General features: G+C 36.8%; 3 protein-coding genes across 3 annotated transcripts; 1 reads left to right on the top strand and 2 right to left on the bottom strand.

Moving 5' to 3' along the window:
- Positions 1-6,378: 6,378 nt before the first annotated feature.
- LOC140340846 (uncharacterized) lies at positions 6,379-15,015 on the top strand (the record flags this gene model as incomplete). Its single annotated transcript, XM_072426267.1, is given in 3 exon segments — positions 6,379-6,739; positions 8,509-8,676; positions 11,153-15,015. Coding segments are annotated over 3 exon segments (747 nt in total), but the record flags the coding sequence as incomplete, so codon positions are not given.
- Positions 15,016-16,099: 1,084 nt separating this feature from the next.
- Positions 16,100-41,660, bottom strand: LOC140332539 (synaptonemal complex protein 1-like). The gene is made up of 18 exons (XM_072413794.1): positions 41,540-41,660; positions 40,230-40,334; positions 39,842-39,945; positions 38,768-38,882; positions 38,056-38,063; positions 35,571-35,652; positions 33,836-33,898; positions 33,380-33,442; positions 32,234-32,296; positions 31,114-31,230; positions 28,005-28,115; positions 26,417-26,509; positions 26,119-26,193; positions 24,286-24,336; positions 24,011-24,202; positions 21,963-22,106; positions 17,523-17,609; positions 16,100-16,590 (listed from the first exon to the last, which is right to left on the bottom strand). The coding sequence occupies exons 1-18, from the start codon at positions 41,582-41,584 to the stop codon at positions 16,459-16,461; spliced, it is 1,650 nt and encodes a 549-aa protein (XP_072269895.1). The 5' UTR covers positions 41,585-41,660; the 3' UTR covers positions 16,100-16,458.
- Positions 41,661-43,802: 2,142 nt separating this feature from the next.
- On the bottom strand, positions 43,803-63,530 carry LOC140332432 (synaptonemal complex protein 1-like). The gene is made up of 15 exons (XM_072413718.1): positions 63,455-63,530; positions 61,300-61,413; positions 58,531-58,588; positions 58,397-58,443; positions 57,545-57,709; positions 56,814-56,881; positions 55,644-55,717; positions 53,321-53,379; positions 51,692-51,761; positions 51,067-51,140; positions 49,380-49,488; positions 47,563-47,657; positions 45,921-46,105; positions 45,062-45,129; positions 43,803-43,849 (listed from the first exon to the last, which is right to left on the bottom strand). The coding sequence occupies exons 2-15, from the start codon at positions 61,408-61,410 to the stop codon at positions 43,803-43,805; spliced, it is 1,230 nt and encodes a 409-aa protein (XP_072269819.1). The 5' UTR covers positions 61,411-61,413; positions 63,455-63,530.
- Positions 63,531-66,960: the final 3,430 nt, after the last annotated feature.

Raw genomic sequence — 66,960 nt, 5'->3', positions numbered from 1 at the left:
TTTTTGCCTTCCTCTGGACCAACTATGTTCTATAGGGTTTTATATCTGGGATATGTTTATTTCCCTAGTGGTTGAACTTGATGGACTTATGTCTTTTTTCATCATGACTTACTATGTAACAATGTAACTATGTAACACCATCATAAGAAAGGCAGAGCATTTTGCCACGTAAACTACCTTCTAATTAAAGGACTACTGAATATTTAGATTAGCTTTCCCATCACTAATCTAAAATGCAGAGCAGAGACAAAAGACATTACTCCCTTTATCCATTTTAGAAAGCTATTTTGGTTTGAGCTTCTAGAAATGTTCCCTGGATAAATGATACTTGGTCTTCTGTGGCCAGTGGGAATATTTCTACTGCTTGGTGACAGAATATACAGGAATATTAGTACGTGCCACAGGTGCGAACAGATCTGTCTCAATTAATCGACACTATTGAACCATTTGTTCAAAACCATTATATATATATATATATATATATATATATGTATTTTTTTTTTTAATATATACATGAAAATAAAAAAGTTAAGAGGACCGACATCCTTGCCTTCATACAGATATGTAATCATGCGTATCAATACACGCACCTGACTTATAGTATTAGTTTATGGGTTCATTATTCATGATTAACTTTAAACTGGTGAGGTTTGTAAAGCATTGTCCTATCGTCATATTGTATAGTTTTGTTGTTTTGCTTTTTTACACTCATTTTTAAGGCGTGGCTTTTATTTACTCAAAACAGTCTTGTCCCAAAGTTTGCAATATAACAGGAAACTAGCTAACCAGTATAACATCAAAGTGTCCCTTAGTATATGTTGATTTTAGAAGGTATTGCCCAATTTAATATTGCAACATAGTAAAAGTAAGTAAGTATAGCTGAAAGCTGAATTTCAAACAACTAAATAGTCTTTTTATGTAAACTGGAATAGATTTTTGTTCCAGTCAGATATGAGATATAAATAAAGCTCTGTACAGATTTCAGATTTCTGTCTCTGGAAATGATCTTTGATGATTGTTTCCAGCGTCAGGAGAATCAAAAAGTGCGATACACACATCAAGGTTCTGTTCTTTCGAGAGGGGAGAATGAGCAGGTGGCATCCAACTTCACTCTAGATAGCAAAGTACAACAGTCATTCCTGATCGGTTGTTCATTGAGCGGACAGGACAGATTTATGAATGATGTTGGGGGACCACAAGCTATTCTAATCTTGTGTATGTACATAGCTTTACTCAGCAGCAGACCTAGTTTGATGAAAAGATCACCTCTTGGCCCAGTCTATGACTGGACAGTGAAGAAGCAGCAGTAAATTTGAGATATCTTTTTGCTACTTTCCCCTGTCAGAATATTCAATACCATCCCATGTGCAGCACAGTTAATTGGCCTATATGGCTCTCCTTGTTTGCCTTTGTCAATGGCATCAGTTTGAGACACCTGAGAGACCATTTAGAATTAATTGACAGGTTAATCTGACCTTTAGTTGGCCTCCTTCTGGACAGTATTTGACCAGCTTCACGCAGGTTTTGCATTCCCATAGACCTGTATGAGAAAGCAAAACCTTCTTGAAGTAAACAAAGGCCTATTGACACATTTTTGGTTCTAAAATGGATTACAATTACCTAAAACCTAGTAAGAAGTAAGTAGTAAGTAGTATTCTTACCAAGTAAGAATCATGTACTAACACTAATTGCTTTAAAAAAATGTATTTAATATTTTGAAATGAGCACACAATTAAACATTTATCAGAGTTATCCATATAATGTGAGTATAGCTATGTGAGTATTTTAAGTATGGAAGTTAGTAAAAAAGGATAAAATAATGATTTTCTTTATCTGAATGTTGTATATATACAATAATTATGTTGGTAAAAAAGATTGCAAGGGATTTATAGTGGCACCCATGGTGCACTGCAGGATAATAATGGTGTGCTGATTTATATAAACTTTAAAGGTTTAAAAGTTTCAGGTGCAGGAATGAATTTATATTATTCCTTTTTCTATGCTAGCTACCTTGTAGTGTACCTTACCCAGTTCACAGTTGTACTGGGGTAAATGTACTGAGCACCACAATCTACTGTATAACATAGAAGGTGTGTGCAGGTCTGTAGTGGTGGTAGTGCTTCTGTGCATAAGTGTATAGGTATGGGTGTATAGCACATTGTACAAATTAGATATCCATGCAACATTTATTACCTCTCACAGAGACCTTTAGCCTGCAGTATGTAATATAAAGCACAGCATAAAAGGCAAAACAGTCAATACTTGTGAAATCTCATTTAATTTAATTCAAATTCCACATTACATTGGTGGTTTTTAATAAAATACCTCCTTAAAGTTGTGGTCAGTGCAAAATGTGCTATCTGACATCTGAGCTTTAACAACTTCTAACATTGAGGTGCAATAATAAAATAAATAGGTGTTTATCACACTTACCTAATGATATACATGTACCTGTATAATGTTCTGGAAAGGTGCAGTTGTCTGTGTCAGTAGGTGGGGATACAGTGGAGGATACAGGAGTAAATGATAGCAAAACACAATACAGGAGGTGAGGAGGAAGTTGAAGGGATTTAGGGTTTATTGTTACGTAGAAACAGAGCATTTATGAGGGCCCATTCACACTATCACATTGCAATAACGTGGTAAAACACATGCATTACCCCAACACATAGTATACATGCATTTAAAATGGAACTACAGGACAACACTTGCAAAAAATATGCAGAAACATCTAGAGAGGCCTATTTTTATATATGAGGATAGTTTAAATGGATGTCCTGTAAATCAAACTTGTATAAAGAAAATCACAAAGTTACCATCAGTGGTAGGCAGAACTAAAAAATGAGCTGTGAACGAACACACATCTGATTTTGCAGAAACTTTCACTTTAGCTTTCTTTCACCTCCTTCAGTTCCTCTACTTCTATGCCATTAAAGCTGAACTTAAAATGCCTAAAAACTGGAGTTTCTGTGTCCTCACCTACAATCCAGGGCTACCATTAAAACATTGTAGGACAGGGGTCAGCAAACTTTTTGGACTATAATGCTATTTTAGGAGGCCAAGAAGGCACACTAGGCAGAATACAGAATAAACAAGGTGTCCAAAAGTTTCTTCCAACCGTGACTGCAAGCGAGCAACCTCAGTCTTCCACTCATCTGCGGTGTAGTCTCTGTACCTTTGTGAGTGCCCCATGAGATTCGACCGCTTAAAAGTGATGTTGGTGTCGTTGCACACAGGACTTTGTTGTCCCGGTGGACAAAGAACAATTTGTCAGTCCATTCGGAAGTTGAAGACATGACTTTGCGCATTGCTTTTGCTCTATAGGCATAGTAATTGGGGTTACTGTGTGGGAACTCCATGATATCGCGGGAACTCGTGATAATGCAACATTTGAATTAGGCCCGATCCAACAATAAATAACTAGGGGGCGTTAGGCCGGGCTGGAATACTGACTAGGCCGCATCCGGAGTTTGCCTACATTTGTTGTAGGGGATAATGTAACGGCAACCTGAGCACAGAGAACTCTGGACAATAAGCTGAAGGGTAGAGTAGAATGCAGCACAATGACCATTTTTGTTTTACTAATATATATATATATATTAATAAATATTGAGATACAAAAAATGCCTAGCAAACTTAGTACAAGTTGTACTTGTTAGTGCCTTTGTTAGCCAGCAAGGCCTCCTCCGAACCCCATTTTTTTTTTTGTCATTAAGGCGCAGGACAAGTTTCACTAGCTGTCTTTGTCCTGTCCATTGAGAGTACCCTTAGTAGCCAACATACAAGAGAATGATAGGTCGTGGCTCTTGCTCTTGAAATTAATTTAGAAAAGGATAGACATAAGTAATACAGTGAAACTAAATCGGAGGTAGGTCAAAGACACTTTTCTGACATCCAGTGATAAATGCATTTAGGTAGGACCTTTATTTTTTTTAAATGTAAAGGAAGAACAGATTTACATTTAGCGTATCCCTCTTTGTAAACCTTAAACAAGAGAGAAATAAATGCATAAATATTTTTTTTTAGTGATACCTTGTATATTTAGGATGTGATTCTATGGTGCCATCTTGTGTCATACAGAGGTACTACAATCATTTACACTATTTTCACAAGTTTATAAAAAAAAAGAATATTAGTGTGAAAAACATTTTCTAGCATCAAATTGCAATGGTTATGTACTGATCCCAAAAAATCAATTGTATGTTTTATATTTCCAAATCTATCTATTTTTATGACGTATAAAACCAATTTGCAATGTTTACAACATTACTGTAATGTTTAGACAATGTTCTCTTAGTGATCCTGCCACCAAAATAATTCCTGTTCTAGGATGACATGTCATCATTTATATTTAGATCTTTAGCGAGACATTTTTTTTTTGCTCCTTCAAAACAATAAAACTCTTTCAATTACATTTTACAAACCAAAGGGGAGCAAATAAAAGAAGTTAAAACACATAGCAGCATTTTTACATGAATATTTACATAACAGAGAATAAAAACTGCTTGTGTGTACTTTGGACTTCAATATGGATCAAAGATGGAAATAAAGGAATAAGTAAAGTAGTCCTAACTTAAAAAATAAACTAAACTGAAAACGGCAAAAAAAATAAAAATACACTTACCTTTAATCCCACTGTGCAATCCGATTGATCCAGGGGTGTCCAGCATCAGGTCCTGTGTCGTCCCGACATTTGTCCCGGAGCCAGCGCTCCGGGCGTCGCTATCTTCTGTTCTTCTTCCTGGTTCTTCATCCTACGTCCCAGGTGTGATATCGGGTTTCTGTTTAAGCGAATGAAGGAGCACCCAAGAGCCTCCTGGGATGCCTGACGTTGCACTCCCATTCATTCTCAAAAAATAGGGGCGATGTTGCATCCTTTTTTTTTAATAATTTTTTCTTTTACGTTAAAGGAATGTCTACCCTTTTATGTGAAGTGAAATTTCTGAGTTAAGGTATGCTTTAAATGCATACATTTTCAGCTTGTTGCATGCTTACAATCGTGATATCCATACCAGGGTGCAGACATGTATATTGAAACAATTTGTAGTGATGTTTTTATATACAGTGTAGGTTCTTTGGGTTATAGGGCACTGTACATTTTCAGTAAGACCAAAGCAGCTGTTCTACACATTCAGCTATTTATAACTAAATCTAGTATAGAAGCTATGAAGAAATGGGGACAGGTGGGGTGAACCACTGCCCTGACTCATTCAACTCCATCCAAAATTCCATCTTGACCTATTAGGCTTTATTATCAACAGGATTTAAATATTTAGACTTGGTTCTTATACCTAAAGTAAGATTCCACTTTTAAAAATCCATGATCAGGCAGGTCATTATTAAAAATGGGACACATGATGTCCTTTCTGCAATAATCAAAAAGATAAGCTGGGCATGCACAGCTTCAGTTTTGATTGCCACTGCATGGAGCACACACTGAAGATACGTCATCCAATCCCAGCCAATCAAGATAGCTGAAGATCATCTACAGGAAGAGAAAAAACAAGGGGATGGTGGTGATGCCCTGCAAGGGAATGGGGACAGGTCAGTATTGGTGGTTCTGATTTACATGCCATGGCTTGGTTTGGTCACTTTCCACTACTTAACTTTTTCTGCGCCATCCATATCTTTCATTGTTTAGGATTTTTTTCCAAAAATATTATATTTATTGTTAGAAAAGTTTGTGCTCAGAGGAAAAATAAATGTGGAACATATAGCTTTACATGATATGTACAGAGCACAAATATAGGAGCACTGATTTGCAATGGGGCTAAAGGAGCAGTGACCTCTATCAATCTCATTGTACTTATCTCTAGTCTATGACTGACTCCTAAAGCATGTCCCTAGCCTTAGCAACTTTTGTAACATATTTGCAGTCTCTGATCATTACCTGCAGCATGTCTACATGAATTATCTCTTTCAACATTCCTGCAATCGTACATCATGTCCTGCTGCACAGTTTCCTGTCCTCTAATTGTGGCCATTTGGTCATATTAGGACTTCCTATATCCCGACAGTTGGCCATAACTTCCATAAATAATAAAGTAAATATGTTCAATATATTAGTATGCATTTCTAGTTGGTCATTAAGGCAAACAATCCTTACCTAAATATATCTTTATTTTTGTTTTTAGGGATAAAAATCCACTGGATGTAATGGCTTTAAGAACAATGTCTGTAACGGTACTCCTCACTGTTTATTTTATTCTGATTTGTAATATCAACATCATGACAGCTCAAATAACAACTATTCCGAATCATACAGAGACTTTGGTAAATACAGAGAATCCACAAGTTAGCACATCTGCACATGGTGCAGAAACTTCTTTGTCTCCTGCCTTAGATGTAACCAATACAAACTTTAGAACTACAATGTTGAAAGCTTCAGAACCGGTTTCTTCATCCACCGCTGCAGCCACCACTCTGGATGTATCTAGATCTTCAAATTTAAATGTCTCTTCGACATTAGCCTCACCTCCCTCAAGCACTTTGCCTTCTACTGGGTCTTCTAATCAAACATATAGCACAACAATGTCTGGTGTAACACAGTCTATATCAACAATGCTTTCAACTCAGATGATACCAACTCAAAAGAATGGAACTGAAAAAACCTCTGATGGTACTGCCACAACAATGTCTGGTGTAACACTTGTATCAACAACCCCTTCAACTCAGATGAAACCAACTCAAGGCAGTGGAAATGAAACAACTAATGGTACTGCCACAACAACATTGTCAGGTGGGCATGTCTTCTTTATATATTATCATGTCTAACTGACAGTGGGACCATCACATAAGCAGCTATGATAGTGTTCTATGGTGCTGATGGGACACACAAAAGTACAACATTTAGCAATGTATATGATGGCACATTCTTCAAATGTAAATGTCAGAACATTTGGCATAAGAACACTGTACTAGCATGTTTTACTGCATATTTACGCAATATGCAAAAATATGTGCTCTGCTGCGCCATTCATTTTCAATTTTGTTTTGTTTTGGTTGCCTTCACACAGTAGTTGCTCATTTTTAGACAGAGCTTGGGGCTATGCAAATAAATCTATTCATTAAACTAAAGTCTAACATTATAGAACCATTCACTTCAAACTACACACAGACATTTCTGGTTTTTTTTGGCCATCATCAGTGAAATGTATTCAAACCATGTCTTCTATGGAGTAGAGCTTGGGACACAATAAGCAAGAATGGCACAGATCAGCGTAGGTAGCCCAGATATTTTACACATTCTAGCTTTCCCTACAGGTGCCGGTAGTGAACTTCCATTATCCCAGCCTGGCCAATCAAGCCAAAGAGCGATTATTATGGTGAAAACTCGAGTACTCCTAAGCACTAGAGTTTAAAGATATTTGTGATTATATTTTTGTTTCCAAGCTATTCTGTTTTACAAATGCTCAGAACCCTTTGACTCGTTATTCTCTTGAAAACACACAGACACGCACACAAAAAAATAACCTTTCAAATTCTTCTACATTTGACACAAGGTCAAAACCTTAATTTTAGTTTTTTGTTTTTTTTTTTACCTTTGGATAGTGTTGAAGGGTTAACATTTCTGTCAGCATTTTATTCTTATCTGTGTCCCCAGTGGGATGTTGTTTTTCCCTACTACTTGTCATTGCGAAATGACAAAATCAATCAGCCATGTCACTGGAAAAAAAAGTCAGGAGAAATGACCATCAGGCATTTTGACAGAAATACAAATACAAATATGATGGAGGATCTGGTCTTTCTCCAATTTAATTGGATTTACTGGTGCCATCTTATATAGTTAGTAAAAGACAATCTCTGCATTGAGATCACAGACAGCAATAAAATCATGAAAGTCTTCACATTAGCCAAAGCAAAAACAGAAGAAGTTGTTGATTGACTTTATTACTATTACATGGTATTTATATAGTGCCATCATATTACACAGCGCTGTACAAAGTCCATTGTCATGTCACCAGCTGTCCTTTAAAGGGGCTCACAATCTAATGTCCCTACCATAGTCATATGTCTTTAATACAGTTTGAGGTCAACTTTGAGGGGTAGCCAATTACCCGAACAGCACGTTTTTGGGATGTGGAAGGAAACCCACGCAGACCCTAGAACCTGAGAACCTACAAACTCCATGCAGATAGTGTCCTGGCCGAGATTCAAACCTGGGACCTAGTGCTGCAAGGCCACAGTACTGCCCCAACTTACATATTACCTCCAAGCAAATAGGGGAAACTTGCTTGAAAAGAAACTAATCTGCAATAAAACAAACTTACCTGCCTGTTTGCATTTTTTAAGACTGTACCCTAAACTGTATGTGCAGCTTAATGTACATTCTTGCCACCCATTGGTGCTAGCATGAATGGATATCTGTGCACATGTGGAGGAGTTATGTCGAACAGGTCCATCATCAATTATGCTTTGGTTTCAGCATTTACATATTTCTGGACTTTTTGTTTAGTTTTTCAAACCATGGTTGTGTCCATCTACTGATTTTATTTTGATCTTTTTCAGATACAGAAGAATACAATATGAAGTATTCTGAAATCATCTTGACGTCAATTTTCAGCACTGTCTTAGTTGTAGTTGTTGTGGTAATAATTTTTGTTGGCTTTAAAAAATGCCTAAGAGGTAGATCTCAATATTCTCATCATCCTCTCCGGGAAACTTCATATGAACCAGGTAAGGTTTATATACAGACTAGCTGATTACCCCGCATTGCCCGGGTATTTATTGCAATCTTATATTGTACAGGAAAGGAATCAAATAAAGCTATAGTGTTAAATCAAAGAAATTTTTTTTATAGGCTTTAAAATAATAATTACAATATACAAATAAATTAAAATACAAATAAATTAGATTAACCTAAATTAAAGGCATATGTTCCAATGCTGTTTTAAATGTTTTAATAAGAACATTGTGCTCATGAAACATCCTTTGTAACTTTAAGACAATCTGAAATTTTGTTCCTGGGATGTAGGTTCACCTCTGGTCAGTTTCTATTAGTTTGTTTTCAATAAATCATAGTTGTAGAAATTTTGGTGGTTGATCTGGCAGCGGAAGTAACGATCCCGCTTTATGGTAAATTTACCCTGGCACCTTGAATGAGAATGGAAACCCAGGCTGTTGAACAACTGATATGGTGCCTAATGGTGTCGATTGGAAACATGAGTTGTATTTTCTGATGTTATTAGGAAAATGCTTTGACTTGGAGGTATTTGCTAATGTATAATTCCAATGTTCTTGTAGTGGTGTTTCTAGTTGGCAGAGTTTGACTTTCCCTTTTTGCAGCAAATAACAGGAGACTCATATTTAAACTTCTTGGCTTGACTGTAACTACAAACCCTTTCCATTTTTCCAATGGTAACGCTTGCATGCTGCGAGTAGTCTCTATGTGGATCATAGTGGAATCCTTCCAATGCTAAGCTAAAATGTTGTGCAGTCCGTGATTGTCTGGCTCTTTCTCCCATTTCCTGTACTCATGTCTCACGCTGTTGTACTGTCTCTGAAGCTCTAGATGTAGTAGCTCTATCTTTCTTATCCTGTAGTGGGGCCTCACACTGTTGTACTGTCTCTGAAGCTCTAGATGTAGTAGCTCTTTCTTTCATTTCCTGTACTCAGGTCTCATGCTGTTGTACTGTCTCTGAAGCTCTGGATATAGTAGCTCTCTGGCGCAGCATGGCAAAGTCTTCCATTCCTGTCCTCGGAATTTTCTTGTCTACAGTGTTGTTTCATTTTTTTTGCCTTTGATTGCACTCGGCTAATTGCCTTAGGTTTTCTCTAAGCCATTATTGCAGGCAAAAAATTTGTAAAAGAGTACAAAAAAGTATGTAAGCAAAAGGCACACTGTCACTGAGCAATACATACACACACACATACATACATACATCAATACATACATGCAAATATACCTCTGACATATACCACAGCGCTGTACAAAGATCAGCGGTGCACTCACAATATTCTGTCATATGTCTAGCAAGTTTGGTTGAAATGTGTCGATGCGTTTCCTACTGATGGTGGAACATAGCAAGTTTGGTTGAAATGACTCCATGCATTTCCTAGTGATGACATACACACATACATCCAATTATAGCTCTGACATATAGCACAGCGCTGTACAAAGATGACTGGTGCACTTACTTGAGTCTCAGTCATATATATGGCAGGTTTGGTTCAAATGTCTCCATGCGCTTTCGAGTGCTGGTGGAACATACACACATACACACATACATACATCTGATTCTATATATATATATATATATAGATTACTCTTTCTCTTCTTTCTTTCTCTTAGGGCTATTTCACACCACACATGGCTAGTATGCAGCAGTGTGCTGTGTTCACAATGCATTGCTACAATTTTTAGGGGTGTATTTATGAACTTTTTGCCAGTCAATTCTGACATTTATTCATTAGAACATGTAGCATTTACTATTGTGAAAGCTGTGTTTTTTGATGTTTGGCCACTAGGGGGCATAACACGTCTAAGGCTACATACACACAGATTGTAACCTCTTCAGGACAGGGTCCTCTCCTCCTCCTGTGTCACTGTCTGTATCCGTCTGTCATTTGCAACATTATTGAATTTACAGCCCTGTGTAATATGTTGGCGCTATATTAATACTGTATAATAATAATGATCATTTCTAGCCGCAGCAGACTGACAGATAAACGACAGTGCTTCTCTCTCCATGTCTTTTGCGGTCGCTCATCGTCTGTCCTTCATAATCCGCCAGGTTGGATCCATGAACAACGTAAATGACCCCTGTACACATGTCAGATTCTCATCCGAGACGAGCCCGACTGTATTATGGAGAATCATGAGACATTTGTATACATAGCCTTAGTTTTAATATGCATTGAGATGAGCAATGCATATGAATTTGAATGTCTGTTTAAAGTTTACAGTTTAATAGAGCAACTCACATTACTAACCTTATTAGAAAATAAAGTTTATGCACAATTTACCTTTATTGAGTGAATGCTGCTTTGTTTAATCCATTTGCCAGACATTCTTCATCTTATCTTTTTCCGCTGTAACATGAAAATCCACCAAGGGGTTGGGGTTTTCTGACATTCTCAAAGCCATATATTCCAACCAGAGTAAATAAATGCATGGCTTGTTATAGTTTTGCTTTGTTTTTCCCTCCTACAGACAGATATTCATCACCTGATGACACACTGGTCATCTCTGGCGGACTATATGATGCACCAAGAATTTACAATCCCAACATGACAGTTTTAGAAGAAGAGGAGTCTCAAAATGATTATGCTTCTTTTCAATCAAGACCGGGACAATTCAAACTTGAGTTTTTACCTGGAGATAAGGACATGGATCCAACAAATAATGGGTCACAAGGAAGAAATGTCTGATACTGGAATGGCTCATCAAGCTCAGTTATTATTTGAGTTGTTAGGTATAACACCTATTTGGAGAAATCAGGTTATTATTTTACTAGGCATGTGATTTGTATGTTTACTTTTTGGCATTTTTCGTATCATTTGCAACTAAAACTCATTCAGTGCCTTTTTTAGCATAAATAATATAAAAAATTTGGCTATACTTTAGGGGGAATTTATCAAGCAATGTCCAGACCTATCAGTAATCCAAATTTTAATCAGTAAATGTGTCATTTATCAGGTAATTTGTGACATTATTTTTTGCCACGTTTTTTTCTTTATTTCAGATACAATTATCAGCGTTAGAAATAAAATAAGTCACAAGCAGAGCAGAGGAACTTCATACATTTAGCATTAAATCACATTATGATCTAATGCTAAAACAATCTCAATATAAATTCTTCCTCAACTGCCCTGATGCTCTGTGAATATTGTTGATAAATTCCGTCATTTGCACTTTAGTGATAACATAATATATTTTTACCTGTTTTGCAGTCAAACCAGCGATATGATCTGTTATGATATGATAATGAGGTGTTATGGGTTACTGTTTTGAGAAATTCTTCAGGTAGAATACTAAGTGTCTTCTATAACAGAATCCACCAAGTGCCTAACATTCCACTGTACAGATTACACAATTAAGAATTTTTATTTTTTATCATAAAAATGTGACACCTATTTAAAGCTATAGCAATACTCAGTCAAACCTTCAATATGCTTCTTAATGACTTTCCTGTGGTCTTACTGTAATAGGGTAGCATAAACCACAGCCTTGGAATGATAAGATATTGTCACTTTCACATACCTTTTTTTATTGGAATGATATGCTGACACAGTGTGCCTACATGTTCTTGTTGTAAAGGCTATGGTTCACATCTGCCTTTAAATTGCGGGATACTGCATGGCTGGCACTATGCCAGCTGCTCAAAGACTCAAACATCAAGGAACTAGTGTGTGCATACTTGATGGCTGGTGGCAGAGAGTGGCACTGCCATCCCGATTCATTACCTATGGGGCTACCAAAGGGAGACACTACCATATAATGTCTCCTGAGAGGCTGCAGTTCCTGGAGCAAGGAGCATTTAACACACCGTAACCTTACTCCTGGCCTTTGCTTTAGTGACAACTTCTCAGGCAGTTGTGACTGCAGAAGATTGGAATGGTGTCTGTGATCAATTATTTTTATCTGTTAATAAGAACACATTTTATAGGACTTAGAAATAGTTGCATAGTAAAGCTTTGTATTCTCATTTATGTAGTTTGGAATAAATGGTCCTATATTATTAGGCTATATTTGCACTATAAGCCCACATTCTCAATTCGCATCTGGCTGAAGGGGCATAAAGGAATGATGTGCATTGCCCTTATGCTTTAGGAAGGTTATACTGTGCAATGATTTGGTGGAAGGACTTTTGAATATCTTTAGTCCCTTTGTGAGACTTGGGAAGTATGAAGCTGAAAAGACTGCAATGAACCAAAATTTTAATATGTTTCACATTTTTGTTCAGCACTTTCAGTTAAAATAAGTAAGTAAACCTTTCTGCTTATGTTTGTATGATGAATATGTTTCTTTAGAATATCATTTACATTGATTGACTTTTGCTGTCATTATGCTAAAATGTTGTACTTCAATATTGTTATTGATTTTTAAACATAGGAATAACAAAAACTAGAAAGAAAAATTATTTTTTCGTCAAATAAACCATACAATAACAAGACATAAGTCCAAAGTAGCAAAAGCGTACTTTCGAGACACTTGTTTAAAAGGTAGTTCTCTGTAAGATAACTAATGACAAGCAAAGATTCGAGAAGGAAACTACTTTTGCAAAAACCATTTCGAGCTTCAATCAAAAATTAAAATGACCAAAACATTTGAGACATAAAGCCATAGAGAAGAACAATTCTAGATATGAAAAAGGGGAAGGAGGAAGGAAAGGGGGTTGGAGACTGACATGTCAAAGTAAAATATGTAGATATAGATTGAGACCTTAGTAAGCCCTAAAGTGTATTACACCAGTTTGTACGATTTCCAGGGTGCCCAAATTTGGTCATACTTATCAATTTTACCACTCAAGATGCTGGTGAGTTTGTCATTGGCCATTATCCAGTTTAATTTTATAGATATTGGTTCTATAGAGATATCCCTCCTTTTCCAAGCCTTTGCTAATGCAACCCTTTGTGCCATCAAAATAAGGTTTATCAGTTTTTTGGAATGGGAAAGAATAGGTTGGTCAAGTTTGCTAAGCAAAGCACTTTCCCCAGATTTTGGAATATCTAAACGAACAATCTCTGATATTAACTTAAACATTGCTGACCAATAATTTTGAGCTGTCGGGCACGACCACCATATATATTCCATATTTCCTTGTACGTTGCATCCCCTGAACCACAGAGGCGAGGCATTACACTGGTATCTAGCTATGCAATCCGGTACTGAATACCATCCAAGTATGACTTTGAGATTGGCCTCAACTATGGACGAATTCAGGGAAACCTTAGACAGTGCCATGGAAATGTCATTCCATTCTTCTTGTTCCCAGACTTTTCCTAGATCTTTTTCCCCTTGAACCATATAACTTAATTTTGTGGTCGGAGAACCTAAGGTTGCGTATAGCAGAGAGATCCTACCCTTCACATCTGCTATTGAGCTGCAAGCACTTTCAAAGGAAGTTGAACGATATGGTGGGGGGGTGGGGGGCAGTCTCAGTTTGGTTTTAACAAAGGACCTGATCTGTTTGTATCTGAAGTATGCTGTGCGTGGAAGTTCCCAATTGCTTACTAAATGTTCAAAGCTAAACATTGCACGCACGTCAATGATCTCCTTGACTTACCCAAAACCTTTGGCAATCCACCAGCTGAAGTTGGTGTGAACATTTCCTGGAGAAAATTCTAGATTGCCCCAAGGGGGGGTAAGAGGTACATCAGGAGACATCATGCTAAAATTTTGGCATGCGTACATTTCAATAAGTATGTGTAGTAAGGACAAACAGACATTCCTGTATCCGGATATTGTGGGGGACATTTATTAATTCTATCACATAGCAAGGCAATGCTACAAGCGAACAGTGAGACAGACATTGCAACAGATTTAAAGCAAGGTTAAATCTTGGGGTGAATTTTAAAAGCAGTAAATCTGATATTTCCTGAAATATTTTAATGAGAAATAATTACTGCCATTGAAACATACAGACCTGAAAGATTCTCCACCAGGAAATGTTTCAATGTATGTCTGATGCACTGCTTTATAAATAGACCCCCCTTGAGTCATAAATTCTTGCTTTGCCTACCATGATACAAGTAGTACCAAGAGTAGGACCTGACCATAACCACTTCTTTTTATGAGACTATTTACAAGGAAGATCTGTCTTATCTTCAGGAACTAAGCAAACTGTCACACTTTGCTGCTCAGAAATACAGGTACATGGGTCTGTAAACCTGTCACAGAGACTTTGATGAATGAAGCACTCTGATTTGCTAATTTGCTTAATAAATGTCTCAGAATTGTTCACTACAAACTACTTCTCATAACATATGTAGCTCTTTGAACAAAACACTGGCATATATATGTGTGTGTATGTTTATTTTTTTGTTTAATAAACAAATTTGTTACATGTAAAATGGAAGCCATTTTTATTAGTTATGTTTGATCTGTTTGCAAACTCCTATTTAAAAACATTATATAGCCCACAAAGCATTTGCTTTTCATATTTCTAATTACTATGGTATGGTTAGGGAAAAAATAGATCTGTTTGTGACATAGTTAGGCTGATTCACTGAATGAGCATGACATGCTGAATTAAAAGGATTATTTATTTGCAAAGTGACATGAGGTGAAGTAATGCTGATATCCATCATCTTATCGCATTCAGGCAAGTTTTTTTTTTTAAATTTTAACTTTGACAAGATTGGGTATTCTTTGCAAACTTAAAAAAATAATCACATTTGATATACAAACTTACAGACCTGTGAAACAACACTCAAAATTAACTGCTATCCACCTATACCCCTAAGCTTTATTATTATTAGTAGGCCCATCAATAATTTCTAAGTGAGCCTGACTTGGCCTCTATCAGTTCTGAAGTGCTGTCACCGGTGTCTGTGGTGCTTGTTTGTATATTGGGCCCAAGCTGTACATTTGGCCTGCCCAAGTTTACATTAAGAGTCTGGCTGCAGATTCATACCAAGCTGTTGTTTGTGAATGGCAGAGCACACAGAGGGGGTCACACAACATGGACATTAAAGTCTAATATTATGGCCTCCAAAATCTGGTGCAGTGCCAAAAGTACTTCTATTGTACTTGGCAGGGGAAGTTTAAAATAGTTTTTTTCTGGAATCTTCACACAAGCACACATTAAATTCACGGTGAACAAGTATTAGGACATCTAGAATAGAAATAAAGTTACCTGGTGTTAAACTTTATATCCTATCCATCAAACACATTTTAGTGGTTAATTGAAAACCAGTGACACAAAAAAAGAAAAAAAACATCCAGGATTCTTGTTAATTTTGCTCATTTACTGGAAGATGAAAACTGGCTAATATGCAATTTCTCTACTTTCCTTGTTTTAGTTTGTACTGAAGCCCCTATCAGGGTTTGTATGTGTATGAGGACTCCAGTATGCCTAACTTGCAACCTGCACTACCTATTTGACAATTGTTAAAGATATATAAGGTGCACCAAAAAAAACTAGACAAATATGGGTTTATTGTTACGTTATTTTAGTCATAAGAACTTCAAACAAACAAAAACAACTTATTTAAACACAGGGCATCCATTATGCAAGCTAAAATAAAGAGTTTGCCAAATACAGGCAATGAGACTTTCCAAAGAAACAGAAGCAGAAAAAATAAAAACAGATATCAGAAAGTATGAATACATTGAAAATACTGACTATTACTATGGTTGAAAATACTTTTAGCTATCACCTCCTCTATAAAAGTATACACAGAACGAAATGTCTTGAAATAAAACTAATAAAAAACATTAAACAAATGCAACAATCTTTAAAAATTCAAAGCATTAGGAATAAAATTTGGCAGGTTCTGTGTTTTTTATTGAAATCATTTTTCAGTGGCTTTCATTTTTCGTCCGCGGACTACTTTTGGAAGATCCTCCCAGCCAGCTTGGCTCATATTTTTGTTTGCAGAGTCTTTGAGAGCAAGTCTGGACTTTATAGATGATTCAGTGAGTTTCTAAAAAAAAAAAAAACACACACAAATAATCTTGACTGGTATTATAAAATAATTACTGGTAATTATAAAATACAAAATTCTTACACAATGTTCAATGACAGAAGTACTGAAAATATTCTTTACTAAATGAAAATTTTATTATAATCCATATGAGCACGGATGAAGTGTACAGTGTCTAAAAGGTTTATGATAGGCTTTGTGGTGTTAGCTCTAAGATGCCCATTCATAACGTAGAGTTGATATTGTTATCTGCTCTGTTTTAAATTTTGTGGTATTTCCGAGTACAAAGACATTTTGTGGCCTGAGTACTGAGCAGCTTGTGGTACACCAAGGATAACCCTCTTATGTTAAACCCTGCTGCATTTTTTACTTTTCTTCTTATTTATTTTATTGTGCTGCTTTTTCAAAAGATCCCAATTTTCAAAAAATCTTTTGTCAGTATTTTTTTTTTTTTTATATTTATTTTTTATTAGCAACCAATAAAAACAGACAATTACAGAACTCAAACCAGTGTATACAGATGGCAAAAGCAAATAAAAAGCGTGAAAAGGCATACAATTTTACAGAAATAGTCATATCCAGTAACCAGTCGTATCCAGAGAACATATAGCATGCCACGTAATGATAAATGGAAAAGAGAAATAAATTGTATACGTACATAAGAACATTTCCGTTATAGCAGTAAGCAATCTACCATTAGGTTTCATTGGTCGCTAATTTTATTTTTGTCAGTATTTAAACATTCACATAGTTGTTTGAGCCCAATAAAATAATAAATCATTTATTTAGAGTACAGGAATGCATTGTTATACTGAAATAGAATTATCTGGTACACTCTTTTAAATATTTAAATTTGCTTCTATACGAACCCTAGCCTCTACATTATATAAATAAGTAATACCAACCAAGGAAGACCTGCAATACCAATGTACCTTTTCTAAAGCTGTTTTATGGGTGCCTGGGGTTGTATAAGATGCCATATGTAGACTTTTGAAAATGCCATCCTTTTTAATTAATCCCTATAATAAAAATGAAATAATGGTTATATACAATACATACATATAAAATCATTATTCTGCTTTTGAAGTGCATAGATACTTAATTTATGATGAATGATGTCAAAGGACTGCTGTACATGTCAGATTTTCACCTTGAATGACCCTTACTGTTTGTCTCTGTCGAGAATCATCTGATGTGTGTATGTAGCTTTAAATGATGTTAAGAGCCAAAGGCAATCTCTCTCTCTCTCTATACATACAGGATCTGTATGAATAGAATACAAACTGGGTGTGAACATGATGCTGTTAGAGGGTCATCCCATTAAAGTAGCAGTGTGTTATGAAGGGGACGGAGAAATTTGTGGTTGAGAGAATGGTATTTGCCGGTACTTATACTTATATTAGACCTAAGTTTTATGGTTCATACCAAAGGTAGGCAAATTACAGCTTTTAGGCCGGATATGGCCTAGCCAGTATTCAAGTTCGGCCTAACGCCCCCCCTAGTTATTTATTGTTGGATCCGGTCTAATTGAATTGTCACGTTATCGCCAGTTCCCACGATACCATCGAGTTCCCACACAGTATCCCCAGTTACTATGCCTAAAGAGCAAAAGCAACGCGCAGCTACCAGTCTCCCGAAGGTTAAGCTCGAACGTCATGTCTTTAACCCCGAATGGACTGACAAATTATTCTTTGTCAAACGTGGCAACAAAGCCCTGTGTTTAGTGTGCAACGACACCAACAGCACTTTGAAGCAATCGGATCTCAAGGGGCATTTCGATGCCAAGCACGCGCACACGTACAGACACATTCATTGACTTCTACCGTCGGCTGCCACATGCTCAGTTTCCAACGTTGTTAGCCCAAGCCAAGCATGTAATCGCAATGTTTGGCAGCACCTATTCGTGCGAGCAGCTGTTCTCCTAGATTAAGTTTTGAAAGAACAAGCTGCGCTCTCAGCTCACTGATAATCACCTTAATAACAATACCCTGATATTGTATCTGTCTCTAAGAACGTTTCCCATTGATCGTACTGTATTTTTAAATAAAAAAACCTTTCCTTGGACACCTTGTTTCTTCTGGCCTAGTGTGCCTTCTTGACCTCCTGAAATGGCCAAGTAGTCTAAAAAGTTTGCCGACCCCTGGTCTATCTGGTGAGCGCATTTGTTTATCAGATACTGGCTAATGCACCATTTTTAATAAATATTTAACAGCTTTAGAAGTTTGGATATCTCTAAAATTAAACAGACACTTACTAATATTATTGATATTCAGATGATTATGCTTTTTAGAAGATTATTATACATATTGGGCCTGATTTATTAAAGCTCTCCAAGACTGGGGAAGATAGACTATCATGGGATTATGGTTAATCCAGCAAATCCGAAACAGATCAGGTCCAGGATTGAAAACACTTTCAACAATTAGCAGATTATTTTTATGAAATCCATTCCAAGTTTGCTGAATCACCCAGGTTTACCCATCAAAAGTCTATCTTCTCCAGTCTTGGAGATCTTTATTAAATCAGTGTGATTTGATGTTAATGGTCATTCATAGAGCTCAAAGGTTTGCAAAAGAAAAATTACAAAGTCTGAATGAAGTATTAGACAAATACAAAATGGATTCAACCAGCCACAAGAGATTAGGTAGAAAGAGGGATCAGTTCAGAAGAAGAATTATACATTCTTCTACAGTGGCCTGAAAAACCAAGTAGCTATGGTTAGGATTTTACAGTAAATAGTAAAACCCAGTACTCAATTTTAGACTTTTAGTCAGTTAATGAATGAATATACAAGTTGCGAATAAAAGGTAGGTTTCATAACATTAATTCATTCATGTATATGTGCCAACTGTTTAGTAACAGTTAGAAATTGATCAAACATCAAACAATTCTATGATGTGCTTCAAGAATTTATTAATAACATTTTGGGAAATAATTGTCTAATTTTACTAGGCGACCTAATCACCAAGATCAGCATATGGAAATATACCAAGATTTCATGGCCAAATAATGCTTACACAAAGAAAACAGAATTCCTGTCTCATTAGCCACACTGAATAACCTTAGAGTAAACAGCACCTGTTTCCCTTATAGAGCCATCCTCAAAGAGACATGAATTATCCCTGGCACCAATGAAAGTAGTCAAGTAAATCATGTTCTAGTATAAAAACAGTTGGATACATCCACAGAGGTTGTACAATCATACAGAGGTACAAATGGTGACTCCGATCTTAATCTTGTGAAAGCCAGATTCAGGTTTAGAATTACCATGGTAAAACTAAGTACTAACTAAATACTTCGAATTTCAATAAAAAAACAGTGATTGTCAACAGAAAGTCCAGGAGATACTGAAACAAAAAGAAGAAAAAAGTATTTACCCAAAGGTAAATACTATACGTGAGGACTGAGAAATACTAAATGTTACCATGGCTTTAGCTGATTTAGATCAAGTTGATCTACCTTAAATCCTAAAATCACAGCACCATACATGTGATTTTTTTTTATATGGTAAACGAAGTTGATAAACGTAATTAAAATCGCCCTCCCTAGATCTAGAGCTGCCAGATGGATTCAAGAAGACCTGACAGAAGTATTTAATATAAACAGTGGCATTAGATAAGGTGATGCACTTTTGATAGCTTTGATCAACCTTGTCTTAGAAGCTATCATAAGAACATTAGGTAAGAAAAGATTTTAATGTAAGACTTCACAGTGGTAACAAATGTTAACACACTTATAAACATCTAATGATAGGTACAGCACATGATCAACAAGAAAAAATTAAGATCTATAAACTATACTAAGACCAGTGGTAATAAATAGCTGTGAAACATGGACTATGTCCGCACAAGACCCTAAAATTGAAGGTATTTGAGAGAAAAATAATGAGTAGGATCTATGGGTTTACAAGACGAAAACAGAATATGGACAATAAGAATGAACCACAAAAAAGAGCAATTATTAGATGATGCAGACATAGCCAGGTTCATAAAAGCACAAATAATAATGTGGATTGTGCACTTTGAGAGAATGATTGAAAAAAGTGCAGCAAAAAGAATAGTACAGTGGAGACTAAAGGCACATGAAGCACAAAGAAGTCTCAAAAAGAGGTGAATGAGCTATGTCTTAGAGGATATTTTTAGAATGTGAATAAGAAATTGGAAGCATGTGTCTGATAGATCAGAATGAAATAACACTGTAAAGTGAGCCAAATTCAGCTCTGTTTAATTATTTTAATATAATTAACTGAATTTCCTGCCCATACGTAATAGGCTCCATGTTTTTCCCAGAGGTCTTTAAAGACTTTCATGTCAAAATGCAGACCTGATTTTTGATTTTTGGTATGACCCTTTCAAATAGCTTACACCAGTAAAAGTATGTGAAGGCTGCGGATCAGTTTCTTCAGAAATTCAGTTTCCCCAACATGTTAGCAAAATATTTGTCATGTACTATGGATCCTGGATGGGATTATTTACACAATTGCAGATTGGAGATAAAAAAAAATAAAAGAGATGCCTCGTCACAAATAACATTTTAAGAGACTCATATATGAGACCTCTGTTTTTAAATAAAATACTTGCAGCAGTACTGGATGATATGCACTTGCATGTGACCAGTGTTATTTTACATGGATTCAGTCCACTTTCTGGAAGAATCATTTCTCCTCTGCGTCAGCCCTGCTCAAGCCTTTCCAATGCTACTATGTAGGCAAACAAGTGCCTGCACAGCTACTTGTTCATAAACATTAGACCTTTCAGGTGTGATCAACTGATAATATCTGTGCAACAATAAAGTAATTTTAAAAAAAGCACAATCATTAGTATAAAAACTGTGTAGAACGTAGTAGCTGATCATAATGTGTGTAGATTGAATGATGTGTTGCCGCTAGATATTTTTAGATTTCTGTATGCTCCTATTATCACACTCCTTGTGCTATCATCAGATAAATGAGAGGATGCTTTATGAGCTTGGAACATAAGTAAATGATAGTAGGGGAATGCTAAAGAACATCATTTAAGATGAGAGACATCTCTCTGTCTGCCTGAGGCTACTGATGTCACATCCAACATGATAGTACCCAGCAGAAAGTCCTGTTCACTATAATTATTTCATCAGTAAATACAGGTAAATAAACCCATAAAACAAGTTAAGACAGGTATTAACAAGTTTTTTATTAAAAGAAGAGGAAAATTTGCACAGAAGTCTGTTTGGAAAAACTTCCCTAAAAATACCTGTCAAACTATGTCACTGTATTTTGCCAAAAATATTGGCAGATAAGTTATGGTAACTAAATGTATATTTTAAGTATATAATTATTTTTACTAACAATTAAAACTAATATTATAATATTTATGTTGACTGATATATGTTACCAGAATGTCTGTATTGTCAGAGCTATCAGAATGGAAATCAAAATCAACGGCAACTTTTTGTTTCTTCTTAGCGGGTTCTTCTGCATATGCATGAACAAGTTCATGTAACTTAACATCCTTTGGTGGGGTCTTCACAGAATATGTCTAAAAAGCCAATATATTCAGTTAAATATGTATTCATAGAACATTCTCATTGCAGCAAACACAGCAAAGTACAGTGAGTATAAAAAAGAATCACCCCAACATTTTCATATTTTGTTGTTTTGCAGCCTAAAATAAAGGCAAACACAAAATTTTACATCTGTTTTTACACATTGGATAATATATAACATCTGACTGTTCAGCACCAGTCTAACGCTGCACTCTTCGCCTATACCCAGCGCTCGCTTAGCCTCGGAAGACTAGATGCACCGTCCGAGTAAACTGCTGCCCCCAGGACTTGTTTGCACAAGGGATGGCATCTGGTGAAGAACTGATAGAGAGCCAGGAGCCCACAGATAATGTAGTACTAAGTATTCCAGCAAAGGCAAGTCCAGAATAGTGAGCCTGATGTAATCAGTCCACCAGACGAGGTACCCAAGCATAAAGACAAAGCAGAGTCATAGGCACAAGGTCGGTCTAGGCAGCATACATACATGGTCAAAAACAGGCTGGGTAATAATGGTAAATCTAACAAACAACACACCATCAGCAGGTCAGCCCAGCTTAATGCTACAACAGGCAAATAAGGACTGTACGCAGAACGTCCTATCAGCCCAGAATGGGCAAAATGGAATCAGGACTCTGCTTCTAAAATTCCTTCAGCTGTGCACAGCCTCAGAGTATATGTGGGGGATGCTGATCTCAGGCTGCACGGCTAACAGGAAGCAGGACATACTGCTATTTTCTTGTTCTCCTTGCTCCTGCAAATGACACCGCTAGACAGAATAAACAAGGTGTGATACTGCGGAGGCGCACAGCATGGGTTCACCAGCCAGATAGGTGTCTTCTAACACTGAGATGGTGAAAGGATCACTTCTGTGGCAGTACTGTGTGGAACCACTTTTTCATTAGCTATAGCCTTGCTTCTATTGGGCTAATACTCTACTAACTTTAAACATCTGGACTAAAAAAATTGCCCGTATTTCTTTAGAGAAAGGGTTTAAGTCTGGACTCTGACTAGGCTCTGCAAGGATATTTACCTTCATTCTTCATTCAGCCACTGTGTGGTCAATTGTTTTTGCTTTGGGTAATTGTCATGTTTGAAGGTGAACATTCTTTCCACTGACAACTTTCTGGAAAAGGGCAGTCAGTTTTTATCAAGCATTTGGTGGTATTTTGCCCCATCCATTTTCCTTCCATCCTGAAAAAAGTGCCCCAGTCCTGCTGCAGAGGAACACATCTACAATAAGATGCTATCACTTCCATGCTTTTCTTTAAGTATAGTATTCTTTACATTGTGAGGTCTATTGGCTGTCAGTTTGGTTGGTATACTGTTTGATATTCAGGGCAGTTAGTTAATTTGATCTCAATTGACCATGACACGTTTTTCTACCTTGTTTTAGAATCTTCAAGGTGCATTTTGGCAAAGCTCAGCTGAAATCTAATGCAGCAATTTTTCTTTCTTGCAAACCTCCTCTACAAGCCACATTTATGGAGCATATATATGATATTGCTGTCACAAGCAACAATGACCTGTTCTGTTATAAATTTGTATAACTGCTTGGACATTGGAAAGGACTCTTGAAAGCTCATCTTCTGACCTGTGCCTGTTCACAACTCTGAGTTTATTATTTGCTTTGCACTATCAAACACTGGAATGCTCAGTCTTTTCTAGGAAGAATTGTGTCAGCTGAAAGTGTCAGGGGTTAAATAGCTCTCTTACTACCTATTGCCTTCCACAATCGATTTGCACATGTAAGTATCAAATTTGATGAAATACATGTGAAGTGAATGATTTTCCTACTAATAAAAAATATAACTAGTGCCTTTTTCAACATGCTGGTCATGTTCTTATTTTCTCTTGGGATTTTACCACAACACATGACTGACTCTCATCAAATGTTTACCTTTGGAGTTGTGTACTTGCAGCTCTTAGAAGAGGTCCATGGAGATGTAACCTTGTGATCATATTTTTGATCAGGCTCTTTTTGTGATAATAATTCTGCTAGCATTGATCTCCTTGACAAAGAATAGGAAGTTTGTATACTTCCTACTTTGGATGAGTGCTTCGGTGTTTCTGCATACATAGTTTGGACATCCTATAAACAAAAACACCTTGAAACTCTGAACTGAACATACAGATTTTATTGTATTTTAATTTAATTACAAACATTTAAATTACCTTGTGTTTAATATTTGTCTTTTTTTGTATTTGCTCCTTTAAAATTTTTCTCTAAAACAAAATGTTTAAAACATATTAAACAATATTTTCAGGTAAAATGGTATTAACAGTAATATGCAAAGTACTTTTAAGCACACTTGCAGGCATAGATTACCTCCCATACACCCATTTCCCTATTTTAAAAAAGCCCCGTAATTACCACTGTTACCTAACCCTCTCCAATGCTTCTTCAATGACTGGTGAGTCAGCGCTGAAGTCCAGTCGTACTGCTGATTTTGCTGCTATCCTACTGAAAGTTTAGGACCTGACCCACCTCTGGATTCCCAATAGGGAATATTCAAATATCCATTATATCATCTTGAGCACCCTAAAAAGGACCCTCTTCATCTTTATTAGGAGAATGCTTGACAGGACTTGGAGCCTCAAGTGACCATAATAAAAGTAGAGGAGGCTAAGCTTAGTTTTTCTTTTAAAGCATACCTAAACTCAAAATTATCACTTTACATAAATTAATAGGTAGACAACCCAATAATGCAGGGGTCGCCAACCGGTGGTCCAGTCAGGAGAAGGACCCCTCTGGGGGTACGCAATGGCCAGATTGGAGGAACATGTCCCCGTACAAGTCCCAGGCTTAGGAAAGGAGCGGGCTGTGACCCTGCAACCCTGGAGGCTCTTGGGTGCTCCTTCTGCATCTCGGGCATGGTGAGCCTTTTTCGTGAAAAGGGAAAAAAATTGCCGATCTCACGCATGTGCAGTGAGATCGGCAAGTTTTAATTTAACCTACTTCAACTGATCTTGCGCCTGGGAGGAGAAAATGGCGGCACCCAGAGCATCGGCTCGAAGACGGATGCCAGGACAATGTGGGACCCAAGGGAAGAGACCTCCAGATGGATGAGACTGCCCTGCGGGAGTGAAGATAGGTGTATTTCTTGTGTTTTGGGGGATTTTGAGTTTATTTCCTTTTTTAATCAACATATATATAAATAAATCACCCCTGTCATCCCAGCAAATATCAACTTACCTTCTCCAGCAAAAATTTCCCATTATTCAAGGACACGCCCCCCCTCACACACACACACACACACTTATACTTAAACACTCATAGGACTTCAGATACAGCTGTGCTAGGCTCCTTGCCTCCCTGTGACATGACACATCAAGACTGAGGAGGAGCATGGGAGAACTTTTATTGACTGTATCTAAAGCCTAAGAGGGTTTCATCCCACATTATTAAAACATGGTTGCACTTGCAAATCCATGGGCAATGAAGCAGGCAGGTATAAGTACCCTCTAAGAACCCCCCCCCCCAGGTATACAATAATTGTAATATTAGTATATATCTCCATGGAGTTCTAGTGGGCTTTCCAGTGAGCAAGGATAACAAAAAAAAAAAAAAGCGAAATGTTAACAAATTGTAAAAGGTACCTTGAATGTACTTTATTTCAGCAGTCACATGACCCCAGAGCTCTATTCTTATGTGTGTGGGTGGATAAGCATGATAAAACATAGTTGGTTGCTCAGTGTGACCCTATCAGAAAGCCATTGTGATTCCCCCCTGGTTGGACCACAAACTTAATATGGGATAATTAGCACACCATTAGCACAGCATCCTGTGGGTCCTATTACAAATTTAAAGTGTGCACATTGACCACATTGCTTCTGTGGTTACCATGGACAAAAAACTAGATAAAGCCAGCTGTATTTTTATTTTTTATAATTTAGTCAAAAGTTAACATTGCCACATGCTGATTATCATGGACAAAAAATTTAGACCCAAAATTTTAAAATGGTTTACTTTAGGTTTACATACACATTCAAGCGATAAACTATTACCTTTTCTTCTTTTTCTTTTTGAAGCTCAGTTTTAAGATCAAATATTTCTTTATTTTTATTAGACAGATCCTTTTCCTTAATAGTGAAACAAAGAGTGATAATTAGTATAAATATTTGGAAAACAAACACTTTTGAAATGCACAGTACTGAGGAGAAAATGCTGCCTCTACTACAACACTATTACTATGAATTAACAATTTCAGAAATTAAACAATGTCATAAACTGCTGTAATTTTAAATATTGATCATGCCAAGTTTAAAAGCGGGTATTTTAATATTGATATAACTATCTTGTTACCAGTAAAGCTTTTGAACAAACTGTTTCCTGTTCTTTTGCTCTTAGCTGACACAGTTCTACGTCCTTTTCTTCAATTAGTTTATCATATTGATGCTAACAGAATAAAAAAAAAATATAGTTTTAGTCATTTCACCCTCAAAATGTAATTTCCAATTAATTAATTTTTACTTCTCAAAAATTTAAGAGAACACAAAATTCACATTTCAGATCTTGATGACCGAAAGTTGAACATCTCTATTGATATAGACTGTGTACTAAATGACAACAAAATGACATAAGGCCCGCTAACAGAAACCAAAATAATTAACTCACCAAAAATAAACGCACAAAATGATCGGACGTGTGTAAATTTATACCTCCCAGTCAGATGCATCGATTCATAATGTCCAAAAAGGTGTCTATTGGAATGAGGTTTGAGGAACATCAAGACCAATGAATGTCATGTCATTTTTTTGCCATCCAGGAAGTGCTTTAACACTCTGGCCACAAGAGGCCTGGCATTGTCCTGCACCAGGAGAAACTAACCTGCACTGGTGTAAGATTGGATGGTTAGCAGGGTATCCTTAGTTAGCACAAAGAGATCAGGGTGACCCAACAAGGATATGTGTTCCTAGACCATCCCTGACCCACTGCAGGTCCCACTACAGGAAATCAGACCCACGTGCTACCTTTATTGCGTTCTCTTTCTAATAGTTTGGACAGAAACATGCACATTCGTAGCCTGCTGGAGGTTATCTTGTAGGCCTCTGGCAGGGCTCCCACTGTTCCTCCTCACAAAAAAACATAGGTACCAGTTCTGCTGCTGGGTTGTTGTCCTTTCATGGCCAGAACTAACACTTTAAGTTAGTCTAGGACACTATAAATAGACAATGGAGTAAAAGTTTTTAGATGCTTTAAGGCAGCGTTGCCTTTTACTCTGGCCTTTACCTAGCCAGTAGTCCATCCCAGGAGTAAGGGGTAAGAGGACATTACGTCTCTACCGTATGCATTGCGGAGGAGAGGGATTTCCTTTCAGGGGCGTTCCCCCTCCTCCTTATGCATTGCGGAGGAGAGGGATTTCCTTTCAGGGGCATTCCCTCTCCTCCCTATGCATTGCGGAGGAGAGGGATTTCCCTTCAGGGGCGTTCCTGGTAGGGGCGGAGCTATCAGCGAGGGACTCGGGAAAGAATCCGGCCTAGTGTGCCTTCTTGACCTCCTAAAATGGCCTAGTACCCTAAAAAGTTTGCTGACCCCTGCTTGTGTAGATGTACATAAACGTACAGGACAAGTTCACGTTTCATAAACCCGTCCCAAAATAGCAATAAAAGAGTAATGAAAGAGGCTGCAGCAGGCATGCCCACTAAGAGAAGCACACAAAATGTGTGCAAGCACAAAACACATGTTTCAGGATATGTGCTTTTAAATGGCCTCCAATTTATTTTTATCCATTTAAAAATATATATATATTTATAATTTATGTAGCTTGATTTGTGATTTGACCCTATAAAGTAAAAGATATAAAGGTGACAAAAAGTCAACAGTATGTAATAAAAAAACAAACCAAAAAAAAAAAACAAAAAACAAAAAAAACACATTCCTCTAAATTTACCTTGTGCTTTTCCATAAGTCCCACCATTTCTGTAATGGTTTGCTGACATTTAACATCTGTTTCTTTTTGTAGCTTTATTGCTTCATCAGATGCTAACTTTAACTTTTGAACCTTAATGCCAAAAACAATATTTATAGTAAACTATTTACAAAATATTTATAGAAAAATAATAATAGTAAAAAAGGTCTGCAAAGTTATTGTAAAAAAAAAAGGAAGCTTCACAAATGTGTGACACTCACTTCTTCAAAATGCACAATGCATACAATATTGCCTCAGAATATGTAAGGTAAGGGGTTACGCTCAGGATCGCCTTTGCTGGGGTCAAAGGACCCTTGTCTAATTCATCCAACTTAGATCACACACCAAGGTATCAGCTTTAAGCTGGCTTGCAGCCAAGTTTATTGAAGGTTGCAGATAAAATAACAAAACAGTAAAAGAAAACCTTGCCTGTCTGGCACTTACTATACATCAGACGTCCCTGTCTATCAGCTGGAGGGCTTCTCCCTGTCAGCTCAAAACCAACCTTTCAGCAACCTTCTACTCACTTTTGAGCTCACTCACCCAGACCGACTTGTCTGAGTCTGAGACTGAGTCTCTCAGCAGAGCTCATCACTCAGCCCACCTGTCTGTGTCTCCAACCGAGTTGAACTCACACAGACCCCTGTCTGTGTCTCTCCAAGCCAAGCTACTGACTGAGCTCCTGGCTCTATGTTATATCCTCACCCTCAGTGCTTCTTCATTAATTATCTTACAGGTGAGAGTCTTCCACCTGCTACTTCACACAGGAATCTTGGGCAAATGTACCTCACATAAAAGAGGAATCTTGGGCAAATATATCTCTCTTCCACCTCCAATTCTGCCTTGGTGTCACAGTAAGAAAAGAAAAAACCCTGGGTGCTTTACTAAATCAGACTGTTCACTTAGCAAAGTGAAGTTTTATTTGACTATTTAAAAAAGGTAAAATAAAAAACAAAAAAAAAACAACAGATGTTTTGCTTGCTCTTGATTGAAAAGGTGAAGTAAACACAGCTTCATGTCATTTTAGCTGAATAATCATTTTTCTGATGAGAAAAACAAGGTGAGCATACGCTTCGCAAATTAAACAGTCTTTATCCTCAGATCAGGAAAATCTGAGTAAGCAATTCTCATGTGATTAAATGGGATTTTCTGGCTAACCTCTTGTCAGTATACCATAGGGTTGGCTTCACATCTGAATCCTCTTAGGACAAACTTCTAGCTAGCCCCTAAATTTACGCCTGACCTCCGATGCCATTGTTCATTTTTTGTCACCAAGTTTTTTTTTAAATTCCTTAAATAATTTCCTACTTTCTTCCTTTTAGACCTTTTAGAAGTAAAACTTCCTGGCGATACTAGCATGGTTAATCACTTAATTCAAAATACCGGTAAATGTTGGCTAATGTTTCATATGTGAGGCAGTACTCTTTTCTTCCCTGTATCTCTCCTTTTTTATTTACCTGTATGCTTCTGTGGAGTGCAGAGCTGGGTCAAAGGGGTGTTCCTTAGACTTGTGAATGTGATCAAGGTGGCAGCCAAGTGCCCTAATGTGCTTCTTCCTAAATAGGGGTGAGACTCCTATTGCCTTGTGCCAGTGTGCCCTCTATCTTGACAGGCAGAAGTCTGAGTCTGAGACAGAGATTCTGTTCTCTAATTGACTGAAGCATTGTTTCTTTATACCTCTCACAGTAATGAATATCATCACCAAAGGTTACAGGCTGAAATTTGCTGCACACCCTCCAAAAGATTTCTTTTTGAAGTCAAAAATGTCCCCCACTTCGGAAAAGTAATTGTCTAAAGAAAGTTCAAGAATTATTATACCTAAAGAGGAACTAAACCCGACTTAAATTATGGCATTCCAGCTACTAACTGCGCCATTCTGTTTCTTTTTTTCTCTTCTGGAGGACTTTCAGCCATCTTCTGCCCATGGAGGGATAACAGCACACGCAAGGACAGCTGTGAATTCTGAGTTTCCCTGGCAACCAAAGCGATCAGGCAGCTAAGACACATATTGCAGAAAGGACATCACCTGTCTGTGCAATAATAACCTGCCTGATCATAAAAATATAAAAATGGAACTTTAGCTACTTTAGTTAGATATCTCTCGTTGTTTGCAGTTTTTGTGATGGAAGTGGTTTGTGAATATGCAGTGTTGTAACCACACTCTTTCCATTAAAGAACTTTACTGTCACACATCTCCAGACAAAGAAGATCTGCACCCAGCTTAGATGTTTTTGACTAAGGTCTCCATATAGTCAAACTGGGTGTCACTTCTCCACACACAGGATAAAGCCACAAAAGAGCTTCTGTTTAGTAGGTGAAGATCATGATTGCCTACCAGCAGGGAATAGAACCATTCTGGAGCTCAGAAAGAATTTTCATTCCTCCTAATAATCCTAGGTAAGTAGAAAAAGCAGTATTTTCCAGGGTGATTTCTTCATGGGTGGTAAAAACAATTTAAACTACATATTTCTTATTGTGTATTCCCCCTCCAAAAAGATAAGGGCTCATTCAGAGTGTAATGTTTCTACATCCTAGCAGTTTTGGTTTGTAAGGCAACCAGTTGGGTGATTCTTTGTTTTTTGGTTCCACTGTTTCCTGGTTTCCAATGGCAGTCTTCAACTGTTGAACATTTTCTGGTAATATTTTTTTCCATTTTTTTTGGTATGTTAACATGTTGTGAGCCATAAATAGGGAAAATTGTTAATAAATACATACCTTAATTTTTCTTTTATGGCTTTCCCTTGTGCCAGCATTGCTACATGACCCCACTTTGGGGTTTTGTAACAAGACTAGTCATGGAACATTACTCCCCTGGTATGCCAATATATAGGAGAGCCAAGAAAATGTATTGCTAGTATTGTATAAGTTTAAAATGGCCCCAACCCCTCCTAACACACACACCGGCCGCATACATTTGTCTTTTGGTAGTATAACACATTAATTTTAAAAATCACACTGCTACGCCCACTGCATGGTTAGGAATCTCACACCATTGTGATTTTCTTTTTACATCAGTACTAACTGCTCAAGAAACAAAAAAACAAAAAAAACAGAAGAGAACAGCTAACTGAAATACATTGTAAAAACATACCTCTTCAAACAGAGTGTTTTCTTTAGCTCTTTCATTTTCCATCTCTACTTGTTTTAGGTTAATTGTTTCTTCATACTGTATTTTATTTTTTTCAATCAGTGCATGCAATCCATTTACCTTCACAAGCATAATTGACATACAGTGAAAACTCAATGCATTTAAAAATTTGATCAGCACTTATCCAAATAATGTGTATAGAGGGTAATTTACATGCCACTTAAGTGAAAATTATAAAAACCTATGTAATAAGTGGAACCTTTGATCTTTTTATTTTCAATTTTTTTTCAATAGGGGCCAAAATCTTCTAAAGCCCTAATAACAGCTATCGTTTATAGAAAACTTTTCTAAACATTGCAAGCAGTTTTGGTATAAATAATCAAACATTTTCTGTACTACTACTTGGGGTTCTAGATATGATGCAGTACTTTATTCACACTTTTTTACATTACATTTTTATCATTACATAGATGTGATAACATTTTTAGTTAAATCAACCTATTTATGGGTTTTAGCAACTAGTAGCTGGCATTATTAACCCCCTTTGAAAAACACTAGTTCCCTGGTTATCACTGTGATTTTAGTTGCTTCAGTAGACCCCGACCCAGAAAAAGTGTGCCGATAATAAGTTCTGACTGTTCTTTAACTTTTTGAATAAATGTTATAGGTAAATAAACTAAGTTTTGAAGGCCTGTCAACTAGACTTTTTAAAAGTAGATCAGCTATGGCAGCTTCTATATTTGTGTTCATCTTTCAGTACACACAAAGTACAGGGTTGCGTCACTCCTCTGCAATAAGATCGCTGCTTTAGAAAGTCTACAAACTATAAAACCTTTTGTATGCACCTGGAATGTATTTAGCTGATTTAAACCGAGTTTAATTGAACAACTGGACTTTAAAGTTTAAGAGAAGTCCAGATACTTGCGGAAACTAGGTTGATATGTGCATATTAGAACTTCTAAAGATTCAGGATGCCTTTAACAGTTAGATGGGTAATGTATCTGACATGAAGACACCTAGAGGTTCCTAGTATGTGCTGAAAATTATGGAATAGAGACTCCACTTTAGGTTTGCTTTAAAAATAATTGTTACCCTAAGAATCAGAGAACAATGAAAAACATACCTCAGATTCCAAATCACCACACTGTTTGCAACCTTCTTTTATTTTCTTCTTTAAAGACTTGTTCTAAAAACATGAGCTTGTCAATATAATTTGCATATCTATGGGATCTTTTTTTTACCCTAAAGTATTACCTTATTAGTTCAGGTAGGATGTGATAATACTAAAGCATGTATTATAAGCAATGCGTGACATTAATTAGGGTAATATTAAATAACATTTAAATGGTAAGTTCAACTTTAGATTGTGGCTTGCCCAGTCTTCATCAAGGATCCTTAGACTTATGAAAATATTTACTTGCTAATGCTTGTTGTGGACTCTTTTCATTTTAGTGGAAATCATATCTATAGCTTGACAGGTTACTGCTCTGCAGAACTGTGAATATTTTAGGTGGAGGTTGTGTGGCGTAAAAGTGCATTTAATAATGAAATGTTAATTATTATTCCTATAACAGTGGGATTATGAATAATGTTTATCTATTAAGAATATGCAGAAACACTTATCCTGCTCCCTTTCTTTTGTGGTTTTGATCCCCCTTTTATTTTTTACATTCATCTTTAGCCTTTCTCCTTAAAGCATTACTTTCATAAGAGCTGACAGACTGCAGTCACAAATTGTCTTTCCTGTCAGTGGTATCCATATACCATAACCCTTTTGGAGCAAACTAGACTCAACTGAAGAAAAACCTCTCAGGGACTTTTGTGCTGATGTCCTTCCTGGCTTCTCTCAATCGCACAGAAAAATGTTCTTTATAATGAAGAGTCATGTAATTTTATATTACTGTACATGCTTACTGTAATTTCTGTTCTGAGTTATACAACTTTCGATTCTTATTCTTCAATCCTAAAACTCATAAAAATTAGAAGAATATGTGGCGAGGAGGTGCTTAACTTATCCTCAAACAATGACTAAGGACTAACTAATTTTTTTTAATATTTTAAAAAGTGAGGAAAACACTCAAAAATAAATGACTTGAATGTAAGTGCCACAGAGAATCAAGGACTTTACACTTTTGAACCAAGTGTTTGGGAGTCCTTACACATTAATACAATGACACCTCACATGCAACAGCCTTTGCACAAACTTGCATTGTTGTTTTCCCTTTTTTCATTGCCCAAAATACCTATAAAGATGCATTAAAATACATACTTCATGTTGCAGCTCTTCTATTGCCTTATTTTTATTTTCAATCTGTTTCTTTAACGTACACAGCTACAAATATGGAACATAGACAAGAAAAAGATTAAGCATGTACATTGCAAAAGTAATTTTTATCAAAACATTAAACATTTTAAAGTTAGTGTTCATAATGATTTCTCTTAAGCCTTACAAGTGTAAAAGATAATTAAAAAGTACATTGTACCTATACATTTTTATATTATATATGTATAAAAATCTGGTTTTTAGGTTTGTAAATACATTTTTGTATAGAAATGTATTTGCAACAATGATGTACATGAAGTGTTGCACAGAAATTCAGGAGGGGGTGTATTATCTGTATAAAAAGTGAGATAACAAGAAAATGAAATGCCTACAAAAACCCTGCTCTTCTATTTACGTTTAAAATGCTGTATCAACCATAACTCATTATTTTTAATATATTACCTTGTTTTCCAACGCTTTTTGCTGTTTTTCTTTTCTGGAAAATTCATTTTCAAGGTTTCTTTTCTAAAAAAAAGATACAATCATTAACCGCACTATTTTACTGAAACAGTGAAATGATCTCAAAAGTTTGTGAGAGGCCCTGGTCAAATGTCAGTGCTATTCAGTCAATCTAACGCTAGGTACACACTTACAATAATTATTGTTAGAAAACGAAAGATTACGACCGATCAACGATTATGCACGATTATACTTAAAAAATCATATTGTGCACAATTCTGTACATGCTGTAACTATATGATTGTTCAAATATAATCCACCAACAGTGTCCACACGCTGGATACAATCGTTTGAACGATGCAGGAAGTGACATGTAAAGGAGAAAGTGTACCGCAGAAACATGCACAATCACTGAACGACTGTACACACGATAGTGAACGATCGTCGGCCAATCAGATCCGCCGTGACGGTTGTTCATTTCCAACGACAATGCTCGTTCGTCTGCGTTGTTGGTCACTTTTTTGGTTGTTCGTCGGTGGTTTCTAGCGATAATTATTGGACGTGTGTACGCAGCTTAATACTGAACACGTTACCTATAGCTTAGCCCCCATTCAGCCATTCAGGTATAAATGGAGATCCAGGGTTCAAAAAGTCAGGCAAGACATTGTCCAGGTGGCAGCCAACTAAAGGTCACATGGAAGCAAGATAAAAAACTGTTCAACAGTTAAAAAAATCTTAGCTCACTGCAAGATAGAAACATAAATCTATCATAAGCAAGGGTTGGTCTGAGACTTGGAAAACCTTATTTAACCACTGAGTAATTAGGTGCCAGAGGACAAGCTCTGACTAAGATCTAGTGAAAGCTTAAAAGACATAGGGGCATGAATGTTGGATCCCCTGTTGAGCAACCAAGCCACTTGGGATGCTGGAGATACAGGGTATTGCAACCCATCTGTGGTAAGTATGAGAAACAATCAACAGGTAAGAAAAATTTTGACAGTTTGTGGTCGTGTGTCTTGATCTGTGTGTATGTATGTATGTATAGATAGCTGCATGTTTGTAATCAATGCACTTAATCTGGCAAACAGTTTGGTATACATGTTGAACCATTGTTTAGTAAAATTTGGCTTGTTAAGGGAGAGTAATTGAATCATAGAATAGATTGTATAACCACCTTTATATAGGCTCATCTAGATAATAGCAAATGCTGAATTGGTGCTGTATAAATAAAAGAATTGTGGAACTCCATGTACACATGTGAAACTATCTACCAAATATAAGTCAAAAGTGCATTCAAAGCTTCAGTAATGTAGATAGGACCTGGGCTGAAGAACATCCACCATCATCTAGTCATTTCCTTCCTATCCCGACTACCTGGCCACACTGATATTTCCTAATTAAGGCATTTTGATATTTGCATAATAATTTCTTGCATCAGGGCAGAGGGCTCCTGATAGGTGCAATAGTGCAGAGTAATGTGATATTATGTGTTCTGATGATGAAAAAAAGTGGGGAAGGAACAAAAAGGAAAATATAGGAAGTTTTAACATGCACTTTGAAGGTATGTTATTCTTAAGTGCTGTCTTTTTAAATCCATATTTAGAGCCAGTGATTTACAGGCCAATATTCACAAGAGATAAATTCAAATATTAGATTGTTTGCCTTAATCAGGAAGAGCATGTGTGATTTTTTTCACAACTTGACAGCAATCTTAACAAGCATATGACAAAGGCAATACCTCATCTTCACATTCATTGCTTAGGTTCTTAATTTGTTTGTCTTTGTCTTTCAGTTGCTCCTTTAAAGTCACATTGTCTTTTCTAAATTTAATCATAGAAAAAGAAAAATATTTTTACTACACTACACATAGATAGATTAAAATAAATAAACATACATAGAACATGTTAGATCAAGACAAAATGAATTATTAAAGGAAAAAAAGGTAGATGAATAGTCCACAGACAGATAAGATTTGCATTTAAAGTTGATCTGAAGCTACACAAATAAAGTCATAATTGTGTTCCCAATAACTAATTATGTTATTGAATGTATTCATTGCGGCTGTGTAGGTTACGTCCCAGTAGGTTACAACTTTGTTACTAAATGTGCAGCGCATGTTTTCCTTGACTCACAGGCCAGTGCCTGTATTACAAGTCTGAAGTCAGGCAGCTTGACAGGAACTAATTTCTTATCTGAAGACAAAGCCATAAAAATCATTATTGGACACTGATAGAGTTAAGCTGGGTACACATACGTGCAATAATTGTCGTTGGAAGGATCTTTCATGATCTTTTCCAAGAACTAAGGACTGCGCGATGCCTGAATGAGTGCTGTACATACAGCACCGTTCTTCTCTATCGAGAGGGACCACGGCACCACGCTGCACGCTCCCCCCTATGCTTCCATTACGATCATTCGTCGTCCATCATTCGTGGACCTGCCAGGACGGTCGTTTTGACGATAGACAACTGGCGCTGTACACACCAGATTCTCGTCCGATATCATTCCTGAGCCGATTATCGGATGAGAAGCATTGCAAGTGTGTACGTAGCCTTAGAGTAAATGATAGTGTTTGAAAAACCACTAGTCTGTGAACGTTACATAAGGCCCAATACACATAAGCATAGAGAATGCCAATTTTGCACTTAACCAACCAAAGAGATTGATCTTCTGAGAAGAAGATTCTGGTAAAACAATCAAGCAGTTGTCCCAAAATGCTCTACATGTGTGTGCAACTTTTTGCCCTTCTGTTTGCTTTTCACGGGCAAAAAGTAATAATTCTAATCAGTTTTAACTGATCGTTTATACACACAACGAGAATCAATATCAATATTCCCAACAGGTCTAAACAGAAATCCATTTGCATGTCAGCACTAGGTTGGGCTGGATTGTTAGTAAAGGATCTAACAGTGAGTTAGAGGCCAAGTGGCCAGGCTTTATTTTTGCTGTTTGTTTTATTTTGCCTGTTTTTGTGTGTAAATAGTATGAGTGAATAAAAATTCTTGTTGCACGGAAAACCTGAAGGCCCTGTTTCCTGTTTAAAACACCCCCTGTTGCTATGGGCGATCTCACAACAGTGACACAGGAGAACTACCTAATTAACTTACGGTATAAAAAAAGAAAAAAAGTTTAACATGCTTGCAGAACTACCAACAAATGAGCTTTGTTATCCATGAAATACATGAATGTTTCTTTAAACAAATTCTTCAAGGATTAAATATTCATTTTTGTAAATTTGCAAAGAAAACTGGGACTTTAGAGGCAATGGCTTCAACATGAACAAAATCTATAATTTCTTTAATAATTCAATTTTGTATAAACATTAAAAATACATTGTTTAAAATACATTGTGTTCAAAGTTACATAGTTACATAGTAGGTTAGGTTGGAAAAAGACATAAATCCATTAAGTTCAACCACTAGGGAAGTAAACATATCCCAGATATAAAAAAACACTTCCACTTTTTGCTGCTTTTTCTATCTGTGCTAGTAGTTGATTTTCTATTTCTTCCTTAGCACTGGGGGGTCTATAGCAGACTCCAATCATTAATTGTGTTTTTCAACCACACATTCAACTCCACCCAAAATGCCTTAACCTCATCACTTGTTCCCTCCGCAATTTCTTCCTTCACATTCACTTCCAAATCACTTTACACATACAGACAGACACCACCAGCCTTTCATTTGACTCTGTCTTTACGAAAGAGAGTATACCCAGAAATATTGACAGCCCAGTCATGCAAAGAACAAAGCCAGGATTCAGCAATGCCAACTAAGTCATAATTCTCTTCACTCATTAAGGCTTCCAACTCCCCTATCTTGTTTGCTAGACTTCTAGCATTGGTGAACAGTTTCTTTAAACCATTGCTGCATTTACCATCCTTGTTTGCCAAATCACTTTGTTTTTCAGTACAACTAGTACTGCACAATTCAATGTTTGTTTGTAACATGGGAAGCTCCTTACAATTATCCATAATCCTCCCCTCAACTATCCCAAATCCACCCTCCATTAGTGTCTGACCCCTGACTAACCTTTTTGCCACCTTATTTGACTGTCCCACCCCCCTCTGTCCTAGTTTAAATATCCCTCCATCATTCCCTTAAATCTTTCCCCTAGCACAACACACCCCCTTTCATTTAGGTGCAAACCATCTCTGGCATACAGGTTGTACCCCAATGAAAAGTCAGCCCAGTGCTCTATGAACCCAAACCCTTCCCTTCTACACCAGGACCTAAGTGTGAGAACATATCATATAAATACAAATCAAAAACTACAATACAAATTAAATCTATAGCACTTACATACAAGATCATGAAATTGAGAGGGAACTCCTGCTCAATTTAATTTTGACATTAAAAAAGTTGGGGATTTAAACAGTAAGGACATGTTTTACGAATGTGTTGTGCACAATTTACATCAACACAGGTTGTTGTATAAAAGGTATACATATTTTTAGATGAATAGAGTGGGAATTTATATTTGGTATATTATTAAAAGGAGGCTTTTTTGTCCCCTAGGACATTTATTAGTGCACCGCGTGTACTAAAACACACACATATATATATATATATATATATATATTTTTTTTTTACCCAAGTTGGACAGAGATGCTGAGTGACAAAATACAAATTTTCATTTAAGATTTAAAGTACAGGATATGTGATTGAGTGGACACAAATTTATATGCTAGACATTGCTGATTGTGGGTAAACTTATAATGAATATAAATTGGTTGTGAGTTTACAACATTACTATCTTTGATATTTAATGTGAATTTAATTTTTGAATTTTATGTCATTGATCACAGTGACATGCAAAGAAAGTATAAAAAAAACGTTTATTCAAAAGAATGTTATGCCCTTAGGTTTAATGTACACGTTACACTTTCATGGTTTTACATGCTTTGTTTGTAAAAGAAAAAACATTTAAACACACCTTGATATTTCTTTGTGAATTTGAATGATCCTTGCCAGTAGAATCAGTGATTTGGGTTTCTTCTTTTTCTTTGGCTATTTTTTCATAACTTGTTTTAAGATCTGCATATTGTAACCTGTTAAACAAAAAAATAAATAACAGAATTAATGAACACATCATTTATATTGCACTGTTTTAATTTCCTTTTTTGCCAATCAATGTTTATCAAAGTGGTTTTACACCATAAACAGTACCCATGTTAACTTGTAAAACAGGCAACCAGACAATTCAGTTTTAAGATATCAAGTCAGCTGCGATGGCAATAAACACCTCAATGTAACCTCAAGCAATCAACTATCGACAGGTCTTACATTTACCTATACATGTTCCATGGAGACCAGCACTGTGTGGCCTCTAAAAAATGCTAAGCCTTGTCATTGAAATTCCTGGACTGCTCAGTAACAAACCATATGGAGAGCAAAGACTGCAAAAAACATTGCAAAAGCCAAAAAAACAAACATCAGAGGGGCAAGTGCTGTGTTTTTCAATTATTGCCATTAACAAGTACATCACACTGCCGCATCTAATACCTTATGGGAAAAAATGGAATAGATGCCCAGGTGAAAGGTGTGTTACAATGTTTTAGTTTTTGGGGACTCCACCAGGTAGCTCCTTACCCAATTTACTTCACTGTGACAGCAGGACTGAAACGGAAACCTTTGTGTGAGATGTTTCTTTTTATCCATTGGGTGTTTATGTGATTTGAAGGCTAATTTCAGGACTGCAGTTGACCGCTGTAGTTTGCAGGCTTAACTGCACTCCTAATCTTTTTTCAACTTAATGGAAACTAGTTGAAAGCACTTTGTGCAGGAGGTTGCAGTTTAGTCCATGTGTCAGATTTCCTGTTTAATTAATAGGGCCTGAAGACAGTGTTTATCGACCTTTTAAACTTTTAGTTTTTTCAAGGGGTTCCTATCAGGTCTATCAGAGAAACCCTGCTATACTCAATCTTCAGCTGCTCAAATTCCATACTTCAAATATTTTCTTATTAATCCGCTTTATTTATTTTTGCACTTTGTTAAACCCCATACTTACTCCTTTGTACTTATATCAGCCTTCAGTTCATCAATATGTCTAGACAAATGGTCTATATCCCCAGCTAAAACATTTATTTGTGTTTTTAGAACATCAATTTCATTCTGGAAAAAAAAAAGGTTGAAACATTAAACAAAATTAATACAGCTTCATTTGGCCACATACATGAGAGCACACAAACAGACTGGGGATTTTTGGGAAACGTGGATATGGTGAAAAAGTTAAAGTATAGTTGGGATAACAGGTTTTATACCTGCCTGCCCAATTTTTAATTTTTTTGAAAATTCCCTGGACATAACATTTCCACCAAAATTGAGGTCGGTTAGAGGAATATATGGGAACAGCATACATTCCAAATACAATATATATATTATAAACATATTCTTACATCTTTGTCCTTTGATGTCTCCAATAAGTGGTTGTGAACATTTTGTAAATCACCAAGCAACTTCTTTAAGTCAGTATTTTCTACTGTTACATTATGAAACTGGACCTATAACAGAAAAATGAAAATAATAACCCAATACAATACATAACAGATTTTTTTTACGTCTGTGTCTCATTGCAGGGATTAAACTCTTTCTTTTCTTGATGACAAAATTGTAACTGTAAAAGGAAGAGTTATGCGGGGAAACAGACACCTAAAAAGCTTATTGTTTTCACTACCTACATAAAAAAATGTGTTAAAATAGAATTCTCACTTTGCTTTTTCCAGGTAACAAAGATGTCACTGGCACAAGAAGTAGGGAAAATCTTTCAAAAAGATTGACCCTCAACCAAAGAAGAAAAAAAAAAGGTTCTGTTATAACTGTTCTCTCCTGCATTCACAACTAACTATGTTTACCAGTTTTAAAATCATTTGAAACTTTAAACTCACTGTTTTCTTTAGGATATAATGTACACTAAGGCAGCAAAATAAAGAGACAAGCAGAGAAGCAAGCTTGCTGCAACCCAGTGTGGTGGTGAGGTTTTTGTGTGGTGGTCACCTCATACGTATGAATATTAAGGCAATTTGACTATTATTTAACATCTTTTTTTCCTACGTCAAACCCACTCTTTTTCATACTAAAGTAATAGTTTCTACCTTCATAAAATGATTATTTCCCAGCTGTGTAAATGGTACTAGGTTTGCAGCTGTTCAAAGTCTTGCTTTCCTGTATTTTAAACAGAAGATGATTCTAAAATTAGAGGCATCTTTTGAACATCTATTATAGTAGATGTGTAATGGATGGGAGCATACACATACTGCATTTGTGTCAGTTGGAAACAATTTAACTAAGCACTGAAATGCTAAGTATCAGGAATACAGATTTTTATTGTATGCTCATTAGCTGTAATATCATCACCAACTAATGGGTAAATAAAAACCCAAGTAAAAAAATAATATTTTGCAAAACCATTTTCAGGTGTGGTGGCTGCATTTGTTTTTTTTTTTTTTTTTGCTCAGCCTAAAAACATTTTCAGCAAATAATTAGTATAGTTGTTAATCCTGCCAAAACTCCTGTGTCTTTGTAACCATTTGTGACAATGTAATGTACTATTCACATGATTACCAGGTTAAAATAAAGGGAAAGCCAGGAATAAAGGGCCAGAAAAAAAAACAATGCAGCAATCTTGTCTAAGGACTGGAAATCCACAATATATGAAACAGACGTTGTTTTTAGATTTAAAAACACTTTTACTAAATCATTACTGTACCTGAAGATTAGCAAAACTGACAGCAAGATCTTGCTCTTTTTTCATTAGTATTTGGTTTTCTGACTTATCTTTGGATAACTGATTCTCCAGGTCTTTCTGAACTTGTAGAGCTTTACACTAATGGAATAAAACATGAACATTCCAGTAGTTTCTAAAATTCTTACAGACAAGCACAAAATAAAATTTACAATAGCTAAAAATGTCATCCCTTTTATTGTCATGGAACACTGAATAACAGATATGATTTATTTTTGTTTTATTTTATTTATTTAAGAGAGAGTACCAAGGAGATGATTTCCTAATAGAATTTTACATTAAACCTTTGATTTGATTTCTAAGTGCATCAAAACAAAAAGTCTTACAGTAAGTAAGAAAATGACTTTTGAAAGCAGAAACATCCTGCACAGAAAAACCTGTTTTTGACAAGTGTGTTGTGGAAAAGAAGCCTATTTTCTGTACATAGCAACGGCTGAAGGTTAGAGAGCTCCCACTGTAACTCTGCAGTCAGTGCTTTACCACAGGGAGCAAAGGTCTTTCTCTAGAGGATCCTGGTCATAGACAGGCTTTTCTACCCAGAATGTGGCTGTTTGGCAAAGAAAATTACCTGTAAGGCTTTGCAATCTTTTTGGTTTGATGCATCTGGAATGTATTTAGCTGATTTTTAAGAAAACTCCAATCATAATAAAAGAACACCTCTTTTGGTGTACCCCCATCTGTTTCCATTGCTTTGTTAATGTACAAAGATACAAAGTTTAGTTCCAGGGAACAGTAAAGCTGAGCCATACGTGTGGCTCGGCAACAGTGTGGCAGCTCCAATTCACAGAAACATGCTGTTTTTTGTATACCCTATTCTCTCCAATTGACCAATTACTTCCTATTCACAAAATAAAAAGGCTCTTTTGTTGGCAAAGGAGAAAAGATGCATCAGTAAATGAAAGTTTTTAGGTTAGTATATTTATATTTATAACAGTCAAATCAAACAGACAACATGCTGGTAGTGAACTAATAAACTAATTTTACTGGATAAAAATCAAATATATTCCCAGGCTCAACAATGGGAAATAAGTAGTAACAAAAAATATTTCAGACTGTCTCTGTTCAACATAGACCAACTGGTGTGTGATGACTTGATGTGATGATTTTGATGTGATGATTTTGCAATTTTTTTTTTAAAATCTCTGGTAAGCATAGAGTGCCTGCAATGGTCAAAAGAGCTCTTTTCAAGAAACTTGGCATAGTCACTAAAAAGAGCTCTAGCTGGAAATAAATGACACTGACAAACAGTAGGACATTAACTTCGGTTTAGTATGCCTGCACATTGTGTTGCACATGCTTAATAGCCAGCAAACATGCAGTAAACAAGGCAACCCAAAATATGCCACCCAAAGACTTTGCTCTGGACACAGTGGAATATTATTAAAAAACCACGGTCCTGTTTACTCTTTTCACTTAAAGTCCATACGAAAAAGAAAAACAATAAAATAGAAAAATGCTACAACTAGCGCAAAGCAGTGGCCCACCTTTCTAGTTGTAAAGTTATTGCAGGTGAAGTCTTGGAAAATGCTGTTTACATTGTTGGTTCTATTCAGAAATCGAGCCACAGAAATACACAAGGCATAAGGAAATGAAGTATGCAGATCCCTAATTAAACCCTCACTGCCAGATTTCAAAAGCAGTGTGTTTTACAACTTTGCATAACACTAGAATTAAAATTGGAAATATTTTTTAGCTTTTGTGTTTAGCCTACAAAAGGCTACTTTTGAACAACTGATGCTATCACGGCAGGACTGCACACGGAGAAGAAAACAGGAAAACTTGCTGTTTAAAACTGTATGCTATATCTTGCCCACCCATCATTTAATCCCTACAAATAGTAGAGGACATCTGTATTAATAAAAAGGAAATCTAGATAGGTTAAGCAGAAATGCAATCAGAAGAAAAGGCCAGCTCTGTACCTTCGAAGGATGGCAAAAGATCACTATTAATCCAATCTAAATGTGACTCACTTAGCTTCTAATTTGGAATACATTTTATCCATGCTGACCTGCTGCTGTTCCCCCATGCGTAATGTGTTTTATTGGGCTATGTCTCCTCTAGGGCCAATTCACATGGGTAGTGAGGTTGCGGAGGGTTTACCACATTCACACAGCAGAAAATGATGCCGCATTCCCCCTGTGGCTGACCACATAGGGAATATATAGGGGCTGCAGTGAGCAGTACTAGAACCTTTCACTGGTGCCAGCTGTCAAATGTTATTATTATTTTACGCACGGTGATGTGTGCACAGGCGTGTGGACCTTCCCTTTTTTCCTGTGTGTAAAATAACAATAATTAAAAATGTGTTACATATTTGTTCCTTTTTTTGTACTGCTTTCATGCACACAATGTAAAAATGTAATAGCAATACCCCCTTAGTCCAAATAAATATCCACCACTAGAGATTCGGAGGGTATTTAGGCTTCCATCTATCCTATTATCAACATATTTGTCATCTACGCTAGGCAGGCATTTTAAGTCCAAGAGAGTTAAAAAGAACTGAGTGGGCCCCATCGGAATACTAATGCATTTACCGTATTTTTCGCCGTATAAGACGCACTTTTTCTCCCTCAAAACTGGCGGGTAAAAGTGGGTTGGGTGCGTCTTATACGGCAAAGGCCGTTTTAAAAAATAATTAAAACAACATACTCACCCGATCCTGCGTACGTCTCCTCTTCTCTCCTCTCCTCGATGCTGGCTGCAGCGCGTGTCTCCTCCTTCCTGCAGAGCACAGCGAGAAGAAGCCGGCACACGCGCCCCCGCAAAGCACGGAACCCGGAAGCAAGCTGATCCCTGCCGAGTGATCAGAAGGGGAATACGGTATGAATGGCACATGAGTGATCAGAAGGGGAATAGTACAGTATTTGGTTCAGAATGATTTTTTTCTAGATTTTCCTCCTTTAAAATTGGGTGCGTCTTATATGCCGGAGCGTCTTATACGGCGAAAAATACGGTACTTGGCCTTGGTAGGTTGTCTTCCAAAGTAAACGGTAATGGTGTTGTTTTATCTCTCAGCCATTCACAAAGCACAAAATAGAAAACCAGAAAAGTGATTTTTTTCTGCTTTATATGCACATATGAAGTGCAGATATAAAACATTAAAGTCCTGGTTGGTACGGTTAAAGACAGAAAATGCAAAAAAAGATTTATTAATGTAGTGGATTCTAGTTATTCCTCTGAGATTCTGTGTCTTACAATAGTAAAGAATATTGCATAATACCAGAATCTAAATTTCAATTAGTCAATATTGCTGTGAACTGAAAGCCAAGAGCCCATTGCTAATAAGGCAGTATATCTGCAACCAGTAAAAAGGTAAATGCTTTAAGCTATCATTATGTTTTACTCCACAGACTATTTATTATGTGAATCTACTAAAACTGCAAATAATAAGAAATGAGAACAACTAATAAAGAAAATTTATGTTAATTTTTGTTTTGTTGCAAAATATCAGGAAAGTATATTTATCATTGTTGCAATTCATTTTACCAATTTGAACAGACATCTTATGCATCTCCAGAGCTGCGTCTGCCAATTCAGTTACTTTTTCTTCCAATCTGAAAGAATAACATGTTTTAAAATCTTCTTAAATGAGGACACAAAAACTGAAATAAAAAAAAATTAAATAAATGTAAATGGCAATGTTCCTTTTTTGTTTTTTGCAGAAGAGGGAGTTGAAGGAATTTACTTTATGTGAGTAACACACATAATTGTAGTATTCGGTATATACATTTGTTTTTATTTCACATTTTTTATGATACTTTCCTTGACCATATTCACAATTTCTGACAGCAGTGACTAAAAACGTAATCTTTAATTCCAATGGTTTAAATCATCTTTTTAAAAATTTGTTGCAAGCACCCCTGACAGCTTTATGTTTTTCCTTAATACCTGCATACATTTATTACTATTCTGTTCCTCTGCAATATCAGTAATGCTCTATATTTAGTCATATAGGCAAAATGCAGTTCATGCTGGAGCACTGCCCCACCTGGAAAAAAGGCCATTGAAACTGAAGTAAGAATACACATGCCTCTTGTATATGGAAAATATTTGTTTACCTAAACATACCTGAACTTAAACCTACATGTTTTCTTTAAAAAAAAAAGATTTAGGATTTTAAAATTTGTGCCTACAGGTCATTGCATCTGCTTCTTGCAAATTTCCAACAAGATGAGTGAGAAAAAGGCAATGACCATCATATAAAGTATGTATTGTTCTGGATTAAAGCAGCCCAGTATTTTAAAATAAGTTTCCTGTTTCCTGATTTTCTATGGTGACATTTGTACAATAAATTGCTATACATATAGCATATTGTAAAAAAACACACTCGAATGAAAGCACTTACTTGGCTTGTTCAGATACAAGCAGCTCTTTTAAACTTTTAACTTCAGTTTGAAGATCAGAAAGCTGCAAGGCACACTGAGCTTGTGTTTCATTAAGTTCTTTTTCTTTTATTTCTTTCTCTTTGGCAACTTCAAACAGCTTTGCCTCTGCATCATGCAACTGATTTTCTTTGATGTTCAGTGCATCCTAAACAAAAACCAAACTCTTTGTAAAATATGCATTTCTAATTTAAAAATAAGCAAATATTAGGTATGACAATGGATTACTAAGTAGCATATATACTCAAATATTAAACAATGTAAACTTAAGTACCGACTTTTATCTGACAAAACATGTCTAGCTGCATGAATCAATCTCTTTTGGCTTAGTTTTCACCAACTTTTTCTCAAGCGTTTAACCTGAGGCTTTAAAAGCCTCCAATGCATTCCAATGGGCTAATCCAGACCAGGACGTTTCCTTGAGGCACGTTTATGAGCGTTCTCTAAAAAGCCGCTTGCAACTTTAAAAAAACTAAAACGCGGCGGTAATGCTGAAAAACATCCACAAACACAGGTAAATGCTTCCATAGACGTTTAACAGCTTTTTAAAGCTTGCCTAAAAATGCATATAAAGGCAGTAGGAACGTTTACATGCGTTTTTAAAAACGTTTGTGTAGACCCAGCCTTAGGTTGACCCTTCACCAAGTACAATACCAATTACTCCCAGTTACACAAAGGGAAGTTTTTTTAATTTGTTTCAATGTTGACACATATTGTGCTGGGGTGTCATAATTAGGTCAACATAAGACTGGCAACAGATGTGGGCACTAGTGGATAGTGTTGGTGGTCGAATTCGGGTTGTCCTTATATTCCACCCTAATATGGCTGTTGAAATTCAGATAGACCCAACCCAAAAAAACACGGAATTTTACTTCGCAATTTTGTGTGTAATAAAATGTGTTAAAAAAAAGCCTTTAATGGTAATTTATTGAATGTGTGTGATTTGTGTAACTAACTTTTATTTTTTTTACAGGTTATCCCACAAAGACAGGATGATGGGAATCTTCCTGTCAGTGTGGGATCCCCGGGCACTAGAGGCTAAATGGGGACAAGTCTCCCCATTAATCACCTCTGGTGCTCAGTCAGCTGTCAGCTCCACTCCTCTGATTGCTCTTGCAGCCCTAGTGGAATTGTATGTGACTCCACGGCCCATGGCACAGACAGGACGATTCCCATGGCTGCACAGACGTTTTCCCCCCCATTGACTTTAATGGTGTTCAATTTGGACGTTTGATCACCCAAACAATACCCCCCTATTCGATCGAATAGCTGTCGAAACGAATAGTGAGATATTTGACCAACACTACTAGTGGATCCTTGATTCAAACTAAACATCCTTGGTCTGGGTTCAAAATTCGGCAAATCATGGGCAGGAGAAGGGGGAGCAGGGCTGTCAAACAGTAGGTGACCCCGTTATGTTTTCACTTGAGTAATAAAGTGGAATGGCACAGGGAATAGGTATTGAACACGCTTACTGAAATGTATTTAATACTTAGTAGAAAAGCCTTTGTTGGTAATGACAGTTTCAAAGCCCCAGATATCCAGTCATTCAGTCAAGTATAACTGAATATATGTGTTTTTAATCACATTCAACAATGCCTTTACCTTAGTATTCCTAATTAGGATGTTAGCTTCTTCCAATTGCTGAGTGATCTCTTTAGTTTTATTTTGGTAGTCTTCCAATTCTGAATGATGAGTCTCTATTAAATTGAATAAAATAGTGATAAAGTAATATTTCAGGTTCTGGTGAATACAAAAGAGATGCAACATTATTCAGCGTGAGATCTCCCCACCATAGTTCTTTGCTCTCCTTCTTGTTCAAATCTCATTTCGTGTTTTCATTTTACCCTCACAAACTCTGCAGCAAACCGCTTCATGGCCTATTTTGAGGGCATATTTTGTTATTACATTTCCTGGGGCTAATAAGCAAGCCAATGTCAAAAAAGATGTGGGAGGACAAGCAAAGCTATGGAGAATCACATGAGGTCAGATATATGGGCAATATGACTTGTATTATCACAACATTTGAAAAAAAGGGGGTTGGTCATCTATTCCTTCAATTTACTGGCTCCTGTGTCTCAGCAGATTAGAGGCAAAGGCTATGCACTGCTTTTTACGTTGTTCCTATTTCTTGAACTTTAATCTAATTCTGGATATTCATAGCAAATTCATTGCAAAAAAACAATGGCAGTGAACTAAAACCTTAATATATTGATATTTACAGTATATTCAGGGTGTTCCAAAAGTCACTTCACACTTCCTTTTTTCTATTTCACTCCAGGTATCATTCGGGACTTGAGACCATCAGCATATGACATCTTAGGTTTTGCAGTTTTTGTAACCATTCTCTTGACCATGGCTCACCGATTGACATTGGAGCAGTGTTGCAAAAATAGCCGCTTGGCAAGAAGTTTTTCAGTCCCCGACTGCAGTTCAACATGAGTCTGAGAAGCTTTATGGCCATCACACTGCTCCAAAGTGTAACACAAAGGGAAAATCAAACCCAGCAGAAATTATCGAGCATGAATGAGACTCTCCGAAGCTGGTGGTTTGGTGTGCTATGTCTAGCACAGGGCTGATTGGACCATTTTTCTTCCATGAAGCATCCGGTAATACGACCACTGTTACAGGAGTTTGCTGTGCCACACCTTCAGGCGAGGACTGTGCTAACGTCTTTTTTCAACAAGACGGAGCCTCCTCCCACTTTGCCCGGTTAGTCAGAGAATTCCTGAACATCGAGTTTCCTGACTGATGGATCAGTCAAAGGGGTCCCCTAGAATGGGCTCCGCGCTGCCCTGACACCTTGTGCATTTTATTTGTGGGGCTATAGCAAAAACAAGGTGTATGCCACAAAGCCCCGTAACCTGTCACAGCCTGAGGAATAAATCCGCACAGCCTGCAGAGAGGTCGGGGAAGAGATTCTGCAAAACGTCCAAAAGACTTGCCTCCGAAGGTGGCTGAAAGCTGTTAAAAATGGAGGTGCACATGTGGAGGTATACAACTAGTCTTCAAGATGTTTGAACAAGCAAGCCTAGCATGTAAAATTGCAACAATTCCTTTGTGTAATTCCTTGTGTAATTTTTAGGAATTGGTTAAAAGTGTATAGTGACTTTTGTATTTTGTTAACTATTCCAGTGACACATTAATGAATAGGCAGTAAACTGTACACACAGAGCTATTCTGTTCAATAGAGGGGGGAGAACAAGCAAGCACACCCCATTGTGCTCTCTCCATAGGAGTGTACAGCAGTCATTATCGAATAGTCATTTAATACATTTGCCATGGTGGGTTTGCTAAACACAAGACAAGCATAACCCTAAGGCAAGCTCCACATGTCTCGAACAAGAATCATCTGATGTGTACGTAGCTTAAGAGTTCATATTTGTATGCATAAACATATACATTCATTAAGCATTTCCTACTTGATGCTTCTTTTAACTGCTCAATTTTGCTCCCTGATTCACACAGCTGAAGTTTGAGTTCTGACAGCTTGCTAACAAGGTCTTCTCTTTCTTTGGTCAATTCCAATAGCTGGTAAAACAAAATTAGAACAATATCATTAAATTTAGTAAGCAATAGGATACATAAAAACTAAAATACCATTAGGTTAATGTGATGCATATTTAGTGGACATGCTCTAATGCAATCACCTCATGAAGAGGAATGTTCTATCTAATATTCCCCGTACTTCACTTTTGTGTCTAGAAATTCACTAATTGCTTTCTCATAAAATTCTGGTTTGTTATTATCTTGAGAGAGACAGTCCATACAGAAGATAAATGCACCAAAATGGCAAAGGGAAAATAGCCAAATTTCTAAAGAACTTCCATGTTGATTTTCTAGGAACTTAGGCTTTTCACCTAATATAGTGAATTATACCCTTGAAATTATATTTCACTTAGCTTAGTGAATGAAGGGAAGTTCTGCTGTCCTCAACTAACCAATCATGCACCAATAAAAATGCAGTTTTGGATTTCCCTGCATAAAATTTGGTATTCTCTGCAAAGTGAATTTTTACAACTTTTTCTAAGCTACATTTTCCAGGGGATGATTCACTTTGCTATGTAAACAGCTTATATATCTTCAATAGATCAACCTCAATGGGCCCGATTTATCAAAACTGTCCAAGACTGGAAAAGATAAACTAACAAGTGAGAACCTGGGTGATCCAGCAAACCTGGAATGGATCTGCTCTGGGATTAAAAATATTTGACAGGTAATAGCAAATGATTTTAAGAAAACCATTCCAAGGTTGTTGGAACTCTTCAACCCTTTTTAATGCAAAAAAGATCACATACAAAATATTACTACATTTTACAGAAATAAGGAAGAATTTTTTTACTTTAAAAATGTACAAACTGTAAAACTTTAACAGGATGAAGTAACAAGTGATCAATTAAAGCAGAACTAAATTTAAGATTAGAAAAACTGAGCAGGCAGATAACACACTCACTTGTCCTTGCTCCTTCACGCACATGGCCATTTTCACCTGTTCCTTTTGCAGGTTTTTGTTATGGTTCAGTAATAGCCTGCCTGCCTAAATTTTCTAATTTAGGTTCAAAGGTTTTGCTTTAATAACAGAGCAGCGTCAGTCTCAACAAAGATTTCCACATCACAAAGCAGTAGAATTAATGGCTGATTGCCATAGTGATTAGTGAAAATAAATGGGTCTGTCTTTTTGTGCAGGCATTTGCAGGCTTTTTCAGGCAGTAGCGTTTACAAGTGGTTATCAGAAGTTCCATGTAGTTTCTAGGGGGGATGCTATATATACTTGCATTGAATTGCTCCAAAATGCTTGACCAGGCATTTACATGTATTTGTAGGTTTTTAATGCCAGGGAATTGTTCATGAGTCCATACTGAATTAAAAAAACTCAACTTTTTCATGCATCTAAAATGCCAGAAAAAAAATGCTTGTAAATGATTGTATGGTCTTTTGCAAATGCCTGCACAGGCCTTTGCAAACACAAGCTTTGTTTTCCTGAAATGATCCTGGACACCTAGCTGTACACAGCAAGTCTGAACATAGCCCAAGAGTGAAAAAAAAACAATACATCATAATATAATTTTTATACAAAGCAACTGGTTAAAGGTGTTGCATAAAACCTACCTGCTTATTAATTCTTGCTAGTTCAAGGCCATGTTCTTCTTGCATCTCTTGCCTTTTTTGGGCTTCATATTTTACTTGAAAAAAGACATATATTCACATGCATTGTTTATAGTTTACTTTATTCAATACAATGTGAAGGTATGGAGCATAGAATCTTAGATAACAGAAAAAACATCCTACCATCATACTTAAGATAATCATTCCACTACTTCTACTAGAAACCGAATACATACATGGGAAACGTAGTTTAGGGACATAGACACCTAAATTGTATAAAACCTATATCTTGATTAGTCCAAACAATGTTGTAATAAAATCCATCTTATAGAAATTAACTTACTCTGGAAGCCATTTATGTGTACACAATCAATTTTCTAGTCATTTTAATTAGCAGCCTACCAACAATTCACTGTTTAATGGTATCAATTTATTCTTACATTATTCATTCCACACCATGGCAAAAAAGAAAGAATTGTAACAGCACCCCACCCCTGATCTTAGGAAGGTATTGGACAGACCTGGGAACTCAATATTGAATATCTAAGTTTTAAGTTTTATTACAAGATAGAAGGGAAGGGAAAATCCCATATAAATTTTAAAAATAAACATAAAATCAACTTTATACTTTGGCTATAGATTTCATTTCTAGAATTCTCAGCTTGAACTCGAAGTTCTTCAAAAGCCATAATCATTCTCTAAAATAAAATATTAAAAATCGAATAAACATTCTTCTTCACAGTTGTTACACTATAACAGTCAGATTTAACTATGTGTTAATTGTAAAGTGATTAAATATGTTTTTGCTATTACTGGTTTTTCATCTGCCTTTATGCCAAGTAAATGCTGGTTTAGCCCTAACTAGTAGTACTTTTTTCAGTCCAATCATGTGACATGTAGTTTTCTGCCAGCAGTAGGTCCACAATGATGCAGAGCATGGCACTAATGTGATGATGGCTCCCCTCTATAGTAAGTTGATAGTGCCCCCTCAAGGGGTATGTCTTTGATGCCCTGTACTCACAATATCCTCAGCATCCCTGGTGCATCAATCAGTACAGGAGATGGAAGACATTTTTTTTTTGGCAGAAATGCTGTGGGGAGCATCCACAAATTAAAGGTAAGAACAAAAGCTAAAGCTGTTTTTTGCTTTATTTATATGTTTAATTTTTTTATTTTATATGTAAGGGAGACTACAGAACAAAAAATGTAGATACAACAAAGACACAAATAAAGGTAATATAAAAGTCACATGTCAAAAGGTCCTAGTATGCTAACAAGTAAAGATGCAACCCAAGTAACACGTTTTACACTGTGGACACATCAATGGAGTTATCTGATTTACTACTGAAGTATTTTTGTTACTAAACACCTAGGAAATATGGTAAAACATATCCACTGGTAAAAACACAACTTCCTGTTATGCACAGCTGTAATGAATGGAGCACAGGTCACAAAGCATGTCATCAAGAAGAAAGATGAAGATTTCTCCAAAATCTTTATTGATGCAGGCTTTGTACGTTACAGCAATAAAGGAGTGACATTAAAATGTTTAAGAAGAACACATGAAATGAATATATGAAATATATCATCATGATATATCATGATATATGATATAAATATATCAAACAGAATATATCATCTGTTTGTCTGACTTTACTAAAATATATCTAAAGCTACGTACACACTTCCAATTATTATCGTTGGTAAANGAACGACGAACGATCCTGCACGATATCTATATCGTATAGCACCGATCCTGTACATACAGATAACGACACGATCGTTCGCAGATATTGTACACACGATAGATGCGATCGTTTGAACAATACAGAAAGTGACATGCACCACAGGAAGTGAGCGAACGTTCGTTCACCGCGCATGCTCAGACCATGGACGATTAATGAACGACCGAACACACGATAGATGGTCAACGATCGTCGTCCAATCCGATCCGCCGGTCCGGTCGTTCATTTCCAACGACTATCCTCGTTCGTCGGCGTCGTTGGTTACTTTTTTTACGAACGATTTTTGCCCAATCGATCGTTCGTCGTTCGTTCGTCGTTCATTTCCAACGATAAAAATTGGAAGTGTGTACGCAACTTTAGATTGTAAGTTTTTCTAGGCAGGGTCCTCTCCTCCCCCTATGTCACTGTCTGTATCTGTCTGTCATTTGCAAACCCTATTTAATTTACAGCCCTGTGTAACATGTTGGCTAAATAAATACTGTTTAGTTATAATAATAGCTTAAAAAACTTGCCTCGGTGTTGTTGTTTAGATCAACATAAATTTGCCTTGTTTCATCAATTTCATTTTCATCTAAAACAAAGAACATATATTGTAAAGAAGCATTCTAAAATAATCATAACAGAACTCTTTTCTGAATTCTGCTCAAGCTAAAAATCTTGTTTATAGTGTTTAACAAGCATTAGAGTTATGCAGGCACTATCCAGACGGGGCTCTTCTCCCAAGCTAACTTCACAATGGCCTGTTTGACATTATAACATTGAACTCTGTGTAAATCTTCCTCTGGACTGAGGGCTGAGTGATAGCATGATATGCCAGCGAGGTCTGTTTTCAATATTGTCCTATTGAACATAAAGGCAGCCTTGTGGCTCAGAGGAAGCACTCTTACCTTTGCAGCGCTAGATCCCAGGTTCAAATCTCATCCAGGACACTATCTGCATGGAGTTTAAAGGTTCTCCCCATGTCTGCATGGGTTTCCTCTGGGTACTCTGGTTTTTTCCCACATCCCAAAAACATGCAGTAGGGTTAATTGGCTTCCCCTTAAAATTGTCCTTACACTACATTAATCACATATGAGTATGGTAGGGACATTAGATTGTGAGCTCCTTTGAGGGACAGTTAGTGACATGACAATTGACTTTGTACAGCGCTGCGTAAAAAGATGAAGCTATATAAATACTGTGTAATAATAATAGGAGTCCCTGCCTCTCTCTGACTGGGATACTCTATGTACTAGTCCCGTGGTAAACTCTATCCCCTCCATTCTCTAAGTAACTTTGGCAATCTCCTGCTTTATATGAAATATAGATGTTTAAAGAGTAGACTAAATTTTGTGTTGTCACTTGCCAAATCCATTATTGACTGATCTGAGGAGACCAAGGTCTGAGAGACAGCTTAGCTTTTACCTGCATCCTATTGTTCTATGTGGCTTCATGGAGCTCATCTGGCCCTGGATCAAGATCCATGGTGGAGGGATCCACCGGGCAGCATCTGCCCCGCGGAGCATGGGGAACAAGATGAACCCAAATAGACCTGACCTACTTCTGATGTTAACAGGTTTTTGATTGCCATATACCTCAGAATTTTACCTCAGAATCCTAAGCCCTGTTTACCACCCCATGTATACAGTCTTAATATTTCATTTTCAGTGGAAATAAAGGAAATAAGTGGAAATTTCAGGAAATAAATATAAAGGAAAAGCAAAGGATGTAGAAAGCAGACTACATAAGTAGTCAATATGGAAGTGATTATTTACATTTCCAGTCAGTGAAGGTGGAGGATTAATTATGCATTGCTCATTATTAAATTTTAATGGCTTTTAGCACAAAACACAGACCAATTATTGATTTAGAGCAGAAAGTTATGATTTGAGAGAATTTATAACTCATGTAATGTTGATCCTGTCATCAAGAAATAATATATTAACTAACATTATCATGTAACAGTAGGAATTACACTGTTTTTGTGAATCAGAGGTTGCCACTGAAGCAACCACTTTGCAGCCATATATAAATAAGGTGTTGCTGCTCATTTGCATATTGTTGCAACTCAATAAATAAATACCATGAAGTACTCAAGGCTTTTGGTAATATTTATTACATAAAAAAACAATTAAAAGTCCCAGCAAAAAACATTTTCTCAGGGCATGCCAGTATTTTTATTGTTTTAGCCTTTAAAGTGTGCAAAAGAAAGTTCAAATGTCATCATTGCCCCTGCAATTTATCTTTATTTGGTGGGATGACACACCTTTAATTTGTTGTTATGGAGTTTAAGTCTGCCCTGGATGCCTAAAAAGTACATGACCAATCAAGAATTAAATTATGCAGGAGTCTAAATATTGACTCATAAACATTATTTTAGGTTTGCAGGAAAATCTATTACAAAAACAGCTACATACTAATATTGGTGGTACTTTTTTTTATTACTTTTACTAACATTTACCATGACAAGCTTTATTTCGTCATCGTCAATCAAAATAATGATTAACAATATTATTAATTTTATTACTAGAGTCGAGCTGTAAGAAATTACACTTATCATCAACTAAGTTGCTAGTTACTCCCTCTGTGTCATGTCATGATGTATCTTTGAAGATTTAATGTTTTTGTAATTTATCTTCCGTTTTACAACTGTATGACAGATTTACAATTCTCCTTTTATTTTGCCTAGTATGCTGAAGTTGAATCATGGAAGTGATAAGAATTCTCTTCATACAGTAGCTGCACTGGCAACCTCATAAAATCAAGCTGACTAAAAATGCATTAGACACATTTTAATGTTATGATATAAATAAGTTAAGAAATATATACATATTTCTTATATACATATATACATACATATATTAGCTTTTTCAGTGACTCTGTCACAAGTATTTTTAAGAAGATTACACACATGTCTTGTTGCATTGGTCCTGCAAAAACAAAACAAACAGTTTAACCCTCCTGGAACATGATCTGAATAATACTATTTGTTTTAAACTATATAAAATATTATATTTCAATCTAATCTGACAAACATAGATTGCATAATATAACAATACATTACATAAGTTATTTAACCAATCGACTCAAATCAAAATTTTTTTGTAAATATCACTTTGCAGGATCACTCTGTGGCCTCTAGGATAAGAAACCTCCTACTAGTAGTATCCCGCTATGCAGTTGCACTGTTGAAGCTAGAAGAAAATTGGGCTGCATCATCTCTAAACAAAATAACGTTAAGTAATCAAAGTCATCAAGATTGAACATCTAAATGACTATGGCAAAACTGCTTCAGCTTAATTTTGCTTACACCAGAACTACTTTCAAGAACTACTCCCATTGTCATGTTTGTATAGAAAACTACTTTTTTCTAATTTATAACAAAAACATACACTAAAACTAAAATTGGAGGTCATTTTCAAATAGTTTATTGGTTAGTCGAGTGTTCTAGACTTCAGGATTTCACTAGTGATTGGCTGACTGGTGTTTCTCTGTGAAGAAAAATTCTAGAATTCTAAAAAATAGTGAGTAACCCATTAATTTTGTTATCGTTTGTGGTATCAATGTTACTGGGATGTTGTCTGTTACAAGTTGAAAAAAGTCTCCTACACCTATTTAATGGCCAGGCCCATCATTTTTTCTCTGTGTGTCACCTTGGAATTTCAGTGGACCACCAATTGATCCTATGCTTTACCAAATGTGTTAAAAAAAGAACCTAATTCAACACATGAGGTATGTGTCTGAATCAAGGAAGGAAACAGGAGTGGGGGAATAAGCAAAGTTCTGTAGTCCATCATTAGAGGACTAAAGCAGAGATGAAAAAGCTACTTGAAAATTCTGTGCAGTAGAAGGAGTGTTGTCAGCCTACAGCATTAGGTTAAGTATTCACTAAGTATTGTTCTGCACTTGCAGTGTTTGTACACAGGAAAGAAATTAGAAAATGTGCATGGAATAAATCTAATATACTGATTTTTTTTATTTTACCCTATTTAGAATTCAAATAAAAAGATTATTTTTGTAGCTTACTGGTTTATTAGCTCTTCATTTTCATTTATTACATCATGTAAATTCAGTCTTAACTTTTCATTTTCAATCTAAAATAAAAATCAAAAACATAAGTTATGCTTTTTTCTAAAACAGTTTAATTACCATTTTGTGCTTTTAGCATATTTGGAGCATTGGATAGCTGATATTTTCAGTTGCATAAATAAAAAGTCAAATGAAAATTTGTGATTAGCTGTTAGGAGCAGGTACATCGAGAACATCAGTCTGGAGAGAAATGTAAGATTTTGGATTTTCCGTCTCTTTTTTTCTCCCTGACAATAGTCACCAAGAAAAACAGAAAGAGCAATTTTGTTATTGTTAAAGTTATTACTGTAACAGTAGGTTATTGGATGAAGGGATTCCACCCATACGCTACCCAAAGCTAAAAATGAAAAAAAAAGAAACTACTACATACCAGGTAAGTGGCGTCTTCCTAAAATAAGTAGTTACATTTTCATGATGTATCATTTGGTTCAACTTAAATTTACATGTCAAAAAAAAACTGTAAAAACCAGTTTTAAAAGAAAAAAAGAGGACAACAGGAACTGTACATAAGACAACGAGAATAAACATATAGATCATGCACAGAAAAGTTTTTAGCTTAGAAATATTTTAAAGTGATACCATGTAATACACATATTACATGAAACCCTTTTTTCTCACTAATCTTCCGTAGTTAATTAAAATGCTTAGAATACACTATACTAATTTACCTGCAACTCTTTAATAGCCTTTCGCTGAGCATCTAGCATTTTTCTTTTTTCCTGTAGTTTTGATTCCTTTTCCTTCATTTCTAGTTCAATTAAAGATTTCCATTTCTTAATTTTTTCAGCCTCTTCATGCAGCTTGGAATACAGCTGACTAAGATTTTCAGTATTCTGCACAACAGAACATAGTGTCAAATTAAAACTCAGACGGCAATAATATTACAACATCCTACAAATCTGATCAGTATTTAGCCAATATTTAAAAAAATAAATGTAAAGTTGCAAAACTCTGTAAGTATATTGTTGGCTGTAATTCTCAAAACTGGAATACAATTTAAAATGAATTCCAATGTAATAAAACTGCTTCCATGTCTTATTAAACTATACTTAATTATAAAAAACTAAGGAGACATCAAAAACTAAAGCTTTATGTATGTGAGGCCTGTCTAATAAATGACAATATTGATATAATGCCCCTGATTCATCAAGCAGAATCGGATTATCGGTCGCGCATTCGTATTCGCTATCCGAAATCGTACGCGATCGCGCTATTCAGCAACTGAAAAAGCGGATTTTATTGATGAATCAGGGGCAATAACTCAGTTTTGTTTTATTTATGTAACAATTCCAATGCTTGTCCCTTTCAATTTACTCCCCATTAGCAATTAAACACTAGTGCAGTATTGTGTATTTACAATGACCCTGATTTAATAAAGCTCACAAAGGCTGGAGAGGATACACTTTCATCAATGAAGCTGCGTGATTCAGCAAACCTGGAATGGATTTCTTAAAAGTCATTTTGCTATTTGTTAGAGGTTCATTCAAGGATATATATATATATATATATATCACACATACCTTTTTTTCAAAAGAAGGCAAAGGTGAAACTCTATGCGAAAAACAATCTGTAAGAAGATAAAATTGTGAAAAAACGCAAGCATTCTGCATATATGTATGTCAAATAAATTGAAAGGAAGAGAAAGTCTGTTTACCTTGGTTGTCATGGATAAAGTCTTTTGTATTATCAATTCCCAGTGGAGATTTTAGGTTCTAAGACATAAAAAAGCCAACATTGCATTAGGTGAACATTTAATAGATGAAGAAGTACCTATGTAAACAGGCTGTGGTTTCAGTTGAGTTTAAATGAACGTGTCAATGAATTCTGAATGACTTCAGCCTCCTAAACTAATATCAAACACAAGTGGCATTTACCAATGGACACAATCTCAAAACCTTCCAACACAGGTACCTTAATATGGTGTGACATACATTTTAATATGCTTACAACACTGACCATCACAGGGTCAGTGTTTCCAAAATTGTAAGATAAAATTACACTAACAAGGTCCCCTTCCTACTGCAAAAATATCCCAGTGCTTAGTAGAAGAAATGTCCCTCAAAAGAAAAAAAGAAAAATGTACTAACAATACCCTTATTTTAAGCCCACAGAACATGGGCAAAGACAACATCAAATCTTCTTCTGGGAAGACAACTAACTTTGGCTGGGTCTATACAGGCTGTTTATAAAATACATATAAATGCTCCTACTGTATTTATATGCATTTTTACAAGCTTACCTTAAAATGCTGAAAAACTCTCAAAAATGCATACCCCACAGGGTCATGTGCATAACACAGGTGGGTGCAAAGCACGTGTCACAACTAGAGCTCCCAGGAACAGTGTCCCCACATAACCTCTCTTGATTGCTTCCTAACTAGTGGAGCTGTGGCATGTGGGTGCAGAACATTCCGCTAGCCAAAGCTCCGATAAGGATTTCGGAAGCAGTGTGCACATTCAGGTTGCCCCCATAGGACGTGGGTGCAGAACATGTGCCAATGCTCTGTTGGGGATTCAGGAGCAGTGTCCTCATACCGCTACCTTGATTGGCCAAGAAAAGGAAAACCCTGCTGACTGCTCAAGCTTCAGCAGGGTTTAGCTTTTCTCAGCCAATCAGCACTAGAGGTAAATGGGAAGCCTTGTTTTCATTTACCATCTGGTGTCTGGGGATCCCACACTGTCAGGTGTCCTTTGGCTGTGCTTATGTTATGAGTGCAGCCATGGGAATCATCCTTTCATGGTGGGATCTTTAAAAATAAAAAAATAAATACAGTTGAACACAAATCACATACATATAATAAAAATACTTTAACATTAAAGTTTCGTTATTATTAGTTATCTTTCAGGGAATGAGTAATTCTAATTCATTTCCCAATATGAGCCAACAGAGATCTGGGAGTCCCCTTATTAAAGGATGCTTTCAGGTGACGTGTGTATCCCAGGAGGCTCCGCGCTCCCATTCTGCCCTAACCACTGCGGCAGTATTGACAGAATGGGAGGGGCTTTGCTTTTTTTTTTTTTTTTCAAAAGGGTTATCTACCCTTTTATATAAAGTAAAAAGTGTGGTGATTGGCTATTTCAAGACCAGGGTCCCATGACAATGAGCATTAGGGTACTGCCATTTGTCTGTGTGCTATGGTGCCTCAAATATAAATTTGCTGCTCACCAAACTTTAAGGCTGCGTTCAGACTGGCGGTGAAATGACACAGCGGTTACCCCTTCCTCATGCCATCGAACCCTGCTTAGGGGGAGACCCTCAGTACCGCTCACTGCCGTCTGGAGTCAAATCCGCAGATCTGCTGTGCGAGGAATTGAGCAGCTGTCGGGGTGCCTGTTACACATAGCTGGCCACTTGCCACCACGCTCATGTTACTAATATATAGTACAGTATAGTACACCCAAGGGGGGCACTATGGAATAACTTCTTGAAAAAGTAGGCTCTGACCCAAAAAAGTTTGGGAACTTATGATGTGGACTAAGACTTACCCAGGAAATAGGCTGTCTTGATTGCAGATATATAAACTCCCAAAAATGCACAGGAGTATTTTTGCTCTAAGTTGCGCATTTGGTAAACCCTAACAGCTGTGTAAGAATCCTTTACTGTACATGAGACTCCTCCCTCTTTCCTCTATATAAAGAAGCTATCATTTCAGCATGAACAACGTAACCATTAAACTTTATTTTGGTGTCAGGATAAACAGGGATGTGACTTGCTGCAAAATGAAATGATAACTTTGTATTTATAGTAACAGTTCTGTCTTCAATTGCTCATACTTCTTGTCTCATAGTTTGTATGTTATGTATGCAGGTTTGTCATCTGCAGCTGCCCTTAATTTTAATAACAAACAGTAGTAGCTAATCACAATAACTGTATTTGTGTAGTAATGTTGAAGAGGTTGTGCTGCTCTTCAAAGATCATCCTCTGATTAGTGAGTTAGAATGAAGATATTAAAGTTCTGAAAAACAGTTGACAACCACAGCTAATCAATTTCAGCCTTGATGCTCTGGTAAACAGTTATGGTATACTTGTCACAATCGATCATGGCTCATCTGCTGTCGTTCAGAACACTTTTAACTGCTTTGCAACTACTTCAAACTACTTATAATGTTGCAGGAAAGCATTTCTATTAAAACTGTAAACAAATCTGCATCAGACTGCACTACACATGCCTACAAAAAAAGGAAAAAAAGGAATTCAGCCTATCCCATATGTTTCATTGATAATGAAGGTTTTGTGATAGTAGGTACTGATTGGAAGTGGGAAACCATAGCGTGGTACTGCTTTAAATAACACAAGTCTAAACAAAAGTGAACTTATCTTTGACGTACAGGCATACCCACAAACTGAACCTATTAAAGTAATTCTAAACTTAACAATAGTTGTATCAGGGATACACTAGGAGACAACTACTGGAAGTAGTTACCTGAAAGAAGGATGCATTTTCCACAATCGTAACAGGTTTAACAGCAGACACGTGACTACTGCTTAGTCTTGGCAATGGGAATATTTTAAATGGTATTTCTTGTTCCATCATTGGCTGTCAGGAAAAAAAATCTAGAAAGTATGCATTATACACGGATATACAGTTATATAACTAAAATAGTATATAGTACATAGAAACTCTAAAAGGGAACTGTTGAAGCATCCTAATTAATGCATACAATAAACATGACCTGTTTCAGAATTCCACATTTAACAAACAATAATATCCATATTCTCACTCACACTCAAGCATTATTTATGATGTTTCCTTCATAAATAATAAATTATTTAAGGTAAAGTATACAAATATACAGCTAAAATAATGAGGTTACCAGTTTAGAATCATGATTGCATATGCTGTGCAAAGACCTGTAAGTGGTTGCTATCATTCTCCCCATTCACCTCAAGTGCTGAATGGCTGAGAAAAGGAAAAGCCTGATGATGGTTGAGCCATCATCAGGATTTACCTTTCCTCAGCCAATCATGTAGTGGAGCAATCAGTGGAGCTCTGCTATGCTGACAGCTCCGCTTTCTTGATTGCTCCCACAGCCCTAGCGGACCTGTGGCATGTGTTCTGCATCCAAGAATACATGCCACAGTTCCACTAGAGCTGCAGGAGCAATCAGGAGAACGGAGCTGTCAGCAGAGCTCCGCTGATTGCAATGCTCCGGGATAGGCTGAGGAAAGGGAAACCCTGATGACAGCTCAAGCAACATCAGGCTTTCCCTTTTCTCAGCCATTCAGCACTAGAGGTGAATGGGGACAAGTCTCCCCATTCAGGTCTATATTTTTATGTACCCCTGTTCCCCATGATGGGGCGGCGGAGATCTGGGAGTCTCTTTATTGAAGGGGGCTTCCAGATTCCAAAGTCCAGCTAAAAACATTAACAAATGTCTCCATTGTTGTCAATAGAGGCTTTCAAAAAAAGCCTAAAAATGCTTGTAAATGTCTCCATTGATTTCAAAAGGAGCTTTCTACAAGTGTTTATAAATGCGGGAAAACACCCCCATTGAAATCAATAGTAGATCCTAGGGGCTGTAAAGAGCAGGGGCTTATCCCTGCTTCCTCCATGTGTCTTGTCTGATAATTTTGAAATGGAAACTGTAAAAGGAAAATGCTTTAGATGTCCCCACGTGATTCATGCATACAGATCCAGCTCTTCTTTCTTTTTAAGTTGAACAGAACACCAAATAACATCATTTTTTTATATTTCAAATAAAACTGAGGATTTTATTGTGTTTCTCAGCACTACAATTATGGCATGGATTTGATACATAATTCAATATCCAAGTAGTATACCTTCAATTACCATCATTGGGCCTGATTTATAAAAGCTTCCCAAGGCTGCAGAGGAGACACTTTCATCAGTGAAGCTGGGGGATCCAGAAAACCTAAAATGAATCTGCTCCAGGAGTCAAAACATTTGCTAGAAAATGGCAAATTACTTCAAATAATTCAAGGTTTGCTGGATCACCCAGCTTCACTGATGAAAGTTTATTCTCTCCAGTCTTGGAGAGCTTTGTATCCTATGGGCCCTCTACTTTTACAAAAAAAAAAAAAAAGTTATCTTAACTTGGTGTTTACTTAATCTTCAGGCCAAAATAAAAACAATGTTAAAAAATGTTATTATCTGTGTGAAAAATAGTTGTGTGAGTAGTCATGGGATGGCATCAATATTTCCGGGAGCCCCAAACCCAATGTGCGATGTGACCAACTTGCAGCAATGGGGCTGGTCCAAATTTTTTTACACAAGTTTTATTTTTGCAATGTTTTTGTATGCAATATGAATGAGGTGTGGCCCCTGCTTTGCACTTTACTTATGACAGATATTTTATACACTTTATAAATTTTTTTTTTCTTGTATTTGTTACTTTGTATAATAACATTGGACAATTACTTATTTTCTAACACATTTCTGTTCAAAACAAAACACGTTTCTATGACAACCGCGATCACCTCATCTACTTGTCTTTTCCTTCAATTAAATAATTCTGCTTAGAACTCTATTCTGCACCTCACACATAGCTCATATTTCCCTAAATGTTGTTCTTTTCTGGTGCATTGATAAATGCAGACAACCCCGCACCCAGTATCACCTCTCACTGAAAGAAATCCAGCGATACACAAACTGCGTCACACACAGCCTCGAGGACGTCACCAACACGTCCTTCAGGCGGGAAATCACTGGGCATATGACCGCGCGCGGTTCCCACACTTCAGCAACCTATCAGGATCTAGAGATCATCGATTGGTTTTACAAGAGGCCAATCAGCATCGTTCCCGGGACTCCACATTACACCTTAGCTGAGAGAGGTTTCTGCGTAATGTCATATTCTGTGGCATGAGGAGACTGAGGTGGTTGCACTTCGTGTGTCTGTCTTGGGTCACATAACAGTGGTGTAAATCTCACATACGAACGCTAAAGGTCATAACTAGATCTTTTTTGGAACGAAATACCTCTGACCCTCCTGGTGACTCTAATGTATAGAGGACTGTGCACAAATACACTAAAGTGGAAGTAGCCTAAGAAGGACTGCTGTCAGGCTGAAATCATATGTCTTTGTGGTTAAGGCCAGTGTACACTGAGCTGCCAGGTGCAGGTTACTGGCTATTCTCCATGTGCCATGCTAGCCAAGGAGAAAGATATAAGTTACAGTCTACACAATGAGTTTTAATAAAGAGCAAAAAAAAAAACATACAATCATATTTAATATATTAAAGAGGAAGTATAGTCAAACCTCACCCAAATAAAAAAAAAATCAATTTACTGTACCTTCAATCCCACAGAGCAGTCGGTCGGTCGGGAGGTCTCTTCCATCTGGTCCTGCATTGTCCCTCCATTCGTCTTCGGGTCAGTGTGCAGTGTGCCGCCATCTAATTTTCTTGTGGGTTCTTCCTATGTCACCAGGCGCGGGATCGGGTGACAGAGATGGCAAAAAAACTTGCCCATCTCACTGCGTATGTGTAAGATTAGCAATTTTTTTACCTTTTGACGAAAAGGGCTCCTTCTGAGCATGCCTGAGATGCTCGGCATGAACAGAGGGAGCAACCAGGAGCCTCCCGGGACGCGTGACATTAATATCCTGGGAGGCTCTGCGCTCCCATTTATTCTCGATCGCCTAGGAAGCAGTGTTGCCCTAAAATACCAAAAACAAACAGAATTTTACCTAAACATAAAAGGGTAGTCTACCCTTTAATGTCAAGTGAAAATTCTGAGTTTAGGTACGCTTTAAGGTAATCCTTTTTTTCCTTTCGGAAAAGTGACCATTAGAGTGCATCAGAGTATCTGCAATGTCAGCTTCCTGTCATATACAAAATGAGCTGTAATTCATTCTGTATCAGGGATGTGGTGTCTACACTTGTAGTCTCTCTATAACTTAATGGATGACTACAAAATGAGACATTCTCAATACAGAATGAATGGTGGCTACATGCATTAAGGATATGTCCTTCTATATCGGGTATTTTTGGGGGACTTAACATATATTTTTAGAGCTACAGGAATAGAGAACATATGCACTCAGGCACATTGTCTTGGTGTCACGTTTGATTCCGCCTTCACCTTCATTTAAAATATCCAAAAATTCTCTAGATCCTGCCACTTTCACAAGTGCAATATTTAAACTATACGTCCTTTTGGTCATCAAACCCCTGGTACACGCTCCTATCATCCATTACCTAAAACCACAATATCATCCTCTGTGGTACTCCACTATCCAGACTCTCTCCTCTACAAACTATCATCGCTTAGATTTCTTTATCACTCCTCCATTCCTCATCTGCCACCTCTCTTTGTAATGCTCTACACTGGCCTCCATTTAACCATCAATTTCAAGCTACTGTGCTTTGTTTTAATTTCCTCCACAATCTTGTTCGACTTATATTTCTTAAGTGATACACAAATTCAACTCCAGGTGCCCTCCCCACTCTCCAATGACCTACTAATTACTTACTTAGCTCTTCCCAAGCATTGATCCGAAACTTCTCTAAAGTTGCCCCCAATAGCTGGATTTTTATCCTATTAGGCTTGCTTCTACCTTCAGCACATTTGAAAAGTCTTTAAAAGAAAACTTTTATGACTTACCAATCATTATCTATCTCATAACTAATTAGCTGTCATTCCATTCCAACCTCATTCCATAAACTATGTGTTTGGAGGCTCCATTGGTGAATATCCTTTACTTCCCATCTAACGAAAATTTATTTATTTATGAGGATACAATAGGTCCCATGTTCAAATCTCAGGAAGGACACTATCTGCATGGAGTTTGCAGGTTCTCCCCGTGTGTTTGCATGGGTTTCCTCCGACATTCCAAAAAAACATGCAGTTTGGATGATTGGCTTCCTCCAAAATTGACCTTAAATGAAATTAAAAGACATATAACTATGGTAGGGACATTAGATTGTGAGCTCCTTTGAGGGACAGCTAGTGATGTAACAATGGACTTTGTACAGTGCTGCTGTTAGGAGAGCATCTGGCCCACGACTCCGTGCTGTGTGTCATCGCAATATAAAATACTGTTTGTTCTGTCCTGAGATGCAACCAGGAGAACTAGGATAGCAGCAGCCCCTGCCTCCCATTAGCTGTGCGGCCTGATGGATTTATGGCATCCCCAGCTTCCATTGCTAGTCTGTGCACAGCTATAGGGGATTCTATAGGCCGATCAGCTCCTGACTCAGCCCTGCACTGTTATTGGCTGCTGGGGCTTTAAAGCCTTTCTGCTCCCAGTCACCAGTGCCTGTTATAGCATTAGCTGGGTTTATTTATGTTGGAGAGATTTTGAGAGTTTTTCTGTTGCTGACCTTTGCCTGTTCCTGACAATCTGTTTGAACTCAGCCTGGACCGACCTTTTCCTGTGAACCCGACTCTGCTTGTGCCTTTTCCTTTGTACCTCGTTTGGTGGACTGGTCTCCTCTGTTTGACTTCGGCTTGTTTCTGGATTCAATTGTAATTCTGTACTGTGTATCTTTGGTCTCCTGGTCAGCTGCCAGCCTATCCCCAGACACCATGTCCTGGGGGCAACTGAGTGCTGGGAGACGCAACCAGTCCCCCAAGGCTGAGCGGGGGCTGCTATAGGTGAAGACTGCGGCATTAGATTGGGGGACTGGTGTCTGGGGAATAGTGGTACTGACCGGGGGCATTACAGCTACGTTATATGTTGGCACTATATAAATAATGTGTAATAATAACTATGTAACTATTGTAATGTATGGTGGATAAAATCAGGACTTAGACTTTATAGTGAGTTAGAGCATAAACTGGTGAGGGCCTTGGGGTGGCAGAAAAGGGGTAGGTGAGGCAGTTGGATCTTTCTTTAACTTTTATATTTTTACATTGAAAATTTTGAGAAATTTCCCTCTTCTGGAACCAAATCCTCCCGTACCTATTCTCTGCTCAGTTGTTCCTTGTTTCTTACCTATTTATGAACCTAAATAAAAAATTCTATTTAACTACCAGAAGTCCTCTACTATGTTATATTTTCTATACAGTTTCTATATTATCACATTTGTTCCCATTCTATTGTATGTAAATTCCCCCACCCACTAAATTGTAAGCTCTTCAGGGCAGGGTCCTCTCCTCCTGTATTCATCTGTCATTTGC

Source organism: Pyxicephalus adspersus, chromosome 1 (genome assembly GCF_032062135.1).
Source record: "Pyxicephalus adspersus chromosome 1, UCB_Pads_2.0, whole genome shotgun sequence".
In the NCBI taxonomy this organism is placed as follows: domain Eukaryota; kingdom Metazoa; phylum Chordata; class Amphibia; order Anura; family Pyxicephalidae; genus Pyxicephalus; species Pyxicephalus adspersus.
The sequence above is the reverse complement of the archived record's forward strand: the minus strand, read 5'-3'. Positions and strand labels throughout refer to the sequence as shown.

What these genes read in the sequence shown, in the direction of transcription:
- LOC140332432 (XM_072413718.1), bottom strand. Translation starts at nt 61,410, where the DNA reads ATGATGGAACAAGAAATACCATTTAAAATATTCCCATTGCCAAGACTA. An exon ending in CTTTATCCATGACAACCAAG is followed by an intron (nt 58,444 to 58,530) that starts GTAAACAGACTT and finishes ATCTTCTTACAG; the next exon opens with ATTGTTTTTCGCATAGAGTT. An exon ending in ATCTAAACAACAACACCGAG is followed by an intron (nt 51,762 to 53,320) that starts GCAAGTTTTTTA and finishes ATTTTATTTTAG; the next exon opens with AGAATGATTATGGCTTTTGA.
- LOC140332539 (XM_072413794.1), bottom strand. Translation starts at nt 41,584, where the DNA reads ATGAAAAAAGAGCAAGATCTTGCTGTCAGTTTTGCTAATCTTCAG. An exon ending in GTGGTGATTTGGAATCTGAG is followed by an intron (nt 31,231 to 32,233) that starts GTATGTTTTTCA and finishes ATGCTTGTGAAG; the next exon opens with GTAAATGGATTGCATGCACT. An exon ending in AAAAAGAAAAAGAAGAAAAG is followed by an intron (nt 24,337 to 26,118) that starts GTAATAGTTTAT and finishes ATTTTGTTTTAG; the next exon opens with AGAAAAATTTTAAAGGAGCA.